This window comes from Rutidosis leptorrhynchoides, chromosome 3, assembly GCF_046630445.1.
Source record: "Rutidosis leptorrhynchoides isolate AG116_Rl617_1_P2 chromosome 3, CSIRO_AGI_Rlap_v1, whole genome shotgun sequence".
Classification (NCBI taxonomy): domain Eukaryota; kingdom Viridiplantae; phylum Streptophyta; class Magnoliopsida; order Asterales; family Asteraceae; genus Rutidosis; species Rutidosis leptorrhynchoides.
Window position 1 is genome coordinate 454,471,270 of NC_092335.1, and position 72,089 is coordinate 454,543,358.

Sequence of the window (72,089 nt, forward strand, 5' to 3'; positions counted from 1 at the left end):
TTATTCAATCGCAATTGTAATAGTTAGATGTAGTCAATGTGTTTCATGTTGGACGCCTATTTCATGTCAATCAATGTCGAAAAATATCAAATGTAACTCATGTAACACCACTAGATATTCGGATATTTTATGTATGTATGTATGTATGTATGTATGTATGTATGTATGTATGTATGTATATATATATATATATATATATATATATATATATATATATATATATATATATATATATATATAGGGGCAGGATCAATGGGGAAGTAACCAATCGGGGGGAAGCAAATTTTTTTTTTCGTTTTCTTTGAATTTTTTTTTTCAGCATCAAGATCACACGAAAATATGAACATTTAGAAGAGACACTTCGTGATGAATGTTATTATTTAGGCGGAAAAACGATCGACAAAAATAACATTCAAGATAATATTGTTCGTGAAGAATATGAACGTTTTTTTTCTTCATGTTTTGTGAAGTAAAATTTAGCCCGATTTAGAGCTTAGGGTTTAGGGTTTGGTGTTTTGGGTTTATTCCATAAACCCAAAACACCAAACCCTAAACCCTAAAACCTAAACTCTAAACCGTTCGTGTTAAAAACTCAATCTAAATCCTAAATCTAAACCCTAAACCCTAAATTTCTAAACCCTAATATCTAAACCCTATAAACCCTAATATCTAAATCCCAATAGCTAAAACCTCAAAATACGCTCGAATAACACGATAATTGTTATATATTACTTCTTCGAGCGTTTTTCCGCCAAAATAAAAACATTTATCACAAAGTGTCTCTACTAAATGTTCATATTTTCATCTCATCTATAATGTTCGTGAACAAAGTTTTTTCAAAAAACAAAAAAAAAATGTTTTTGCTTCCCCCCGCTTCCTCCCGAATGGTTACTTCCCTCTTGATCCTACCACTATATATATATATATATATATATATATATATATATATATATATATATATATATATATATATATATATATAATATGTAGTTTTCGCCAAAAAAAAAAAAGAAAAAGAAAAACTAAACGTGACTAAAGCTATCCATGTGTTGTTAGTCTAGTGGTAATGACTCATACAATTTCCTGGGGTGACAAACATTTCACATAAGGGTTATCCCCTTGATCTTGAATTCCACCCAAGGTCGCCTTTCGCACATTACGTTGCGGGGTAGGGGGTGTTTACCGGTCATGCCCTCGGATTGGTCAGGGTTTCCTTCAGAGCATTAGTTGGGGGCGGGTTATGCAACTACAGAGATGATCTCGTAGGTGGTTTAGTCCCTCTGAGTAATCCCAAACGTTCGAAAAAGAAAACTTAGTAAAGCTATAACATATGAAAACCTACAAAATGGACAAACTTCTACCTTTATAGACACAAACTTGCTCTAAATTGTTCTCTTTTCCATTCAATCAATTAAATATTACTAGAATTTTCAAGCTACTCTTCTTTTCATCATCTCTCTAATTTTTGCTGTCGGATTCTAGTTCTTATTAATTGGTTCCGATGCCGAGAAACTGACTCATCTCAATTGCTAGGTTACAGTCTCGAATAGATGCACAAGATGAGAAGAATAATCTTCTAAACCAATCATATATAAATTGTAATGGGAGCTGATACGTACACCACTTACTTTTTGCCATACACCACCAAAATTTAATTTTGGACCATTTTACCCTTTCTCATAATTAATTTAGGGAAAAGGGCCTTGAGTTAGAAAGGGTAAAATAGTCAAAGATTGTAGTTTGGTGGTGTATGGCAAAAAACAAGTGGTGTACGGATCAACTCCCAATTGTAATAGCTCAAGTACAAAACATACTGTTAAACTTAATACAACACAATTGTTCGCAACGAGTTTCACAAAATGAAAGCAACTTAGCGACAAAGGTATACTTATCAAATACCACCCAACACATTATACTTCAAATATGGATAACAAAGTAATGAAAAGGCATAATCCAACTAGCAAGAAACTAGAAGAGGGGTGATCAATTGACCCAACATATAAATGAAGATTTTAATTCGACATATTAAAGGAAATTGATCATTCATACAAAGAATTTGACAAACTTCAGTCACATCTGAAACTCTATATAGCTAATGTGTAACAAAGTTTTTCTTTAAGGAAGACAAGAAATTGATGATGAGCGATAAAAAATAACGGATATAAATATGGGTACGTTGTGTGGCAGCAGAATCAGATAAATAAAAAGAGATAAATAAAAAGGATGGTTCTTACTGTGAACTGTGAAGTGTAAAGTAGAAATAATAATTCAAACACAGTGATTTATGAATCATCTTCATCCTATAATAAATAAGGACATCCACACCACCTATTATAGGTCAAGTCCTAAAGCTATAGTGTAAGTGATCCTTCTATGCTTTCACCAATTAACCACATCCAACCAGGAATCGCATTTGCTAGATGTGCTGAAAAAACATTTCCATTTCACAAAATGCAAGTTAGATCAATTGCGGTTCACGGTGAATCTCAAAATCAACAATCAACACACCAACTTTGAGATGTCTCAAAAGTTACTACATTAAAAACAACCACTAGAGTTAATTAAGCGCATATTAGTTTAAATGAAATTTTTAATCATGCCCACACATGAAATCTCCACTTCAACGATCAAAGTATCATTCAAAAGGTATCCATTTGCAGCGTTAGTTAGTTCACTCAGCTCTATGAAACTTGGAACACCCCTGTTGTCATCAGATGGGCAGAACCAATGACGAATTTCTGCAAGGTAGAAAAGGAAAGCATACAGATACAAATCATCAACATAGATTAACACTAATGCAACACATGTTTTAAAATGCGTATTCAGAATCATATATATATATGTATATATATGTATGTATATATATGTATATATATATATATATATATATATATATATATATATACATATATATACATACATATACATATATATGTATGTATATATATGTATATATATGTATATATATATATACGTATATATGTGTATGTATATATACGTATATGTGTATGTATATATACGTATATATATATATATGTACGTATATATATGTACGTATATATATATATATATATATATATATATATATATATATATATATATATATATATATATATATATATATATATATGAACTGATAGACCTTACCTCTCTCTGTATCAACATTTCTGTTTTGACTCTTAAGCCGTAGAGTAAAATCAGCATAAACTCTCCAATCATTGGGGAATGAGGAAGCATCATGCACACCTAAAAACAGTGATATGTGTGTACCCAATCCATCCTTCAATCCTTTAGGATATAGTGACAACTTCCTATAAACAAAAACATAAAGTTATACACAAAAATATGAAGAAAAAAAAAGGCAACTACCTGGACTTTAATACTGTAATACTGTAATAAGTGATATACCATTTGAGTTTCCCAATTTTAAAAATCTCTGATTGCAGTTCATCATCAGTTACAGCTGAAAAGTTATCAATTTTCCAAGTGTGAGTATTCATATATGACGGAGGCTTTATCATAGTTAAGCATCGGTCTTTCGTTGCGTATGCTGGAACTACGAAAACCTCAGCTCCAAACACACATGAATCATTCAATAGGAACCCATTTTTACTATCCTTAAAAAACCTAACTGTCATTAGTTTCTCAAAACCCCATTCTGTCTTCTTCTCATGAAGCTTTGTTGTGTTTTTATAAGCATCTATAAAACAATGTACGTATACATAAGCATGATATTATGACTTATATAACAAAATAAAAGCCGTAGTTAACCAGTTAGTAGAGTGAAAACTTTACCTTGAATTGTTGCGTATGTTTGACATGTATGATCATAAATGAAAAAAGTGACATCTACAGAGATCTCCCACCCTTTTGGAAGAATTTCGGTGTCACACAATAGACATACAGTGAAATAAACTTGTTGTCCATCTTCTTTCCATTTGGATACAAATCTAACCTCCTATACAAAATTAACATATATGCACACCTATAAATATCATATATGTATGTATGTATGTATATATATATATATATATATATATATATATATATATATATATATATATATATATACAAGTTATCATACATCATATGTATGATAACGCAAGTTATCTGATGTATGATAACCAAAACTAATGAAAAATGACTAACGACTAGTGAAAAACACTGTTTAGGGTTTGGATATTAGGGTTTAAAAATTAAGGTTTAGGCTTTAGATTTAGGGTTTAGATTGAGTTTTTAATACGAGTTTAGGGTTTAGGGTTTTGGGTTTAGTCCCTAAACCCTAAACTCTAAATTGGGGCTAAATTTTGAATAAAACCTTAGAGCAGCTTATATATATATATATATATATATATATATATATATATATATATATATAGAGAGAGAGAGAGAGAGAGAGAGAGAGAGGCTGCAAATGACTTTAACCCAGATTGTAAGCTGTGACAGAAATTGTTATACCCATAGCAGAAAAGTGTAACAAAAACTGACTGACCATTTATGTCCACTGGCTTCAAAGACATCAGATTCAACTTTCATTTCTGGAACTTGAGAAAGAAGAGAGAAAGACTCAATCTTCAACATAAAATGTGCCGGTTCACGGCTTCTTTCTGATAACAACATATCTGCAGAGTGGCGAATTCAGGATTAAGAATCACACACGTAACTAATTTAGTTGAGTGACAAAATGATTATTGATGACAAAATGACTGAGTGACAAAATGATTCAGGATTAAGAATCACACACGTAACTAATATTATGTGCTTCAAAAGGTAATTAACACATTACATTTTGAAACACCAAGTTAATAATACAATACAACTGTTTGCAACGAGAGTTACCATGATTAAGATGAATAGTGCTAAGCTTAGTATCCATAATCCTGCGAAGCTCATCAGGTGTGAACTTCACCTGTTGAATTTAAAATAAGTATTGTTGATCTTAATTGATACTCCGTATAACACTGTAATACTAACATCAAAATACAAATTAAATAATTAGAATCAAATAAAGGTACCATTTTGTCTATCACCGCCAAAATGAATCTTCAAAGCAACTGTTTGCAAAACATACTAATAAAGTTAATACTACAATACAACTATTCCACACCATAAAAGATAACAACATAGGTATCATTATAAAAAACCATCCAACACACTTTTCTCAAAATACAGACAATAACACAATCACTTTCTGATTGAATGTACAATCGAATCGAACTACAACTTTAAAGTTAGTTGTCAAATAATGAAACCAAGTCTGTCAAAAATAGTTGCTTAAATTGGATTCTCCATCCAAATCACGGCTTATCTTAAATTTTAATTTAGGTTTTGTCGAAACAATTTTAAATTTTAATAACTTAATATGCTTAATTTAGGTTTTGTGAAAACAAAGAATACTGCAGAGAAACAAGCCGAACAAAACTGATAAAAATAACATATATGTCTACTTTCTAGGGATTTTAGCTTTTAATTTATGTAATACACACTTTTTATACAAAGCTAATTACATTTGGACTTGATGAATGGTGTTTAGGTTACCCAATTATCCCTAAATTGAACATGCAGAGACCCAAAAACCCTAAAAAAACCACATTATAATTCTTGATCTCCTTACTAAGTAATTAGCAAAAACATTTTTTGATAATACTCTTTAATAATATTCGAAAAAAATCCGATTACCTAAATAATCTGCCGTCGTAAGTTTTACTTCACTGATAATTTGCTTTGGACGTCTGAACTTCTTTCACATTACATTGGATTGCCCAATTTGTTACTCCGTACATTATTATACGTATATATATATATATATTCCCATGAACCTTTTAGAAAGTAGACTCAAAGCCCGGAGAAGATATACACGGGCTTTTAAAAAGTCTATAAAATAATGGGCCTATTTTTCATAGAGTAATACGGAACGCGTTAGGTTTAATTTTCTTTTGAGAAGTTGGTCAAAATGCCCCTAAATTTTTGTAATTAAAATTTTGCCCCCACCCCCTCCCGTGTCCACGCACCACACATGGTGCGTGCAAATATGTGTGTGGTCCGTGTTACCGAGCATTGCAGTAGGTTTACCGAGTACGATTAGTTTGTGGTTGGTGTTTGTGGTAGGTGGTGGTTGGTGGTGGTGTGTGGTAGAGGGAGGTGGTGGTTGATGGTGGTTGGTTGTAGTGGTGGTTGGTTGTATTGGTGGTTGGTGAGGGTGAGTGGTTGGTTGTGCTGGTGGTGAGTGATGGTGGTGGTGGTGGTGGTGGTGGTGTTGGGTGGTGGTGGTTGGTGGTGGTGGTGGTGGTTAGTGGTGGTTGGTGAAGGTTGTGGTAGGTGGTGGTGGTAGGTGGTGGTGGTTGTGGGTAGTTGGTGGTTGTAGGTGGTTGGTGGTGGTGGTAGGTGGTAGTGGTTGTGGGTGGTTGTTGGTGGTGGTAGGTGGTGGTGGTTGTGGTTGGTTGGTGGTGGTAGCTGGTTGGTGGTGGTGGTAGGTGGTGGTGGTAGGTAGTGGTTAGTGGTTGATGGTGGTGGGTGGTGTTGGTTGTTGGTGGTGGTGGTTGATGGTGGTGGATGGTGGTAGTTGATGGTGGTAGTGAGTGATGGTGGTGTGTGGTGGTTGGGGGTGGTAGGTTGTGGTTGGTGGTTGTAGGTAGTGGTAGTGGTGGTTGGCTGAGGTGGTTGTGAGTGGTGGTGATAGATAATGGTGGTTGTTGGTGGTGGTATGTGGTGGTGGTGGTGGTGGTTAGTGGTAGGGTGGTTAGTGGTGGTGGTGGTGGTTAGTGGTAGTGGGTGGTGGTGGTGGTGGGTGGGGGTGGTTGGTGGTGGTGAAGGGTGGTAGTAGTTTGTGTTGTGGTGGTTGGTGGTGGTGGGTGGTGTTATGGTATTGGTGGTCGGTGGTGGGAGGTGGTGGTGGTTGATGGTGATGGTAGTAGGTGGTGACGGATGATGGTGGTGGATGGTGGTGGTTGATGGTGGTAGTGGGTGATGGTGGTGGTGGTAGGTGTTGGTGGTTAATGGTGGTGGGTGGTGATGGTTGATTGTGGTAGTGGTTGATGGTAGTGGGTGGTGGTGGTTGATGGTGGTAGAGAGTGTTGGTGGTTGATGGTGGTGGTTGGTGGTGGTTGATGGTTATGGTAAGTGGTGGTTGGTGGTGGTGGTTGATGGTAGTTGGTTGTAGTTGGTAGTAGTGAGTGGTGCTTGGTGGTGGTGGTGGTGGTGGTGATGGGTAGTGGTGGTTGGTGGTGGAGGTTGTGGTAGGTGGTGGTAGTGGTTAGTGGTGATAGGTGGGTGGGTGGTGGTGGTAGTGGTTGGTGGTGGTTGGTGGTGGTAGGTGGGTGGTTGGTGAAAGTGGTGGTTGGTGGTGGTGGTGGGTGGGCGGGTGGTGATGGGTGGGTGGTGGCAGTGAATGTTGGTGGTTGTGGTTGGTGGTAAGTGGTGGTGGTTGGTGGTAAGTGGTGGTGGTTGGTGGTGTGGGTGAGTGGTGGTGGTGAAGGGTGGTGGTGGTGGTGGGTGGTGGTGGTGGTTAGTGGTTGGTGGTGGGAGGTGATGGTGGTTGGTGGTGGTGGGTGGTGGCGTTGATTAGTGGTGGTGGTTGATGGTGGTTGGTGGTGATGGTTGGTGGTGGTGGTGGTTGGTGGTGTTGGTGGGTGGTGGTGGTTGGGAAGGTTGGCGGTGGTGGTGGTGGTTGGAGGTGGTGGGTGGGTGGTGGTGGTAAGTGGTGGTGGGTGGGTAGTGGTGGGTGGTGGTGGTGAAGGGTGGTGGTGGTTGGTGTTGTGGTGGTGGTGCTAGGTGGTGGTGGTGGACGGTGGTTAGTGGTTGGTGGTGGGAGGTGGTGGTTGATGGTGGTGGGTGGTTGCGCTGGTTGGTGGTGGTGGTGGTTGGTGGTTGTGGTAGGCTGTGGTTGGTGGTGGTTAGTGGTGGTTAGTGGTTGTGGTAGGTGGTGGTTGGTGGTGGGTGGTTGGTTGGTGGTGGTAGTTGGTGGTGGGTGTTGATGGTGGTGGGTGGTGGTGGTGGTAGGTGGTGGTGGTGGTAAGTGGTGGGTGGTTGTGATGGTGGTGGTTGTGGTGGTGGTGGTGGTGGGTGGTGAGTGGTGGTGGATGGTGGTGTTAAGTTATTAAATATGTAAATGTAAATTAATATGTGTAATCTTTATTAAATGTCAAAGGATAATAATACCCCTATTAATTTCCAACAATATAAATCGCGGAACATGGGAATATGATGGACTAGCACTTGATTTTTAAGATGAATAGTTGAGATCGCTTTCCCCCGCTTTCCCCCAAAGTGTTACTTCCTCATCGATCCTACCCATATATATATATATATATATATATATATATATATATATATATATATATATATATATATATATATATATATATATATATATATATATATATATATAGGGGCAGGATCAATGGGAAAGTAACCAAGCGGGGGGAAGTAAAATTTAATTATTTTTTGGGTTTTTTGAAATTTTTTTCAGGTATCAAGATCACACGAAAATATGAACATTTAGAAAAGACACTTCGTGATGAATGTTATTATTTTAGGTGGAAAAACGATCGACAAAAATAACATTCAAGATAATATTAATCGTGAAGAATGTTAACGTTTTTATTTTTTCATGTTTTGTGAAGTAAAATTTAGACCGATTTAGAGTTTAGGGTTTAGGGTTTAAGGTTTGGTGTTTTGGGTTTAGTCTCTAAACCCAAAATCCAAACCCTAAACCCTAAACTCTAAACCGTTCGTGTTAAAAACTCATTCTAAATCCTAAATCTAAACCCTAAATCTAAACCCTAAACCCTAAATTTCTAAACCCTAATATCTAAACCTTATAAACCCTAATATCTAAAATCTCAACATACGCTCGAAAAACACGATAATTGTTATATATTACTTCTTCGAGCGTTTTTCCACCAAAATGAAAACCTTTATCACAAAGTGTCTTTATTAAATGTTCATATTTTCATCCAATCTATAATGTTCGTGAACAAAGTTTTTTTCAAAAAACGAAAGAAAAAAAAAGTTTTGCTTCCCCCCATTTCCCCTCGATTGGTTACTTCCCTCTTAATCCTACCATATATATATATATATATATATATATATATATATATATATATATATATATATATATATATATATATATATATATATATATATATATATATATATATATATATATATATATATTCGTATATATGTATAAATATATATAAATACATATATAAACCGTATATATATATATATATATATATATATATATATATATATATATATATATATTTATATTTATATATAAACCGTATCCGCTTCATCTTGCTTTTTTTATGTTTTCTTTTGCTACGTTGCGTTTATATATATATATATATATATATATATATATATATATATATATATATATATATATATATATATATATATATATATAAACCGTATCCGCTTCACCTTGCTTTTTTTTATGTTTTCTTTTGCTACGTTGCGTTTCCGAAACCGTATCCTCTTCATTTTGAGTTTCGTTTACCGTTTCTTGAGTTTGTGGTTGAGTTTCGGTCACCGTTTCTTGAGGCGGAGTTGGAGTCATCGGATTCATCAACAACGTCAGTCTGATGAGGCGATATTGAGCTTGTTCTAGAAGTCGTTGTTGCTTCAAATAAATTTGATGTTGTTGTTATTATGTTAGAGTACGATATTGAGGCGCAACGATTGGGATTTGGTGAAGATTGCTCGGGTTTGATGAACCACCACCCAAAAATGTTCCATATTGAAACCAGTCGTGGAAATCATTTGGGTTTGGTGGTCTTTGGTTTGGGTTAGCCATGTATTTTTTTTTTTTTTAGAAATGATAGATTAAAAAGTGAGTTATTTGTTGATGAAGAAGAAGTATAATGTAGAAGTATGTATATAGAAGTAGGAAAAAGTTAAAGTTAATTAGAATTTGAAAAAAAAAAGAAAAAAAAAATTCCAAACGGTCATCTATCCGTTGGGGGTGGCACCCATGTCGTCAGAAACCAGCCAATAGCGCGCCGACACGTCAAACTAACGTTTTTTTTTCTTCGTCGGGTGGGCAACTAACACCCCCTAACTAACGAAAACTGACGCCGCGTTAACAACCGACAGTTTTCATCAGTTGGTGCTGTAGTGACCCGAACTTTTCCATGTTTATATATATTAATTGAGATTGGTATTTACATGATTAAATGTTTCCAACATGTTAAGCAATCAAACTTGTTAAGACTTGATTAATTGAAATATGTTTCATATAGACAATTGACCACCCAAGTTGACCGGTGATTCACGAACGTTAAAACTTGTAAAAACTATATGATGACATATATATGGATATATATATAGTTAACATGATACTATGATAAGTAAACATATCATTAAGTATATTAACAATGAACTACATATGTAAAAACAAGACTACTAACTTAATGATTTTTAAACGAGACATATATGTAACGATTATCGTTGTAAAGACATTTAATGTATATATATCATATTAAGAGATATTCATACATGATAATATCATGATAATATAATAATTTAAAATCTCATTTGATATTATAAACATTGGGTTAACAACATTTAACAAGATCGTTAACCTAAAGGTTTCAAAACAACACTTACATGTAACGACTAACGATGACTTAACGACTCAGTTAAAATGTATATACATGTAGTGTTTTAATATGTATTTATACACTTTTGAAAGACTTCAATACACTTATCAAAATACTTCTACTTAACAAAAATGCTTACAATTACATCCTCGTTCAGTTTCATCAACAATTCTACTCGTATGCACCCGTATTCGTACTCGTACAATACACAGCTTTTAGATGTATATACTATTAGTATATACACTCCAATGATCAGCTCTTAGCAGCCCATGTGAGTCACCTAACACATGTGGGAACCATCATTTGGCAACTAGCATGAAATATCTCATAAAATTACAAAAATATGAGTAATCATTCATGACTTATTTACATGAAAACAAAATTACATATCCTTTATATCTAATCCATACACCAACGACCAAAAACACCTACAAACATTTTCATTCTTCAATTTTCTTCATCTAATTGATCTCTCTCAAGTTCTAAGTGTTCTTCATATATTCTACAAGTTCTAGTTACATAAAATCAAGAATACTTTCAAGTTTGCTAGCTCACTTCCAATCTTGTAAGGTGATCATCCAACCTCAAGAAATCTTTGTTTCTTACAGTAGGTTATCATTCTAATACAAGGTAATAATCATATTCAAACTTTGGTTCAATTTCTATAACTATAACAATCTTATTTCAAGTGATGATCTTACTTGAACTTGTTTTCGTGTCATGATTCTGCTTCAAGAACTTCGAGCCATCCAAGGATCCGTTGAAGCTAGATCCATTTTTCCCTTTTCCAGTAGGTTTATCCAAGGAACTTAAGGTATTAATGATGTTCATAACATCATTCGATTCATACATATAAAGCTATCTTATTCGAAGGTTTAAACTTGTAATCACTAGAACATAGTTTAGTTAATTCTAAATTTGTTCGCAAAAAAAAGTTAATCCTTCTAACTTGACTTTTAAAATCAACTAAACACATGTTCTATATCTATATGATATGCTAACTTAATGATTTAAAACCTGGAAACACGAAAAACACCGTAAAACCGGATTTACGCCGTCGTAGTAACACCGCGGGCTGTTTTGGGTTAGTTAATTAAAAACTATGATAAACTTTGATTTAAAAGTTGTTATTATGAGAAAATGATTTTTATTATGAACATGAAACTATATCCAAAAATTATGGTTAAACTCAAAGTGAAAGTATGTTTTCTAAAATGGTCATCTAGACGTCGTTCTTTCGACTGAAATGACTACCTTTACAAAAACGAATTGTAACTTATTTTTCCGACTATAAACCTATACTTTTTCTATTTAGATTCATAAAATAGAGTTCAATATGAAACCATAGCAATTTGATTCACTCAAAACGGATTTAAAATGAAGAAGTTATGGGTAAAACAAGATTGGATAATTTTTCTCATTTTAGCTACGTGAAAATTGGTAACAAATCTATTCCAACAATAACTTAATCAACTTGTATTGTATATTATGTAATCTTGAGATACCATAGACACGTATACAATGTTTCGACCTATCATGTCGACACATCTATATATATTTCGGAACAACCATAGACACTCTATATGTGAATGTTGGAGTTAGCTATACAGGGTTGAGGTTGATTCCAAAATATATATAGTTTGAGTTGTGATCAATACTGAGATACGTATACACTGGGTCGTGGATTGATTCAAGATAATATTTATCGATTTATTTCTGTACATCTAACTGTGGACAACTAGTTGTAGGTTACTAACGAGGACAACTGACTTAATAAACTTAAAACATCAAAATATATTAAAAATGTTGTAAATATATTTTGAACATACTTTGATATATATGTATATATTGTTATAGGTTCGTGAATCAACCAGTGGCCAAGTCTTACTTCTCGACGAAGTAAAAATCTGTGAAAGTGAGTTATAGTCCCACTTTTAAAATCTAATATTTTTGGGATGAGAATACATGCAGGTTTTATAAATGATTTACAAAATAGACACAAGTACATGAAACTACATTCTATGGTTGAATTATCGAAATCGAATATGCCCCTTTTTATTAAGTCTGGTAATCTAAGAATTAGGGAACAGACACCCTAATTGACGCGAATCCTAAAGATAGATCTATTAGGCCTAACAAACCCCATCCAAAGTACCGGATGCTTTAGTACTTCGAAATTTATATCATATCCGAAGGGTGTCCCGGAATGATGGGGATATTCTTATATATGCATCTTGTTAATGTCGGTTACCAGGTGTTCACCATATGAATGATTTTTATCTCTATGTATAGGATGTGTATTGAAATATGAAATCTTGTGGTCTATTATTATGATTTGATATATATAGGTTAAACCTATAACTCACCAACATTTTTGTTGACGTTTTAAGCATGTTTATTCTCAGGTGATTATTAAGAGCTTCCGCTGTCGCATACTTAAATAAGGACAAAATTTGGAGTCCATGCTTGTATGATATTGTGTAAAAACTGCATTCAAGAAACTTATTTTGTTGTAACATATTTGTATCGTAAACCATTATGTAATGGTCGTTTGTAAACAGGATATTTTAGATTATCATTATTTGATAATCTACGTAAAGCTTTTTAAACCTTTATTGATGAAATAAAGGTTATGGTTTGTTTTAAAATGAATGCAGTCTTTGAAAAACGTCTCATATAGAGGTCAAAACCTCGCAACGAAATCAATTAATATGAAACGTTTTTAATCAATAAGAACGGGACATTTCAGTTGGTATCCGAGCGTTGGTCTTAGAGAACCAGAATTTTGCATTAGTGTGACTTATCGAGTTTGTTAGGATGCATTAGTGAGTCTGGACTTCGACCGTGTTTACTTGAAAAATGATTGCTTAACAAATTTTGTTGGAAACTATATATTTTTAACATGTGAATATTATGTGATATATTAATCTCTTAACGCGTTTGATATTATGTGATAGATGTCTACCTCTAGAACAAGTCCCATTGACTCACCTAATAATAATGAAGAGTCAAATGTAAATTGGAATGATTCGTGGACTGATTCACAAGTTCCCGAAGAAGAACCGGAAGAAGAGTCGGAACCGGAAGAAGAATCAGAACCGGAAGAAGAATCGGAACTGGATGAAGAAATAGAACCGGTGGGGAAAATAATAAAACGGTTAAGTAAAAGAAAATCCTCAACCAACCGACCGAGGTTAATTATGGTCAATGGTGTTTCCGCCAAGGAAGCAAAATATTGGGAGGATTACCAATTCTCCGATGAATCGGATTCCGACGAGAATTCCGATGATGTTATAGAAATTACCCCAACTGAATTTAAAAAGGCAAAAGAAAATAATAAGGGAAAGGACATAAAAATAGAGAAATCTAATTCCAACCCCGATGAACTTTATATGTATCGTCAACCCCCGAAGTCCTTAAGTTGTAACAATGACCCGGGAACCTCTAAACCACCAGGTTTTTCTAAACCAATGTGGAAAACGACGGCTCGTATTAGGGGAACATCATATATCCCTAGAAACTTGGCAACACGAACCAAAACTGAAGAAGAAGAAACAAGCGAGTCGGAATAAGATAGTTGTATTCGTGTGGTGTAATATATGTAATATAGTGTGCTTATGCTTTATGATATACGTAAAAATTGGTTGTATTAATAAGTATTTTTTTTATGAATCTAACTCTTGTCTATTTTACAGTATAAAAACACAAAATGGATAGACAACCCAATATTTTAAGAGACCTACCCGGAGACATGATTGATGAAATCTTGTCTAGAGTCGGTCAGAATTCTTCGGCACAACTATTTAAGGCGAGATCAGTTTGTAAGACATTCGAAGAACGTTCCAAGAATGCCTTGGTTTATAAAAGGCTTTCGTTCGAAAGATGGGGGATATCACATTGGGAAATCCATAAGTTACGATGTGTTTACTTTGACGCATATATTGCGGGGAACCCAAATGCTATTTTACGCAATGGGTTAAGAAATTATTTTGACTCAATATATCCGAATATTGGACTTCGTGATTTAGAAAAAGCGGCTAACATGCAACATAAAGAAGCATGTTATGCTTACGGATTAGTAATGTTCGCTTCTCACCAAAGTGAGAACAAGAACATCGGGCTACAACTATTAAACAAAACGTTCTCACAAGTGACGGAGTCGGTAATTGGGGTAAGAAATGAGGTTTTTAGATTGTTACGGGACTGTTGGACATTACGTAACCCTCGTCCCTTTGACGACGTTACAACACGCTGTCTTATCAACGGCCATAACGGTTATGTTCCACAAGACCAAGGATGGGAAGTAATCCTAGTAAAACCAGAATGCATGACTTGTTTCTGGACGTATGAATTACGTGTCTTTATTGCCTTTGCTGAACGACTTGTGTACTAGCTAGAATTATCTTCACAACCATCTTGTATCAAATTTATTGTGTGCTATATTTCATGCTATATGTAAAATAAGCGGTATTGTAAGTTTGTAAAATATTGTGTAAAAGTTTGAACACGAAATATTATTATAATCAGTTTTTCATATAGAATTGTAGTAGTTTAATTGTATATTAGCTACTAAGTATGAACTTAACGGGTAGGTACTACCAGAATTTAAACTTATAAAACGCTAATATGAAGAAAAAGCTTTTATAAATGAGTTCATATTATGCTACGAAATACTATTAACTACTCTTAATATTCTGTATGATTAACTTGTTCCATTTGACTATTTTGAAGGAAATGGCACCGACTACTTGACACACCGTGAATATGAATGAAGAGGAATTCCGTACTTTTCTAGCTTCAAACATAGCCGCAGTACAGGCTGCGCTACATACCAACAATAACCTTGGATCTAGCAGTACAGGAAATCGTGTAGGATGCACCTACAAAGAATTCACTGCCTGCAAACCTTTGGAATTTGATGGAACCGAAGGACCGATCGGATTGAAACGGTGGACCGAGAAGGTCGAATCGGTGTTTGCCATAAGTAAGTGTACTGAAGAGGACAAAGTGAAGTACGCTACGCATACCTTCACAGGTTATGCGTTAACATGGTGGAATACCTATCTAGAGCAAGTGGGACAAGACGATGCGTACGCACTACCGTGGTCAGCATTCAAGCACTTGATGAACGAGAAGTACCATCCCAGAACCGAGGTCAATAAGCTCAAGACAGAACTTAGAGGGTTACGAACCCAAGGATTTGATATTACCACGTACGAAAGACGATTCACAGAATTGTGCCTATTATGTCCGGGAGCATTCGAAGATGAGGAAGAGAAGATCGACACATTTGTGAAAGGATTACCGGAAAGAATCCAAGAAGATATAAGTTCACACGAGCCCGCCTCCATACAACAGGCATGTAGAATGGCTCACAAACTAGTGAACCAGATTGAAGAAAGAATTAAAGAACAGACTGCTGAAGAGGCCAATGTAAAGCAAGTGAAAAGAAAGTGGGAGGAAAACGGTGATAAGAATCACCAATACAACAACAACAACAACAACAACAACAACAATTACAACAATAATCGCAACAATTATCCCAACAATCGCAACATCAATCGCAACTACAACAAACGGCCCAACAACAACAACAACAACAACAGCAACTACAACAATCATCCCAACAACAATAATAACCGCAACAACAACAACAATCAGAAGCAGCTATGCCAAAGGTGTGAAAAGTATCACTCGGGGTTCTGCACCAAATTTTGCAACAAGTGTAAAAGAAATGGTCATAGCGCGGCGAAGTGTGAGGTCTACGGACCAGGGGTTAATAGAACGAAAGGAACAAATGGTGTCGGAACGAGTAATGGCGGAGCAAGTAGTGTCAGAGCAAGTTATGCCAATGTAGTTTGTTATAAATGTGGAAAACCGGGCCACATTATTAGAAATTGCCCGAACCAGGAGAACACGAATGGACAAGGCCGCGGAAGAGTTTTCAATATTAATGCGGCAGAGGCACAAGAAGACCCGGAGCTTGTTACGGGTACGTTTCTTATTGACAATAAATCTGCTTACGTTTTATTTGATTCTGGTGCGGATAGAAGCTATATGAGTAGAGATTTTTTTGCTAAATTAAGTTGTCCATTGACGCCTTTGAATAGTAAATTTTTACTCGAATTAGCAAATGGTAAATTAATTTCAGCAGATAATATATGTCGGAATCGAGAAATTAAACTGGTTAGAGAAACATTTAAGATTGATTTGATACCAGTAGAGTTAGGGAGTTTTGATGTGATAATCGGTATGGACTGGTTGAAAGAAGTGAAAGCAGAGATCGTTTGTTACAAAAATGCAATTCGCATTATACGAGAAAAAGGAAAACCCTTAATGGTGTACGGAGAAAAGGGCAACACGAAGCTACATCTTATTAGTAATTTGAAGGCACAAAAACTAATAAGAAAAGGTTGCTATGCTATTCTAGCACACGTCGAGAAAGTACAAACTGAAGAAAAGAGCATCAATGATGTTCCCATTGCGAAAGAATTTCCCGATGTATTTCCGAAAGAATTACCGGGATTACCCCCACATCGATCCGTTGAATTTCAAATAGATCTTGTACCAGGAGCTGCACCAATAGCTCGTGCTCCTTACAGACTCGCACCCAGCGAGATGAAAGAACTGCAAAGCCAATTACAAGAACTTTTAGAGCGTGGTTTCATTCGACCAAGCACATCACCGTGGGGAGCTCCTGTTTTGTTTGTCAAGAAGAAAGATGGTACATTCAGGTTGTGTATCGACTACCGAGAGTTGAACAAACTTACCATCAAGAACCGCTACCCACTACCGAGAATCGACGACTTATTTGATCAACTACAAGGCTCGTCTGTTTATTCAAAGATTGACTTACGTTCCGGGTATCATCAAATGCGGGTGAAAGAAGATGATATTCCAAAGACTGCTTTTAGAACATGTTACGGTCATTACGAGTTTATGGTCATGCCGTTTGGTTTAACTAATGCACCAGCTGTGTTCATGGACCTCATGAACCGAGTGTGTGGACCATACCGTGACAAGTTTGTCATTGTTTTCATTGATGACATACTTATTTACTCAAAGAATGACCAAGAACACGGTGAACATTTGAGAAAGGTGTTAGAAGTATTGAGGAAGGAAGAATTGTACGCTAAGTTTTCAAAGTGTGCATTTTGGTTGGAAGAAGTTCAATTCCTCAGTCACATAGTGAACAAAGAAGGTATTAAGGTGGATCCGGAAAAGATAGAAACTGTTGAAAAGTGGGAAACCCCGAAAACTCCGAAACACATACGCCAGTTTTTAGGACTAGCTGGTTACTACAGAAGGTTCATCCAAGACTTTTCCAGAATAGCAAAACCCTTGACTGCATTAACGTATAAAGGGAAGAAATTTGAATGGAATGATGAACAAGAGAAAGCGTTTCAGTTATTGAAGAAAAAGCTAACTACGGCACCTATATTGTCATTGCCTGAAGGGAATGATGATTTTGTGATTTATTGTGACGCATCAAAGCAAGGTCTCGGTTGTGTATTAATGCAACGGACGAAGATGATTGCTTATGCGTCTAGACAATTGAAGATTCACGAGCAAAATTATACGACGCATGATTTGGAATTAGGCGCGGTTGTTTTTGCATTAAAGACTTGGAGGCACTACTTATATGGGGTCAAAAGTATTATATATACCGACCACAAAAGTCTTCAACACATATTTAATCAGAAACAACTGAATATGAGGCAGCGTAGGTGGATTGAATTATTGAATGATTACGACTTTGAGATTCGTTACCACCCGGGGAAGGCAAATGTGGTAGCCGATGCCTTGAGCAGGAAGGACAGAGAACCCATTCGAGTAAAATCTATGAATATAATGATTCATAATAACCTTACTACTCAAATAAAGGAGGCGCAACAAGGAGTTTTAAAAGAGGGAAATTTAAAGCATGAAATACCCAAAGGATCAGAGAAGCATCTTAATATTCGAGAAGACGGAACCTGGTATAGGGCTGTCAGGATTTGGGTACCAAAATTTGGAGATATGAAAGAAATGGTACTTAGAGAAGCTCATAAAACCAGATACTCAATACATCCTGGAACGGGGAAGATGTACAAGGATCTCAAGAAATATTTTTGGCGGCCGGGTATGAAAGCCGATGTTGCTAAATACGTAGGAGAATGTTTGACGTGTTCTAAGGTCAAAGCTGAGCATCAGAAACCATCAGGTCTACTTCAACAACCCGAAATCCCGGAATGGAAATGGGAAAACATTACCATGGATTTCATCACTAAATTGCCAAGGACTGCAAGTGGTTTTGATACTATTTGGGTAATAGTTGATCGTCTCACCAAATCAGCACACTTCCTGCCAATAAGAGAAGATGACAAGATGGAGAAGTTAGCACGACTGTATTTAAAGGAAGTCGTCTCCAGACATGGAATACCAATCTCTATTATCTCTGATAGGGATGGCAAATTTATTTCAAGATTCTGGCAGACATTACAGCAAGCATTAGGAACTCGTCTAGACATGAGTACTGCCTATCATCCACAAACTGATGGGCAGAGCGAAAGGACGATACAAACGCTTGAAGACATGCTACGAGCATGTGTTATTGATTTCGGAAACAGTTGGGATCGACATCTACCGTTAGCAGAATTTTTCTACAACAACAGCTACCATTCAAGCATTGAGATGGTGCCGTTTGAAGCACTTTATGGTAGAAAGTGCAGGTCTCTGATTTGTTGGAGTGAAGTGGGGGATAGACAGATTACGGGTCCGGAGATTATACAAGAAACTACCGAGAAGATCATCCAAATTCAACAACGGTTGAAAACCGCCCAAAGTCGACAAAAGAGCTACGCTGACATTAAAAGAAAAGATATAGAATTTGAAATTGGAGAGATGGTCATGCTTAAAGTTGCACCTTGGAAAGGCGTTGTTCGATTTGGTAAACGAGGGAAATTAAATCCAAGGTATATTGGACCATTCAAGATTATTGATCGTGTCAGACCAGTAGCTTACCGACTTGAGTTACCTCAACAACTCGCGGCTGTACATAACACTTTCCACGTCTCGAATTTAAAGAAATGTTTTGCTAAAGAAGATCTCACTATTCCGTTAGATGAAATCCAAATCAATGAAAAACTTCAATTCATCGAAGAACCCGTCAAAATAATGGATCGTGAGGTTAAAAGACTTAAGCAAAACAAGATACCAATTGTTAAGGTTCGATGGAATGCTCGTAGAGGACCCGAGTTCACCTGGGAGCGTGAAGATCAGATGAAGAAGAAATACCCGCATCTATTTCCAGAAGATTCGTCAACACCTTCAACAGCTTAAAATTTCGGGACGAAATTTTTTAACGGGTAGGTACTGTAGTGACCCGAACTTTTCCATGTTTATATATATTAATTGAGATTGATATTTATATGATTAAATGTTTCCAACATGTTAAGCAATCAAACTTTTTAAGACTTGATTAATTGAAATATGTTTCATATAGACAATTGACCACCCAAGTTGACCGGTGATTCACGAACGTTAAAACTTGTAAAAACTATATGATGACATATATATGGATATATATATATAGTTAACATGATACTATGATAAGTAAACATATCATTAAGTATATTAACAATGAACTACATATGTAAAAACAAGACTACTAACTTAATGATTTTTAAACGAGACATATATGTAACGATTATCGTTGTAAAGACATTTAATGTATATATATCATATTAAGAGATATTCATACATGATAATATCATGATAATATAATAATTTAAAATCTCATTTGATATTATAAACATTGGGTTAACAACATTTAACAAGATCGTTAACCTAAATGTTTCAAAACTACACTTACATGTAACGACTAACGATGACTTAACGACTCAGTTAAAATGTATATACATGTAGTGTTTTAATATGTATTTATACACTTTTGAAAGACTTCAATACACTTATCAAAATACTTCTACTTAACAAAAATGCTTACAATTACATCCTCGTTCAGTTTCATCAACAATTCTACTCGTATGCACCCGTATTCGTACTCGTACAATACACAGCTTTTAGATGTATGTACTATTAGTATATACACTCCAATGATCAGATCTTAGCAGCCCATGTGAGTCACCTAACACATGTGGGAACCATCATTTGGCAACTAGCATGAAATATCTCATAAAATTACAAAAATATGAGTAATCATTCATGACTTATTTACATGAAAACAAAATTACATATCCTTTATATCTAATCCATACACCAATGACCAAAAACACCTACAAACACTTTCATTCTTCAATTTTCTTCATCTAATTGATCTCTCTCAAGTTCTATCTTCAAGTTCTAAGTGTTCTTCATATATTCTACAAGTTCTAGTTACATAAAATCAAGAATACTTTCAAGTTTGCTAGCTCACTTCCAATCTTGTAAGGTGATCATCCAACCTCGAGAAATCTTTGTTTATTACAGTAGGTTATCATTCTAATACAAGGTAATAATCATATTCAAACTTTGGTTCAATTTCTATAACTATAACAATCTTATTTCAAGTGATGATCTTACTTGAACTTGTTTTCGTGTCATGATTCTGCTTTAAGAACTTCGAGCCATCCAAGGATCCGTTGAAGCTAGATCCATTTTTCCATTTTACAGTAGGTTTATCCAAGGAACTTAAGGTATTAATGATGTTCATAACATCATTCTATTCATACATATAAAGCTATCTTATTCGAAGGTTTAAACTTGTAATCACTAGAACATAGTTTAGTTAATTCTAAACTTGTTCGCAAACAAAAGTTAATCCTTCTAACTTGACTTTTAAAATCAACTAAACACATGTTCTATATCTATATGATATGCTAACTTAATGATTTAAAACCTGGAAACACGAAAAACACCGTAAAACCGGATTTACGCCGTCGTAGTAACACCGCGGGCTGTTTTGGGTTAGTTAATTAAAAACTATGATAAACTTTGATTTAAAAGTTGTTATTCTGAGAAAATGATTTTTATTATGAACATGAAACTATATCCAAAAATTATGGTTAAACTCAAAGTGGAAGTATGTTTTCTAAAATGGTCATCTAGACGTCGTTCTTTCGACTGAAATGACTACCTTTACAAAAATGACTTGTAACTTATTTTTCCGACTATAAACTTATACTTTTTCTGTTTAGATTCATAAAATAGAGTTCAATATGAAACCATAGCAATTTGATTCACTCAAAACGGATTTAAAATGAAGAAGTTATGGGTAAAACAAGATTGGATAATTTTTCTCATTTTAGCTACGTGAAAATTGGTAACAAATCTATTCCAACCATAACTTAATCAACTTGTATTGTATATTATGTAATCTTGAGATACCATAGACACGTATACAATGTTTTGACCTATCATGTCGACACATCTATATATATTTCGGAACAACCATAGACACTCTATATGTGAATGTTGGAGTTAGCTATACAGGGTTGAGGTTGATTCCAAAATATATATAGTTTGATTTGTGATCAATACTGAGATACATATACACTGGGTCGTGGATTGATTCAAGATAATATTTATCGATTTATTTCTGTACATCTAACTGTGAACAACTAGTTGTAGGTTACTAACGAGGACAGCTGACTTAATAAACTTAAAACATCAAAATATATTAAAAATGTTGTAAATATTTTGAACATACTTTGATATATATGTATATATTGTTATAGGTTCGTGAATCAACCAGTGGCCAAGTCTTACTTCCCGACGAAGTAAAAATCTGTGAAAGTGAGTTATAGTCCCACTTTTAAAATCTAATATTTTTGGGATGAGAATACATGCAGGTTTTATAAATGATTTACAAAATAGACACAAGTACGTGAAACTACATTCTATGGTTGAATTATCAAAATCGAATATGCCCCTTTTTATTAAGTCTGGTAATCTAAGAATTAGGGAACAGACACCCTAATTGACGCGAATCCTAAAGATAGATCTATTGGGCCTAACAAACCCCATCCAAAGTACCGGATGCTTTAGTACTTCGAAATTTTTATCATATCTGAAGGGTGTCCCGGAATGATGGGGATATTCTTATATATGCATCTTGTTAATGTCGGTTACGAGGTGTTCACCATATGAATGATTTTTATCTCTATGTATGGGATGTGTATTGAAATATGAAATCTTGTGGTCTATTATTATGATTTGATATATATAGGTTAAACCTATAACTCACCAACATTTTTTTGACGTTTTAAGCATGTTTATTCTCAGGTGATTTTAAAGAGCTTCCGTTGTCGCATACTTAAATAAGGACGAAATTTGGAGTCCATGCTTGTATGATATTGTGTAAAAACTGCATTCAAGAAACTTATTTTGTTGTAACATATTTGTATTGTAAACCATTATGTAATGGTCATGTGTAAACAGGATATTTTAGATTATCATTATTTGATAATCTACGTAAAGCTTTTTAAACCTTTATTGATGAAATAAAGGTTATGGTTTGTTTTAAAATGAATGCAGTCTTTGAAAAACGTCTCATATAGAGGTCAAAACCTCGCAACGAAATCAATTAATATGGAACGTTTTTAATCAATAAGAACGGGACATTTCAGGTGCCAACAAGGACTGACGCTGTAAACTCACGCTGAGTTGGGGGTGTTCTAAATGTCTAGATTAATCTGTATTTTAATCTGTATTTTATATGTTTTTCTTAAACATACCCGTGATTACACGGGTCATTTAACCAGTTAAAATTTAAAAATCAATATTGCAGTAAATGGCTTGCAGGTTTTTTTTTTTGGGCAAAATAACGAAAACTTATATAAAACGGAAAACGTTTTCGAAAAGAAAACGTCTTCAACAAGAGGTACAAAAAAGAACCCCGATGAGGCTCGTACCTAGAGAGCGCCTAACATACTAACTATCTAAACCGAGCCTCATCTTGGGAAAACTGAGCTTAAAACTAAACACCTTGGGGCTAACGAAATGACAAAAACCCATACCAGAAGAACACTACGAAACTCGAACTCGAACAATCCAAATTCAAATGTCTTTGATGAAGACACCGAACTCTTCCATTTATGCGCCCTGAACCAACTTTTTCCTCTTTTTTTGTTGAAACTTATTTTTGAACGGCTCACTCGGGACCTCGTTAGGATTAATAAGAGTAGCATTTACCGGCTCGCTCTCCTCACACTTTTTCGTCGTCATATCATCAAATGCCGCGAATTCCTCCTTGGTCATTCTCGCTTTCTTCCTGCCGACCTTGCCACACATAAATAAGTTTTGAATGGCTTCCCCGTAATCCAAATCATCAACGTGATCACGAAGCTTATAAGAACCCGAAGTGGACGCGACATTCCTTCTCGACTTCAAGTTCACGTCTCCGAGTTGACCTCTAGACACATTCCTATTCAGAACGTACCACGATTTACAAAAACCTTCGCACGAGGGGTCCTCGCAATCACAATATTTTCTACCACTACGACCGATTAAAATCGGTAACGGCCTATCTTCATTCATGTCAACCTCTCTACTTGCCTTCATTTCTTCCCCCTTCTTCTTCTTCTTTTCCTTCTTTAAGCACGCCAACCTTTCCGTAAAAGTGATGTTGTCTTCGTTTAACTCTGAATTTTCATGAGGGGCTGAAATATCAACACTTTTTGGGTCAACATTCATCTTAGCTCATGACTACCTTGGACCAATACATGCCCCACCATCCTTATTTACTACAATGGGAGTATTGTTATCAACATGATCCTTGTTCATCAAATTACTCACAACTTCCTTATCCTTCTGCATATTTTTTTTGTTTACTCTTCTTAGCTCGCAAGTGATTTGGATCAGAACACACCCCACCATTCATTTCTACTACAACATGAACATTGTTTTCAACATGATCCGTGTTTGAAATGGGAACAGAACACGCAACCTTGCACTTGTTCAATGACGTTATATGTATTTTTACTACGAAATACAGTATGGTGAGTTTCATTTGCCTTTTTTACCCTTTATATTTTTGGGCTGAGAATACATGCGCAATTTTTATAAATGTTTTACGAAATAGACACAAGTAATCGAAACTACATTATATGGTTGAATGATCGAAGCCGAATATGCCCCTTTTTGCTTGGTAGCCTAAGAATTAGGGAACATCACTAATTTTGAGAATTAGTGCACGCCTAATTGACGCGAATCCTAAAGATAGATCTATTGGGCCTAACGAACCCCATCCAAAGTACCGGATGCTTTAGTACTTTGATTACGTTTTTATCATGTCCGAAGGATTTCTCGGAATGATAGGGGATATTCTAATATGCATCTTGTTAATGTCGGTTACCAGGTGTTCAATCCATATGAATGATTTTTGTCTCTATGCATGGGACGTATATTTATGAGAACTGGAAATGAAATTCTTGTAGTCTATTAAAATGATGAAAATGAATAATTATGATAAACTAATGAACTCACCAACCTTTTGGTTGACACTTTAAAGCATGTTTATTCTCAGGTATTAAAGAAATGTTCCGCTGTGCATTTGCTCATTTTAAAGATATTACTTGAAGTCTTTCATGGCATATTTCGAAGAACGTTGCATTCGAGTCATTGAGTTCATCAAAGATTATTATTAAGTCAATTTATAGCTGGATAGTGGATATTATGAAATGGTATGCATGTCTGTCAATTTTCGATGTAAAGAAAGTTTGTCTTTTAAAAACGAATGCAATGTTTGAAAAATGTATCATATAGAGGACAAATATCTCGCGATGAAATCAACTATTGTGAATCGTTTATAATGTATATGAACGGGTCCTTTCAGTTAGTATCAGAGCGGTGGTCTTAGCGAACCAGGTCTGCATTAGTGTGTCTAACTGATAAGTCGATAGGATGCATTAGTGAGTCTGGACTTCGACCGTGTCTGCATGTCAAAAGTTTTGCTTATCATTTTGTGTCAAAAATTAACTACTTATCATCCTCAGAAAATTACCTGCTTATCATTTTTAGTCTAAGACACGTCTTGCTGCATTGATTGCATGAATAGTGTATAGACAAAAAAATTCATATCTTGGCGTATCTGCTAAATCATATCTTATCGTATCTATTACTGTGAACTTTGCCTGACATATCCCGTAAATTCCTCCGTAATCTACAAAATCTTTGCTCTATATATGTATAGATATTCTATGTAATTAGAATACCACACGATAGCCGAAAAAATTATTTCATATCGAAAAATCCTTTATTCAATCGTACGAAATGGAATTCGTCATTAGTTCAAGTTACTCGGATTCCAAAATGGAATCCCACTCAAGCTCAGAAAGTAGTGTGACTGGAATGGAACAACCAATCAGCCATCATCTATTCTGGATGAATTGGGTATGGGTTCGTAGCCTCCTCAATCATTTGAGACAAGAAGAAGGCGATCCTTTCCATCCACCACATTGCCCTCTTGACGAAGAACCTGAAGCACTTACCAGCGAACCTGTCCGAAACACCATTTTCTCTCTCATTTCCAGAGTATCTCGTTACGATTATATATTACATCAAATTTTAGATTTTATTTATCCGCTCGTCCGAACCGACAATCACCCCGGTGTAATAGAAGAAGTCAACGAGCTTCACGCTCGAGTAGTGGTTTGGAGAATATGGTGCAAAGATTACAAACACCAGCAGCAGCACCAGCAGCATAACCACTACCACCATCATCAACGCCAACAGTACCATTACTGTGATGACCCGAAAATTTCCGATCAAATTTAAACTTTAATCTTTATATGATTCCGACACGATGAGCAAAAATCTGTAATGTTAATTCTCGAAAGTCTTGAAATCTATATTCATGTAACCAATTACCCTTTGACCATGTCCGACGATTCACGAACCTTTGATCTTAAACAGATATGTAGATACAAATAATTATATATAATAGTTAATTATATTAATGAACCATTATGTGATTCAGATATTATTAAAGATAACTTAAAATAACTAAAATTGGTTATTTTAAAAATATTGAGTATATTGATATTAAATGATTTCACACATAATTTGTCAACGATAACAAAGTATTAAATATATAATATTATATTTTGAACTTATGTATTTCAATACATATAATTAATATATGTATCTACGTAAATAAAACTTAATAATTAAAACATAATTATATATATAGTAGTGGGAATTTATATGTGATATCTAGACATAAATAATACTATATGTTTCTTGTTAAAATGGATAACTATTAAACATATATAATTAATAAATTATGATATTAATATGTAATTATAAGTTTAGATATAGCTATTATATACATGCATTATTAATATTAATATAAGTATTATTAATATTAATAAAATTATAGTACTGAAATTTGATAACATTTGAATTGTTATATTTATACTATTATTATCATTATTAGAACTAGTAGTAAAATTACAAATTTTGTGTTATGATTACTAATAGAATTTTTACTAAATAGTATTATCACATTGTTATTAAGAGTTATTATTATTATCATGAATATTAAAAGTGTTATTATTATTTTGATTAATTAAAAATTTCATTTCTATTATTAGTATCATTATTCTAAATAGCATTACTTTGATATTAATATCACTACTTTCATAAATATTAATACTAATAGTAATATCAGTATTATTAATATTATTTGATATATTTGATTGTTATATTGTTATTATTATATTATCTTATTGTTAGCATTGTTAATATCATTATTATTATTACTAATAGTAAAGTTATGATTAATATTATTATTAGGTATTACTATTATCATTGTCTTTGAAAATTATTATTATTATTATTATTATTATTATTGTCATAAATTTTATAATTATTATTATCATATTCATTAATAATAATATTATTATGATTACTAATATATTATTATAAATCTTTATTATTAAGAGTATTGTTATTATTTATTAATAGGATTATTATTATTTATGTATCTATTTTTTTTAAATGAAATCACAGCTAAATTCTTAGTGGAATCAATTTTTTGTCGCAATCTGACTATGAGCGATTTTGTTATTATCCCTAAACTTGTTACCTATCGAAATCAATTCACAATTTTAGGTACAAATTCCGTTTGATGTCCCTTTATGCTTTTTGATTTTTTTTTGTATTTTTTTGTTGATGTGATTACTTTCTGTAAAGCCTTCTTGCTCTAAAACAAACGAGTCACTCAAGCCATTAGGGGAAAACCATTCACTTGTTTCACCATTACTATCAGTTATCAATCATAATTGTTTTTATAGTTGGAATTTAAACAGAAAAAGCAAGAACAAAACTAGTACCCTGTTCTTAATATCATTTTATCAAAAGCTCGAAATTGTATCAATTTTCAAAAACTAAAATTGCAGTCTTAATAGGAATCATTCACTTTAACTAACTGCAAAGTTTGAACTCTTAATTCCTTGTAACAATTTCGAATTTCGGAGTCAATGTTTTGGTTTAAAAAGTCAAACGGGTGTTCTTTAAATCAATTCGAGTTTTCTGTAAGGATTTAAGTTCAATTGATGGAATGGAAAGTTTCTATGAATCGTTTAAAACCTTTTTCATTTTGAAAGTATCATCTTAACAAGTCCGGATTACAAAATCAAGATTTAGCCCGTGGTGTTCATCGTATGTCTGCAGGCTTTTTCTCTATTTTTTTTTCGTTTGCTATTGATTCAACATTCACCTGGAACGTGTCGGTCTCAAAAACAAATTTAAATCGAACATATGGTATAGTTGCTAGGTTGAATTGGGTCACGGTTTGTTTAATTCAAAGAAGAAGATGATGATATAGAAAACGGGATATATGAATATCGATAGGAATTAATAACAGAAAATGGGCAACGGCCCAACGGTTATGGAGTGTTTTGGGTTTGTGAGAGGTCCTGGGTTCGAGTCCCTTATGTGGCAGGTAGTTCATTATTATTATTATTATTATTATTATTATTATTATTATTATTATTATTATTATTATTATTATTATTATTATTATTATTATTATTATTATTATTATTATTATTATTAGTAATGTACTTATTATCATTGTTACTGCTACTAAATCAAGACTATAGGTCATTTATCATTATTGTTATTATAAAAGTTATAACTATTATTATTAGGATTATATCTAAAAGTATTATAATTATCATTAGTATTATTAGTATTATTATTACAAATGATTGTATTAAAACAAGTATTATAATTATTATCATTATTATTACTATAAGTATTATTAATGTTATTATCATTATTGATTTATCATTTTAGCACTACTATTATTATTATGATTATGATTATGTTAGGATTATTATTATTGTTATCATAAAACAATACAAGATTATTATTATTCTCACTTATATTAGTATAAATATCATTTTTGTAATTATTAGTTTTATTATTATTATTATTAACATAAGTATCAATTTTAACCATATCGTTATTATTATTAGCATTATCAATATTAAGAAAGTTATTATTATTAGTAAATCGTAATTTTCAAAACTATAAGTTTTGTTACAAATAAATATTTTGTACCTAAAATATACTTAATAAATATAATATAATTATATTAATAGTTTACATATCACATATCAAACAATATAACATTATTTATATAAATACTTATATATAACAAATTAAGGATATTTTTATAAAATACTAACCATATATATATAGGCATATTAATATAACTAAATATATAGATATTAAACATTTTGAATACATATATACACAAACCAAATAAGTATAATATATAATTTAAGTTATAATATATAAACCTGTTCGAATACGATTATACATTTTAATATATATACAAATGATATAGGTTCGTGAATCCGACGCTAACCCTATACTTGTTCAATGTTGTTCTATGTATTTTAACTACAAAATACATTAGGTGAGTTTCATTTGCCTTTTACCCTTTATGTTTTTGGACTGAGAATACATGCGCAACTTTTATAACTGTTTTACGAAATAGACACAAGTAGCTTAACTGCATTCTATGATAGAATTATCTGGGATTGGGGTTGATTATTATGACACGCATTAGCCCCCGGTTTCCGTTAGAGCGTGTGAGCTCCTGAGCCGGGTGGATGGTTTATTATTTATGACATTTTGGCACCGGTTGTCCTATATTTTATAAACATGTGTTCAGCCGTGGGGTGTAAAGACCGGCACAGAGGTTCTATATTTTGAAGGCACATGTATTCAGCCGTGGGGTGAAAGACCGGCACAGATGGTTACTATTATGTTTTGATTCCTCACCAGGTGTTCTTCATATGAAAGATATTTTTTGTGCAGTTGAAATGGGACTTCTGCACGTTTTATAATATTTAAAATCTTGTGGTCTATTAATATGATGAAAATGAAATGATTACTATAAACTAATGAACTCACCAACCTTTTGGTTGACACTTGAAAGCATGTTTATTCTCAGGTTTGAAAGAAATCTTCCGTTGTGCATTTACTCATTTTAAAGACATTACATGGAGTCGTTCAAGGCATATAGAGGTCCGTTCATCGCAATGGTACCATATGTTATTGTGTTCGTTCAGGAAGAATTTTGGACGGGGTATGACATGTGGTATCAGAGCGGTGGTCGTAGCGAACCAGGTCGACATTAGTGTGTCTAACTAGGAGTTGTTAGCATGCATTAGTGAAGTCTGGACTTCGACCTAGTAGTTGTTAGGTTATATTAGTAAGTCTGGACTTGAACCTGATCTGCATGTCAAAAGTTTTGCTTATCATTCTTTTCAAAATTTTCCTTCCTATCATTCTTAGTCTAAACACATCTTACTGCATTGATTGCATGAATAGTGTATAGACAAAATTCATATCTTAGCGTATCTGCTAACTCATATCTTAGCGTATCTGTTACTGTAGACTTTATCTGACACGTGTCCTTATTTCCCTTCGCAATCTACGGGATCTTCTGTACTATGTATAGGTATTCTATGTAATTAGAATATCATCCGATATCCAAAAATCATTTCATATCGAAAAACCCTTTATCTAACCGTACGCAATGGAACTCACAACTAGTTCAAGTCCCTCGGATTCCGATATGGAGTCCCACTGCAGCTTCAAAAGAAGCATCACCAGAATGAATCAATAAATCGGCTATCCCCAATTCATCTGATGAGTTCGTAGCCTACTTAATCATTGGAAACAAGAAGAAGGTGATCTTTTCCATCAACCGAATACACCTCTTGACGATGAACCTGGAGCACTTACCGGCGAACCTGTTCGTAATACCATTTTCACTCACATTTCCAAAGTATCTTACCACGATTATATTCTATCTAAAATTCTAAACCTTATTCACTCGCTCGTTCCTATCGAAAATCATCCCGGAGTAATAAGTCAACGAGCTTCGCACCGAGTTGTAGCCTTGAAAAATATGGTGCAAAATGTACCAGCTTCAGCAGCAGCATCAACATCAACGGTACCACCAACAACAACATCCGCATCCCAAGCCTCAATTTCACAATCTGTTCCACGAACATCAACATCATACGCATTATAGATACCAAGGAGTACCAACAACAATTAACAATGAAGTATTGATCCATAACTTCATCAATATTCTGCGAAGAATATGTGGATCCTAATAGTTTTAGAGATTACTTATTCTAGCTCAAATCGAAAACCAAATGAGTCTAATATTATACTGACTCGTTAAATCCATAATTACATCTGAAGAAAACATATATGTATATATATATTTTCATAAAGATTATGATTAAAAATTCTTTCGTACAAACTGTTAATGATGAAAATATTTTAACGGGTAGGTAATACCCGAGGAATATTTAGATTTCACATTAATTAGTTACATTGTACATTCTTTCAAATCTGATTCAACAGTCATCTACTATCCTACTTACATCCACAGATATACAAATTCATTCACCACAGAATAACCGTTTCCATTCAAATTACATACTTGAATTTTGACCTATCAGAATCCAACAAGTGGCATACTGAAGAAAACATTTGACGGATTAAAATTTGTTAGAAACAAACAAATTAACTATGAGAAATTTTGTTAAGAATCCACGCTAACAAAAATCCTAGCTAACTGTTCCTAGCTAACTGTGGACTAATCAACTGAGGACTACCAACAGTGGACAATTAAAATGAATTAAAATATTAATTATAACATATGAAACTAAACATCTCTTCAAGTTTGCCACTTGATTTCATCTTAAACCTCATTTGTATCTTGACGATTACAATCTGCGTTCAAACCTTTCATGATTATTGAAAACACCTCAATCGAGAAGATGTATCAACCGCACTTCATCTACGGAAGAAAAGATTGATGCGCATAGATATGCACCTGAAAACACTCGGAACCTGAGTAAATGTTTAACACGTATCTGTGCTAGCTCCTTTGCCATTGTTATTACCGAAAATAACTTTGCAATTCCTTTTCAAATTAGCCAATTTTGTCACAGCTCCAACAAGTCAGTTTCGACTTTCATTCGGATAAGACTTATTATAACCTTGATTTATAAGCTTGCCTTTCGTCATCGTTATCGGGGAACCGTTTACATCCCATCACATTGTTAGTAAACTTACCAACAACTTCATTTCTCATTGGCTTAAGTCTCTCCGAAAAACCCTTATATTTGTGTATTAAAACCTTATCATATATTCATCTACATCTTATAACGAGAATTACCATACCCATTTACCGGGAATCAGCAATCAGTATTTCGAATCTCGTAGCATTTCTACATCAACAGTTATATGTATACATATAACATTTATCTCATAGAATAATGAACTTTCATTATGAAATTCTGAAAAGCACTCTAGTTTACGAATCAGATCTCTGAGTTCTGAAAAATGAATTGAGCAAACATGAAGGAGTCCAAGGACAAATACAAGGACCAAACCCTGTATTTAAAGAATCTGGATGATTCTATTTTTGATGAAGTCTTTAGCGAATATCTTACTCCTTACTCTAAACCCTTGCGGACAATAGTCTCCATCATCCTCTGATTTTAGATATTCAAAGATATTATCGTATCTTTCATTATAAATATCCTCAATATTTCTGAAGATGTCTTCATAAATATTCTCGTCGGATATTCATTATCTCTCCACGCTATCTGTGTTATCTCATAAAAGGAAACTGTTTTAGTTTCTATATTCTATAAATCTTTGAATTTAAATTATGAATGTTTTTGAAGTAGTGTTGGGAACTGATGCATGAGTTAGTATAATATAATGACACTTGATCAACGTGATTATATTACAGTAATTCATGCTGAGTTTCTAATGGAACGTGATGATTCACAGAACATACCGTCATCATGTGCCATTTACACGAATCTTACATTCTACCCAATCTCCAAACATATTAAAGAACATATCTCCTTGATAGTTCTATCTTTTCGGATATTCTGGTAATTTACCAACTCAAGATCGTACCATTTCGATTTCCTTCTTAAAACATTAACTATGTTCATCCAAAACTTCATACCTATGAATTCTGGACCATTACTCGCTTGACTTGAAGTCGGGAAGAGGAGACAAAAGTATGGAACTCTTGAATATAAAAGAAAATATAAAGCTCGACAACAACACATAAATTACAAACCGTGCATATCAATACGTATTGCCACGTAAAGGCACGAGAAAATTAATAACACTATAACCCCAAGATAATAGTAGAAGTAAATAAAATCCTCTGGTGGTAGATGAAAGAGAAAAATGACAGTTATGAAAGTCAGGAGTATATCAAGAATCAGAACTGGATGAAGCATATTAACAAATACTATAAAGTATGAGTTGAGGGAGAAAGAATTGAAGGTGTGAGTTGTAAGGAAACGACGGGGGTGGATTTATAGTAAAATATCTGACAGATCAATCGAAACAGATTATTGTATTTAATCAAAGAGATCCTGATTTCCTTAATCGCCGAAGAACCAAATCTTATTACGAAGATTTTCTCCAAATCTCTTGAACTTGGAAATCAATCCTATCTACGTCAAAAGATATAACGAATCTATACCTACTCATTTCACTCTTTTGCGATAGCCTCACTTATACTCTTCGCGTAATCAAATTGTTTTATCTATATTAATCAATGATGATAAAACCCTATGTATCAACTCCTAATTGTCATGAAAACATTTTTTATTGTTAGTCATGGCGACCTTACTCAAATTTCGGGACGAAATTTCTTTAACGGGTAGGTACTGTGATGACCCGGAAATTTCCGATCAAATTTAAACTTTAATCTTTATATGATTCCGAAACGATGAGCAAAAATCTGTAATGTTAAGTCTCGAAAGTCTTGAAATCTATATTCATGTAACCAATTACCCTTTGACCATGTTCGACGATTCACGAACCTTTGATCTTAAACAGAAATGTAGATACAAATAATTATATATAATAGTTAATTATATTAATGAACCATTATGTGATTCAAATATTACTAAAGATAACTTAAAATAACAAAAATTGGTTATTTTAAAAATATTGAGTATATTGATATTAAATGATTCCGCACATAATTTGTCAACGATAACAAAGTATTAAATATATAATATTATTCTTTGAGCTTATGTATTTCAATACATATAATTAATATATGTATCTACGTAAATAAAACTTATTAATTAAAACATAATTATATATATAGTAGTGGGAATTTATATGTGATATCTAGACATAAATAATACTATATGTTTCCTGTTAAAATGGATAACTATTAAACATATATAATTAATAAATTATGATATTAATATGTAATTATAAGTTTAGATATAGCTATTATATACATGCATTATTAATATTAATATAAGTATTATTAATATTAATAAAATTATAGTACTGAAATTTGATAACATTTGAATTGTTATATTTATACTATTATTATCATTATTAGAACTAGTAGTAAAATTACAAATTTTGTGTTATGATTACTAATATAAATTTTACTAAATAGTATTATCACATTATTATTAAGAGTTATTATTATTATCATGAATATTAAAAGTGTTATTATTATTTTGATTAATTAAAAATTTCATTTCTATTATTAGTATCATTATTCTAAATAGCATTACTTTGATATTAATATCACTACTTTCATAAATATTAATACTAATAGTAATATCAGTATTATTAATATTATTTGATATATTTGATTGTTATATTGTTATTATTATATTATCTTATTGTTAGCATTGTTAATATCATTATTATTATTACTAATAGTAAAGTTATGATTAATATTATTATTAGGTATTACTATTATCATTGCCTTTGAAAATTATTATTATTATTATTATTATTGTCATAAATTTTATAATTATTATTATCATATTCATTAATAATAATATTATTATGATTACTAATATATTATTATAAATCTTTATTATTAAGAGTATTGTTATTATTTATTAATAGGATTATTATTATTTATGTATCTATTTTTTTAAATGAAATCACAGCTAAATTCTTAGTGGAATCAATTTTCTGTCGCAATCTGACTATGAGTGATTTTGTTATTATCCCTAAACTTGTTACCTATCAAAATCAATTCACAATTTCAGGTACAAATTCCGTTTGATGTCCCTTTCTGCTTTTTATTTTTTTTGTATTTTTTTGTTGATGTGATTACTTTCTGTCGAGCCTTCTTGCTCTAAAACAAACGAGTCACTCATGCCATTAGGGGAAAAACCATTCACTTGTTTCACCATTACTATCAGTTATCAATCATAATTGTTTTTATAGTTGGAATTTAAACAGAAAAAGCAAGAACAAAACTAGTACCCTGTTCTTAATATCATTTTATCAAAAGCTCGAAATTGTATCAATTTTCAAAAACTAAAATTGCAGTCTTAATTGGAATCATTCACTTTAACTAACTGCAAAGTTTGAACTCTCAATTCCTTGTAACGATTTCGAATTTCGGAGTCAATGTTTTGGTTTAAAAAGTCAAACGGGTGTTCTTCAAATCAATTCGAGTTTTCTGTAAGGATTTAAGTTCAATTGATGGAATGGAAAGTTTCTATGAATCGTTTAAAACCTTTTTCATTTTGAAAGTATCATCTAAGCAAGTCCGGATTACAAAATCAAGATTTAGCCCGTGGTGTTCATCGTATGTCTGCAGCAGGCTTTTTCTCTATTTTTTTTTTTCATTTGCTATTGATTCAACATTCACCTGGAACGTGTCGGTCTCAAAAACAAATTTAAATCGAACATATGGTATAGTTGCTAGGTTGAATTGGGTCACGGTTTGTTTAATTCAAAGAAGAAGATGATGATATAGAAAACGGGTTATATGAATATCGATAGGAATTAATAACAGAAAATGGGCAACGGCCCAACGGTTATGGAGTGTTTCGGGTTTGTGAGAGGTCCTGGGTTCGAGTCCCTTATGTGGCAGGTAGTTCATTTATTATTATTATTATTATTATTATTATTATTATTATTATTATTATTATTATTATTATTATTATTATTATTATTATTATTATTATTATTATTATTATTATTATTAGTAATGTACTTATTATCATTGTTATTGCTACTAAATCAAGAGTATAGGTCATTTATCATTATTGTTATTATAAAAGTTATAACTATTATTATTAGGATTATATCTAAAAGTATTATAATTATCATTAGTATTATTATTATTATTATTATTATTATTATTACAAATGATTGTATTAAAACAAGTATTATAATTATTATCATTATTATTACTATAAGTATTATTAATGTTATTATCATTATTGATTTATCATTTTAGCACTACTATTATTATTATGATTATGATTATGTTAGGATTATTATTATTGTTATCATAAAACAATACAAGATTATTATTATTCTCACTTATATTAGTATAAATATCATTTTTGTAATTATTAGTTTTATTCTTATTATTATTAACATAAGTATCAATTTTAACCATATCGTTATTATTATTAGCATTATCAATATTAAGAAAGTTATTATTATTAGTAAATCGTAATTTTCAAAACTATAAGTTTTGTTACAAATAAATATTTTGTACCTAAAATATACTTAATAAATATAATATAATTATATTAATAGTTTACATATCACATATCAAACAATATAACATTATTTATATAAATACATATATATAACAAATTAAGGATATTTTTATAAAATACTAACCATATATATATATATAGGCATATTAATATAACTAAATATATAGATATTAAATATTTTGAATATATATACACAAACCAAATAAGTATAATATATAATTTAAGATATAATATATAAACCTGTTCGAATACGATTATACATTTTAATATATATACAAATGATATAGGTTCGTGAATCCGACGCTAACCCTATACTTGTTCAATGTTGTTCTATGTATTTTAACTACAAAATACATTAGGTGAGTTTCATTTGCCTTTTACCCTTTATGTTTTTGGACTGAGAATACATGCGCAACTTTTATAACTGTTTTACGAAATAGACACAAGTAGCTTAACTGCATTCTATGATAGAATTATCTGGGATTGGGGTTGATTATTATGACACGCATTAGCCCCCGGTTTCCGTTAGAGCGTGTGAGCTCCTGAGCCGGGTGGATGGTTTATTATTTATGACATTTTGGCACCGGTTGTCCTATATTTTATAAACATGTGTTCAGCCGTGGGGTGTAAAGACCGGCACAGAGGTTCTATATTTTGAAGGCACATGTATTCAGCCGTGGGGTGAAAGACCGGCACAGATGGTTACTATTATATTTTGATTCCTCACTAGGTGTTCTTCATATGAAAGATATTTTTTATGCAGTTGGAATGGGACTTCTGCACGTTTTATAATATTTAAAATCTTGTGGTCTATTAAAATGATGAAAATGAAGTGATTACTATAAACTAATGAACTCACCAACCTTTTGGTTGACACTTGAAAGCATGTTTATTCTCAGGTTTGAAAGAAATCTTTCGTTGTGCATTTACTCATTTTAAAGACATTACATGGAGTCGTTCAAGGCATATAGAGGTTCGTTCATCGCAATGGTACCATATGTTATTGTGTTCGTTCAGGAAGAATTTTGGACGGGGTATGACAATTACCACCTCCAACCACAACCGTGTCGTAAACCTCAACTTCACAATCTGTCCCACGAGCATCAACGTCATACGCACCATAGATACCAAGGAGTACCAACAACAATAACTGATGAAGTATTAATTCATAACTTCATTGGAGAAACATTCTGCGGCAATTATGTAATCTCTAAAGTCTTAGAGATTATCTAATCTAGCCTTAACCATAAATCAGTTAAGCGAACCAAAATGATAGAAGGAAGAGTAGAAACCCTAACAAAAATGGTGTGTGATTAACAAGCTAAACTTGCTTTACCAACAGCATCAACAGTACCGTCAGCGTCACCAGCATCGTCAGTACAGTCAACATCAGAATCAACAACACCTATAACATCACAAACTCCGCCAGTTCAAGAATCACTGTGGACATCATTACGAATCAATAACGCATATATTGTATCAACGAGTTATGAAGAATTAACTCATCCCCTCTGAAGAAATTATATGTATATTTTATATATATATTTTTTGAAATACATCTTTCCGTGCTAAGTTATTGTGTGTGAATCTTAACTACTCGGTTAATTCATATTACAAATATGCAATAATGTACGTCCTTCGGCCGCAACTTAACCAGCGTTAACTACAATCTCTGTCGCAATTCAAAAAATTCCAATTCATAATAAATCAAGTATATATTTGATTTTACACTTTCATCATCGATGTACCCGAAACTTTTCAGATAACATCATTCGTACTTTGTGAAGTTCACAAGAATTTAACGAAAACCAACATCACATCTCAACAAATAACGAAGTATTGATTCATAATTTCAATATTATTGAAGAAATACTTATGTAATCTCTAAAGCCTTCAAGGGATTATTCAATTCTGGTTTCAACCATAAATCGAATGAGTTTAATTTAGTATTGACTCATTGAAATCTACGTTACATCTAAAGAGAATATATACATATATATTTTCATAAAGACTGTAATAAAATTCTTTTGTACAAAATATTAATTGTGAAATTTTTGTAACGGGTAGGTAATACCCGAGAGATATATATATATATATATATATATATATATATATATATATATATATAAGTAATACCCGAGATATATATATATATATATATATATATATATATATATATATATATATATATATATATATATATATATATATATATATATATATATATATATATATATATATATATATATATATTCACAATTAATATGTTACATTCTTCGAATCTGATTAAGCAAATTATCAACTATATTTCCTACTTTCTCAATAATATACATTCTTTCATAGCAATCAAAACAACAATACTCATTCAAACCCAATTACATATTCTGATTTTGAAACCTCAGAATTCAATACGAAATATAACCGGTACCATCACTTTTCGATTCTTACATCTTTCAAAGCTATACTTTGACTTCAAAACTGTGTTAGAACATCAAATGTATATTAACGATTATAATCTGTGTTCAAACCCTTCGAAAATTTCCGAAGACACTTCAAATAATGAGCAATCGAGATGATGATTCAACCACATATTACCCACAGTTATGTACTTAAAAAGCTCTCGAAACCAAAGTTATAATTCAACACAGATCTATGTCAGATCCTTTGGCATTTATTAGCAAAAATAACTTTGCAATTCCTTTGCAAAGTAGCAAATTATATCACAGCTCCAGCAAGACAACTTCGATTTTTCATTCGGAGTAGCCTTATCATAATCTTGATATATATGATTACCCTTTTGTTACCGGAGAACTTTTCATATTCCACCACATTAGCAATAAACTTACCAACAACTTCACTGATCTTGGGCATTCCGAAGAATCAGTATATTTATCAAAATCTCATCATTTACTCATTCGCATCTTGTAACAAGAATTGCTATACGAATCATCGTGAATTAGCAATCAGTATTTTGAAATCTCGCAGCATGTCTACGCCAACAGTTATATGTGTACATATAACGTCTATCTCCTGGACTTACATACTTGAATGTGAAGTTTCTGAAAAACACACTGAACTGCGGAATAGTTCTCGAAATGTTGATGAAGCAGGAAAAACTATAAAACGACATTAACAGTAAAAAGTTTGATGATAATGAATAGTGTGCTGGCAAAGCGCAGAAAAAGAGAAGTTTTGGAATTGGAAAACGGATTGAGCAAAGTATGAAGGAGGCTGTGGACAAATCACAAAGACTGAACCTGCCTTCAAAGAATCCAAATGATTCAGTATCTGCTGAAGTCATTAACAAATACCTTGCTCCTGACTCTAAACCCCTGCTGACAATATCCTTCATCATCCTCTGATATTAGAAATCCTAAGATATCATCATATCTTTCATTATAAATATCCTCCATATTTCTGAAGATATTTTTATAAGTATTCTTATCTTAAATCATTTATCTTTTCGCGCTATCTGTATTACATCGTAAAAGAAACTATTTTAGTTTCTAAATTCTGAAACATTCGAGTTTAAAATAGGAACATTTTTGAAGTAGTGTTGGGAGCTGAAGCATGAGTTAGTATAATATAATGACACTTGGATCAACGTGATTATATTACAGTAAGTCATGCTGAGTTTCTAAATAAAACGTGATGATTAACAGATCATAACATCATCATGTGCCATGTTACACGACTCTGTTATTATATTTAACCTCTAAAATATAAAGAAAATATTTCCTTGATGATTCGTTCTTTTCCAGGATATTCTGGTAATTTGACAAATCAAGAGCGTTCCTTTACAATTTCTTTCCTAGAACATTAACAATGTTCATTCCGAAATTCATATCTACAAATTCTGGACCATTACAAGCGGTGCTTAATCGCAAGAAGAAGAAACGAAAGGAAAAAACTCCGAAATAGAAATTGGGGTATAAATCGCAGCAATTAAAAGAAAGCATTAACTGGAGATGACAATGATTATGGAAGACAGAAGCAGGGACATCGAAATATAAGAGAAGATATAAAACCCAACAACCACCCAGAAATTATAAACCGTATATATCAATACATATAGCAATATAAAGGCACGGAAGAACTAAAAACACTATAAAACCAAGTGTATAGTAGAAGTAAATAGATTCTTCCGGCGGCAGATGAAAAAGAAGAATGACCGATATGAATGTTAGGAATATATCAAGAAGCAGAACTGAATGGAGCATATTAATGAATGCTTTAAAGTATGAGTTAGAAATAATGGAAGGTGTGAGTTAAAAGGAAACGAAGGAGGTGGATTTATAGTAAAATATTCGACAGAGAAATCAAAACAGATGATCGCATTTAAAGCAGATCCTAATTCCCTTGATTATCGAAGAATCAAATCTTATTACAAAGATTTTCTCCAAATCTCTTGAACTTGGAAATCAATCCTATCTATGTCAAAAGATATGACGAATCTATACCTACTCATTTCACTCTTTTGGTGATAGCTTCACTCGTACTCTTCACAAAATTAAATGGTTTTATCCATATCACTTAATGATGATAAAACCCTAATTTTCAGCTTATATGCGTCATGAAAATATACTTATTGTCAGCCATGACCATCCGAATCAAATTTTGGGATGAAATTTCTTTAACGGGTAGGTACTGTGACAACCCAGAAATTTCCGACCAAATTTAAACTTTAATCTTTATATATTCCCGACACGATAAACAAAGTTTGTAAGTTGAATCTTAAGAATTTTAAACTGTATTCATACATTCATTTAACCTCGACCAAATTCCAATGACTCACGAACCATTTTATGAACGAACATGATTATATATGTATATGTGTATATATTATAACTTGAAAACATTAACAAAGTATTAGACGTATAATACTTTATATAAACGTATTTGTTTCAAAATATATTCTAATAGTTATCAATGGAATTAAAAGATGATATTAAATAATTGAATTATTAAATACAATGAATTATAATTACGAGTCTCTGTTAAGAGGTCCACTATGATTTGAGAAATCTATTCTTTTTAACGGTATTCGGAATAATTGGTAAAGTGATTTATTAGAAGGAACAAAAGTGTCAATTAACGAGAACTAGACAAGGGTTAGTGGAGATTTCCGTTTGATTTTTCAATTTATGCTTTACAATAATTGTCTCGTGACTTTTGATAAGATAAACTATTAAACTTGTATATTAATTAACGTGGAAGTAAAATTGTAGAATATAGAAAACTTAGAAGATGGATATCAACAAGTTAAGTAAATTAACGTTTTACATTAAAATGATTTTTTATATGTTTATCTAACCTTTAGACGTTATATCACGTTGCACCAAAAAATGTTAAAAACTTGAAATCTATTAAAAGTATATTTAATCTTACTTTTCTAAAACATTTTTACGATATAACAGCTTCTTCTATTTTAACCTTTTAATAAAATGATTATTTTATATATTTAGTTTTAGAAAAACAAAGTTATCATATTTGATTTAAATATATAAAAACATTTCAATTTAAAAAGAACTTTATTGATTAGGAAGTTTTATAAGATAATTTGTATATGACTTTTGAAGAATTTAAATAAAGTTTATATTATAAATTACAAGTAGATAAAGCGTTTCAAAAATGTAACCGTGATTGATATAATATTTTTCTACTATCTAAACGATTCCAAAAATAAACTTTAAAAATATAATTAGTTTTGAAAAACTAAATATTGTATTATTATATATTTCAATATGAACAAATATATATATTTTAAATAAGGATATATATATATATATATATATATATATATATATATATATATATATATATATATATTATACAAGTGACAAAATATAATATTTTAACAGATGATTTAAAATGATACATTTTGATAAACTACGAGACTCTGATTTATAGAAGCAAATGATCACAACGCTCAATTTTATATGTTACATTTATTATAAGGTAAATTTTTGATGAGTAAAGTCAAAGTATTAATAAGTGTACATGTCGCGTAACGTAAAAGGCTAGTTTTTCTAAACGTGAGTCGAGTGACAACGTCCAAGTCATTTGAGTAAAAATTACATTTTTACCATGAGCGTAAATATAATATAATATATAAGTAATTATATAAATTAATTATATTATATATATAATAATAATTAATAACATAAGAAACATGTAATACGTTAATGATTAATTCCGTAATTGAAGGACTTTTGATTCAACAATCCTCCGAGATTGCGTAGGTGGGGCCAGATTTGGGACTATAAAAACTCGAGCTCATCATTCTTCAATCTATCTTCTATCTCTCTCGTTATATATATTTATTATTATTATTAATATTATAAAGATTGTTATTAAACTTATTATTAGTAGTACTAGTATTATTATAATTAGTATTATACATAAAATATTACGACTGATATCAGCTAAAAAGTCACGTTTTCACCCCGGTATTAAGGCCCAAAAACAAGAAAGATTTGAACTTTGTCAGAAAAATACCCACTTCGTCGGTTAGAATTGAAGAACAAGTAATTACGAAGACGGTGCAAAAAGAATCAAGAGAATCGGAGCTAAAACGAAGATTCTAGAGCGAAAACGGTGAAAGACAAGAAATCAACTTACGATCCAGGGAACTCAGGCTGACCAGCAATCCAAACGGCCTGCCATACGGCCTGCCAGTATGGAAACGACCTGCCATATACGTGCTGCCACACAAGCCACCAAACGGCCTGCCTTGCATACGGCCTGCCAAATACGGCCTACCAAACGGCCTGCCAGGCGTATTTGGCAATTTTCAAGTCTATTTAAAGGGTCATTATCATTCATTCCAACACACACTTCAATTCACTTATTTCTCTCTCTTGTAAAATATTAGTCATACTTTCAAGACCTTCTCACCTCCGAGCGGGAAATTAAGTACTCGGAGGTGAACGCTGAAGATTGTATTAGGAGCGGTCTGGAGTCTTGAAGTTGTCACTTTTGTGTTCGGAACTCGTTTAATCTACTGGTACTTCTATCCTTTATCTTATATAATGTTTTATGATATTATTGCCATGATTAGCGAGTAGTTATCTTTAGTGTATGCTATGATGTAAGCAGTTATAATGCTGAAATAATATTATGGTTTGTGTATGCTGTTGAAATGCTTTCCGATTATGCTTTAAACTCAATCGCTTTTCCAACTAATAGAATGTAGTTATAGGCTCTGTTATTGGGAAGTCGTGAACCCCGATTCAGAGTACACTATCTGTGTCACCCCTTGGTAAGAGAAGTCTATCGGATACAACGTAAGATCGACCGAGGCACACCGATTGTAGTAAGTCTATCAAGCTTTGGATTCCGACTGAGGACTCTTTCGTAGTGAAACATCTGACTAGACCTCTAGTACATTGTCGGTCCTAGACCATGCTAGTGTAGTCACCAAGCATATAAACTTCGTACGTGCACGCTGAAGCACAACGGTTATTGTAAGCTGTACCTCTGCTAAGTAAGGCCATGGAACACGGTTAGTGTTGACCAGTACACTGCACCATAACGTGGTCTCAAGCATTGCACCTCGCTTGAGGGATTCTTAGTTAATTAAGGAACTGTTTGTTTAGACACATAAAGGATTGGACCGTTAGGATAACCGAACGTGTTCATGGAAGTCATCTTGACTTGGCCATGGTGTTCTTTATGGTTGAACTATTTTTAAGGGCCTAACTATCTCTTACCAATCATTAACGAAAGCATTGAAGCACATCACGTCTCTCGGATATGGTACACCATGTATTCTATTATGCTTAAGAAAGTTTAGACCATTTTGGAATGTTAATACGTCACCCAACCGAGTCGCTCAATTGGATGAGCCGTCTGAACGTGTATGCCTGTAGTCAGACTGCACGGGCGTCGGGGGTAAGGGACGTTGCTGTCTATTCAGAATCTTCAAGCCTAACGCAGTACCCAGTGACATGTCTTATGAAAGGGGCGTTTAGGACCAGTGTAATGAATACAGGGCCTCTGCCTATTCATGAGCCAGCATTCCATAATCTCGGCATAATAACTAATGAAGTCATAGTATGCACTTACTTTAACCTTATCTGAATTACAAATTTTATCATATTTACTTTATCTATCTTATAAATTATAAAATCCTAAAATAAATATTCACTACTCCCTAACTATCTTAGGTTACAATATAGGTTCGATGTTACTGATATCTCTAAAATACGACTCTAGGTCATACTTCCCTTACTTATAAGGAGTAGTAAGATTTAGGCCCCGCTAAATATAAATTTAAAACAAGTATCCTCTCCCACGAGTGGCTGGTCCTGGCGAGCCGCGGCCTAACAACATCGCGTAAATAAAAACCGTCCGTTTTGGCCATATCAGGAGAATACCTGAGTTTTTGGCGCCGCTGCCGGGGAACTGGTATCAGGAGATACTGTTTTCTATCAAACTTATTCGCAAGCATTTAGTGGTGTCTAAGAAAGACAATTATACACGGACTTGGTTATTGGATTTTCCGAACAGTCGCCAATTATATTGGGACCAAAAGGATCCTGCCTCTCCGTAGTCAGCCTGGCCACTTGGTTTGTTGAATAGTTTGTGCGAAGCTTTGTTACCGAAATACCAGGGAATCAGTAGCTAGAACCAAAAACATATTCCACCATAGGATAATTAGTTAATTAATTAGATTACTTTAGTTTACCTTAGATTAGATTAGATTAGATTACCTTAGATTGCCTTAGATTAAATTAGATTACCTTAGAATTAGATTAGATTAGTTTGGCTTATTATAATTTTAGCTTATTTGCGAAAAATTAAAAACAAAAAGGCATACCTAGTGTATGACCCAAACCCGATCTAGACCAGGGCCGTTGTTATTCGTACCTGATCCAGACGCAATAATCTCTAAAGCATGCAAGGAAGCACGAATCAGAAACCAAATGGCGTTACGCGTTACTTTAGCAGAAAACACGAAACCCTCGATTGAAGGTCGAGGAGGACCAATCAGATTTCCAGAGATTCAAGGACACTCGTTCGAGTTAAAACATCACATCATCCAGCTCATTCAGAATAGCTGTCAGTTTCATGGATTACCGAATGACGATCCTAATTCTCACCTTAATAAATTCATATCTCTTTCGAACTCCTACAAACAGCCAGGGATAGGACAAGATATAGTCCGGCTATACTTGTTCCCCTATTCTCTCACTCATCATGCTCAAACTTGGTTTGAAGGACTAGAAAAAGATTCCATCACGTCATGGACGGAGATGGCGACTAAATTCCTAACCAAATATTTCCCTCCTTCTAAACAAACCAAACTGAAGAATGACATCATTAACTTCAAACAAAGTTATGATGAATCTCTTTACACTGCATGGGAGCGTTTCAAAATCCTACTGAAGAAATGCCCTAATCACCAACTAGAACGGTCAGCCCAAATCTGTACCTTCTACAATGGTCTTACGGTAAATCATAGGACGACGATCGATGCAGCAGCTCAAGGGAACCTGATGAATCAAACCGCAGATGAAGCATGGGAATTGCTCAAGAACATGACGATGCATCATTATGACTGGAACAGTGGTGAAACAACTTCATCATCTGCCCCACTCTCTGCACTTAACAATCAGACGGAGGTCATCAAATCCCTCACGGATAAGATGGAATCTCTTGCAAAGCAACTCGGAGAATTGAAGACGCAACTGCAGCAGGTTAACCAAGCTCAGGCTTGTGTTAATTGTACCAACCCACAACCTACTGAAGACTATCAAGTTGAGTACAAAAACCCTGACGGTTTAGTCTGTTACGTTCAATACCCAGCTCGTCCACCAAATCCCGGATTCAATCAACCACCAAGGGTTAATCAATTTCAACGAAGCAATCAACCTTTCCGCTATTGCTATCCACCTTATCCAGCCCAACAATCTCAATTGACCTACGATCAACCACTTCCACTCACTGGTCCCCCAGTTGAGGAGAATTCCCCTACCACCCAGATTACAAAAGCAACTAACCCCACTCTCGGAGTTGATGATCAGTTAACTCAGTTCATCCACGGACAACAACGGTTAAATCAGAGAACTGCAACCAGGCAAGATCAGACGGAGATACTAATGAGAAATCAATTGGATCTGCTCAAAAGTTTGGAAACACAGCTCGGACAGTTATCACAATGCCTTGAAACCCTACCGCAGGGAAGATTGCCAAGTAATACTATCCAGAATCCCCACATAGAAGAAGCAAAGAAAATGGATTCCGTAATCCCAGAGGAAGAATCACGGAGAAGATCAACTAGGCTCAAGAACAAATCAACATATACTCAGAAGCTGACCCCTGAAACTCCAGTTCGCGTACCTTATCCTGGAAGGCTACAAGAAGAACCATCCAAGCTTGATTCATTCAAACTTGATGGCAGATTCCTGGACACCATGTCCAAAGTTCCCAACTAGAAGAGATACATCCGAAGGCTTCTATCTACAAAGGAGAGGATACCAGACTCTAACAAAATTCCACTGAGTGAAGAATGCTCTGCATTACTCAGAAACTCTCTACCACCTAAGCTAAGAGATACGGGTCGATTCATTTTCCCGTGTTCAATCTACCAATCTGGAACCATTCATGCGCTAGCAGATTCAGGAGCAAGTATCAACCTAATCCCCTACTCTCTCTACAAGAGATTAGAGTTAGGAGACTTGTCACCAACCAAAATGACAATCCAACTTGCCGATCATACAATTCGATATCCTAAGGGCATAGTTGAGAACGTCTTGGTGAAAGTCGACAAATTCTTGTATCCTACGGATTTCGTAGTAATGGATATTAAGGAAGAGCTACACACCCCAGTAGTGTTAGGGAGACCTTTCATGAATACGGCTAGGACTGTCATTGATGTGTACAATCAAACCATGATCTTACAATCACATAGGGAGAGCGTTACCTTCAAAATTGACCGACCAACCGATCTTTCTGGACAGGCATTGATGTTTGCTATTTCCACCAGACGGATCACTTCCGATGATAAGTCATTACCACCAGCCAATGATATCGAGATGGGTGTCGAATCACAGTCTGTAGATGACCCAGAAATGGAAGAAGAGGATCCCAGCGAAGAAATAGAGGAAGAGGAGGAATCTGAAGAGGAAGAGGAAATGAAAGACGTAAAAGAAACTGCAACAACACCTGTTCCAAGCACTGAGCGTCATGAAGAAATAATGAGGCTTGAAACGGCAGATCACAGTTTAATCATTCGCTTCAAGAAGAAGAAAGACAAGGCTGAGGTTAAGGATATAGAAATTGATCCTGTAAGTATCAAAGTGGAGAATCAGAATACTGAAGAAACCCGTTCATCAGACACATCCTCAGAAGAGCAAGATACCGATGATGACGAGGAAGAGCATCATGAAGACATTCTGACTAACTCACACTCTCCAACCGAAGTAGATCAAGGGGAGCCGGACTCTTCTTCATATCGAATTCCGATTATATCCACACATGCAGACATGATTACCTTCATTAATGATACCGATGAATTTGAAGACATTCTCGAAGCCATCCGAAAGTCAACCATTGATTTTTCGCTACGCTTAATAGAACGAATCATGGCTATCAGAGAAGAGCACCACCTCTATCTCCGAAGAGAAGACAACGATGTTAAAATCCTAGAAGAACGCATTCAAGACTTTATCAATTCTCTTCACGATCATATCTATCACGAAGAAAGGCAACGAGAGCATAATTCAGTGGTTCGCACTATTCTCGAAACAAGATTCTGTCGAGATCAGAAGATCATTTACTCTAAGGTTTATAACGCCTTAGCCGGATCTGCACTTCCGTTCTCACAAAACGAACGAGCACTACTGACTCTCATCCGGAAGCATATGGATCTTTCCACCGGCAGCCCAACTTATCACTCTGATTTGCAAATGATCGAGGATATTCACAGTCTTTTCGCTCTTCTGGGTAGAGATAATTTCGAAAGCACACCAGAGAGGCTAGTAATTTACATAACCATTGATCACCACGCCGATCTGATTATCAAAGAGCTACAAGACGTTGTTATGGAAGAAGCAAGGAGAAACAATCCGTTCTCTCATCTTGAACCAGACCGAGTCAACATTGCCACCTACGTTACTAAGCAGATAACACGTATCTTCCAAGAATTCACGGATCCTAGTTTCACATTTAAAGCTGGATGTAGGGAGATATACTCAAAGACGGTGAAATTAATGCTCGGATCAGGATTGCTCTTCACTTCTTTTCAGCTTCGCCTTTTAGTAAATCTGTGCAAAGCTACAGACTCTTACTGTAGAGATCACCGTCCCGAAGACTTCGAAATTCTAAAGATACAGTTTCTGACATTGTTTGAAGACCTCCGACATGAGCATCCCATCAGAGAAATCATCAACACCAGCACTGCTTCCATGATTGACATTCATGGGTCAACCAGCAGAGCTGTGGATCACATTCTCATCGGACTTCAAGACTTATCAAGAGCCAAAACTGCGCACTACTTATCATTCAAAAGATCTTCAAGAGAAGTACCGGACTTGTTACCACTATTGGTCCGACACTTTCTCAGAACTTATCCACCAAGACTCACATTCCCTCAAGAAGACCAAGATCACAACCATCAACGAGGAATGTTTGCTTTTTGAAGAATCACTACGGTCAAGCCAACGACCTTAAACAAGAGCACTTCTCGGGAGGCAACCCGTGCAATAAAGTAGAGTAGAAGAATAAAGGATGACAAGTGAGCCGATAAAGAAGCAAGGAAACCAGCCGCATCTGCTAGGGGTATTTCTTTCTTTTTGCTACTAGCTCAAAGATTCAAACTATACCGCATCCTAGCTTATCACTAAGTGTGGGATAACACCCAATTAATACAATAGACGAATACTCCCAAATCTTCAACTAAAACTCCTAAGTGTAGGATACACTAGGAACATTGAGGAGAATGTTCGTCTAAGTATGGGATGTTGGTATCTTTTTATGCTATATCATAATAAACCATTACGAAGATTCCAAGTCCTTAAGCCAAATTTCAAATTTTTTTGCAAAAATAAATCCTTTTCGAAAGAGTATTTTTGAAAACCTAAAACGTTTGTCAATAAAAATAAGGCTTAAGTAAGGTGGAAATCTTGTTAGATTGAAATCTCTAATAGAGCATTGCATGACTAAGGCATTATCGACCTAAATTGATTATGGTAAGGCACCCCAAATAAGACCAGCATTCATCTTTAATGCTTCACTATTTTCCGTTGAGAGTGCCGATGTCTGTGCTCAGAATCAGAACTTGCTTTAGATCTACATCTCCAAGCAACAAAGCGTGGTTCGGTTGTAATCAAAATAGCTACCCATTTGTCAAACATAAACTTTTCATACCTCCACTACTTCTACTCCACCACCACATCCATATCACCTTTACTATTTCTCGAAAAATCCAGAAAATGAGATTCCTTTCGAAAACCCGATGTTATAAACCTCTCAAGTATCATGGCAAAGGTCTTGAAAAAGTTTACCGGCAAAAAGTTTCTCGAGATGAAGTCTCCAAAAAAAAAATGATGAAGTTCTGAAAAAAGGAGCAGAACTAAATAAGAGAAAAGCCGAAGAGAACTCGACCGAAAATGATTATCAAAAGAAGAAAAGTTCAAAAGTGCTTCTCAAAATACTTCAGCACTCCTATCTATCCGAATAAAAGTCTGTATAAAGACTGTATTACCCTTTTATCTCCTCCTTCAAAAACAACTTCACTACCACTCTAAAATTCCTTTCCATCATTGACAAATAACCCATAAAGCTGAGATTACTACCGTTCTCACGTTAGCAGTAAGGATTTGAGTCTTTATCAAGCCTATGACGATGGGTGCAGCATGACTGGCTATGAGTGTATTCATTTCTTAAATCTATAGGGAACCCTAAAACACTTGAGTGATTTGAGTGACCCGTGAAAGCTAGCCTATGTCATGTAACCTCCTCGCATGCTTGCAGAGATAATTTCAATCCTAACATAGATGACTCACCTTATCTTTTTGCTCTTATAATAAAATCAAACCGCTTAGGCTATTAGAAAAGAAACGCTGAAAAGATTCTTTAAAATGAGAGTTTGCTTGAGGACAAGCAAAGTCTAAGTGTGGGATATTTGATATAGGCTAAAAAGTCACGTTTTCACCCCGGTATTAAGGCCCAAAAATAAGAAAGATTCGAACTTTGTCGGCAAAATACCCACTTCGTCGGTTAGAATTGAAGAACAAGTAATTACGAAGACGGTGCAAAAAGAATCAAGAGAATCGGAGCTAAAACGAAGATTCTAGAGCGAAAACGGTGAAAGACAAGAAATTAAGTTATGATCCAGGGAATTCAGGCTGACCAGCAATCCAAACGGCCTGCCAGTATGGAAACAGCCTGCCATATACATGCTGCCACACGAGCCACCAAACGGCCTGCCTTGCATACGGCCTGCCAAATACGGCCTGCCAAATACAGCCTGCCATACGGCCTGCCAGGCGTATTTGGCAATTTTCAAGTCTATTTAAAGGGTCTTTGTCATTTATTCCAACACACACTTCAATTCACTTCTTTCTCTCTCTTGTAAAATATTAGTCATACTTTCAAGGCCTTCTCACCTCCGAGCAGAAAATTAAGTACCCGGAGGCGAACGCTGAAGATTGTATTAGGAGCGGTCTGGAGTCTTGAAGTTGTCACTTTTGTATTCGGAACTCGTTTAATCTACTGGTACTTCTATCCTTTATCTTATATAATGTTTTATGATATTATTGCCATGATTAGCGAGTAGTTATCTTTAGTGTATGCTATGATGTAAGCAGTTATAATGCCGAAATAATATTATGGTTTGTGTATGCTGTTGAAATGCTTTCCGATTATGCTTTAAACTCAATCGCTTTTCCAACTAATAGAACGTAGTTATAGGCTCTGTTATTGGGAAGTCGCGAACCCCGATTCAGAGTACACTATCTGTGTCACCCCTTGGTAAGAGAAGTCTATCGGATACAACGTAAGATCGACCGAGGCACACCGGTTGTAGTAAGTCTATTAAGCTTTGGATTCCGACTGAGAATTCTTTCGTAGTGAAACATCTGACTAGACCCCTAGTACATTTTTGATCCTAGACCATGCTAGTGTAGTCACCAAGCATATAAACTTTGTACGTGCACGCTGAAGCACAGCGGTTGTTGTAAGCTGTACCTCTTCTAAGTAAGGCCATGGAACACGGTTAGTGTTGACCAGTACACTGCACCATAACGCGGTCTCAAGCATTGCACCCCGCTTGAGGGATTCTTAGTTAATTAAGGAACTGTTTGTTTAGACACATAAAGGATTGGACCGTTAGGATAACCGAACGTGTTCATGGAAGTCATCTTGACTTGGCCATGGTGTTCTTTATGGTTGAACTCTTTTTAAGGGCCTAACTATCTCTTACCAATCATTAATGAAAGCATTGAAGCACATCACGTCTCTCAGATATGGTACACCATGTATTCTATTATGCTTAAGAAAGTTTAGACCATTTTGGAATGTTAATACGTCACCCAACCGAGTCGCTCAATTGGATGAGCTGTCTGAACATGTATGCCTGTAGTCAGACTGCACGGGCATCGGGGGTAAGGGACATTGCTGTCTATTCAGAATCTTCAAGCCTAACGCAGTACCCAGTGACATGTCTTATGACAGGGGCGTTTAGGACCAGTGTAATGAATACAGAGTCTCTGCCTATTCATGAGCCAGCATTCCATAATCTCGGCAGAATAACTGATGAAGTCATAGTATGCACTTACTTTAACCTTATCTGAATTACAAATTTTATCGTATTTACTTTATCTATCTTATAAATTAAAAAAATCCTAAAATAAATATCCACTACTCCCTAACTATCTTAGGTTACAATATAGGTTCGATGTTACTGATATCTCTAAAATACGACTCTAGGTCATACTTCCCTTACTTATAAGGAGTAGTAAGATTTAGGCCCCGCTAAATATAAATTTAAAACAAGTATCCTCGCCCACGAGTGGCTGATCCTGGCGAGCCGCGGCCTAATGACACCGCGCAAATAAAAACCGTCCGTTTCGGCCATATCAACGACGAGGTCATGAGTGCATTATTTTCAAAACGATTTTTTTTATGAGCGGGATAAAACTAAGGAAATTATGGGCTATAGCTATGGAGGTTATGGGTATGGGTCGAGGGTATGCTCGTGAGGTCAATTTGGTAGTTATCATCTCTGTTGCGTCTACATACCTTTCCTGCAATATTGAATCTCAATATTGATACGTGAGTACTCATAATTTAACTTTTATATATTAATAGTGTATCCCTGACTAGTGCTCGAGTATATAGGATTATGCATGCTTGTACTTTTGATATTTCTATTAGATAGGTTATGTTGAATCCTAATTTAGTTACATATGCGGCTGAGACAGTGGCGAAGCTATGTTATGAGTATTGGGGTCAAATGACCCCACATAAAATATATCACGTAATGTTAATTTATTAGGTTTGCTCATCCATCGAGTTTATAAGGAGTTGGTAGTCAAGTTCTCAAGTGTTAAGTAATGCTCCTATTTTTGTTGGGTTTTTTTTTATTTTCTAAATGCCCGATATAATTATTAAAGTTCTGTGCTCTATCTACAATAATATTCTCAAGCATGTTCTAATTAAAGTGAAGTGACATTTAGCAACCAACTTTGTGTAGTGTTATTTTAAATTTCAATCTCCATTGCTTTTCATTACTTAATTCGAGATTATAATCAAATCTTAATAATAAGCAAAATTATCGTATTTAAAAACAAAACTTTTTATTTAATTAATGATGTTTAAAAGTTTTCATTGTAAAAAAAATTGATATTTATTTTTTTTACACCACTGACACAAAATTCTGGCTTCGCCACTGGGTTAAGATAAGGTATAAGATATGCATGTCGTTGGAAAGCTAGCAAAAAATTAAGAACTTTTCATTTAGATATCGAATGATTTTGATGAACGGATTAGAAGTTATAGTCAATTGAATTTTTATATTATTATTAAAAATGATTATTATTATGGTCGTTATTATCGTCGTTATAGTTTTTATCTAATTATCATTATTATTATCATCATCATCATTATTATTATTATTATTATTATTATTATTATTATTATTATTATTATTATTATTAGTATTATTATTATTATTATTATTATTATTATTATTATTATTATTATTATTATTATTATTATTATTATTATTATTATTATTATTATTATTATTATTATTATTATTATTATCATCATCATCATCATTATCAATAAAAGGAATTATCACTAAAAATTATTATTTTAATAGGAATATCATTGTTAATATAAAATTTCATTATTTTTTTATTAATATGAATTACCATTTTATCATAATATCATTTTAGCAAATATAAATATTGTTATTATTATTAATAGAATAATAATAATTATTATTACAAAATAATATAACTTTTACTTACTATTATTATTATCGATATTATTTTATCAAGTAAATATGTAATACAAAGATGTTTTACTACGTGTAACATAATTACATTAACACTACCTATCATATTATTTTTATGATGTTAAATGAACTTTATAAATTTTATTACTTAAGATATATAAAAGTATATTTTATATAAAATTTTATTTATTAATAAATGAATTATATTATTTACTCTAATAGATCTTTTAAAAATATTTAAAGATATAAAACGACGATATTTAAACTATATATTAATCATGTATAGATTTTGAAAATCATTTTGAGTCAAATTGACTTTTGTTGACTTTTGCATATTAGTCTCGAGCATTAGGATTGTGGTACACTATGATTTGACCTAATTTGTTAGACAAATAATGACCAACACATAATTATATATAATTAATTTAGGTTCGTGAATCCGATGCCAACCTTGCACTTGTTCAATGACGTTATATGTATTTTTACTACGAAATACAGTATGGTGAGTTTCATTTGCCTTTTTTACCCTTTATATTTTTGGGCTGAGAATACATGCGCAATTTTTATAAATGTTTTACGAAATAGACACAAGTAATCGAAACTACATTATATGGTTGAATGATCGAAGCCGAATATGCCCCTTTTTGCTTGGTAGCTTAAGAATTAGGGAACATCACTAATTTTGAGAATTAGTGCACGCCTAATTGACGCGAATCCTAAAGATAAATCTATTGGGCCTAACGAACCACATCCAAAGTACCGGATGCTTTAGTACTTCGATTTCGTTTTTATCATGTCCGAAGGATTTCCCAGAATGATAGGGGATATTCTTATATGCATCTTGTTAATGTCGGTTACCAGATGTTCAATCCATATGAATGATTTTTGTCTCTATGCATGGGATGTATATTTATGAGAACTGGAAATGAAATTCTTGTGGTCTATTAAAATGATGAAAATGAATGATTATGATAAACTAATGAACTCACCAACCTTTTGGTTGACACTTTAAAGCATGTTTATTCTCAGACTTTAAAGTCTTTCATGGCATATTTCGAAGAACGTTGCATTCGAGTCATTGAGTTCATCAAAGATTATTATTAAGTCAATTTATAGCTGGATAGTGGATATTATGAAATGGTATGCAAGCCTGTCAATTTTCGATGTAAAGAAAGTTTGTCTTTTAAAAACGAATGCAATGTTTGTAAAATGTATCATATAGAGGTCAAATATCTCGCGATGAAATCAACTATTGTGAATCGTTTATAATGTATATGAACGGGTCCTTTCAATTAGCGGGCAAAAAAAAATAGGGCAAAACTCTTCAGTCGACACACACACACACACAAAAATTAGGGCAAAACTCTCTAAACTCCTTTACTTCTACATGAATCTTCTTTAAAAATCAATCCCAATAATCGTTCCTGCATCATCGTTACTCTCAAATCGAAGGTTAGTTTTTCTATTAATTTTCTTATGATTTTCGTGTTTTAGGGTTCTATAATCATGATCTGAAGTCGTTTAAGGGTAGATTCGTTGGATCAACATCTGCTGTTGAATAATCTTCATTTGAAAATCGCGGGTTAGTATTTCTTATTTTTCGTTTCGATTTACAGGTTTATTTCGTATTACTAAATGTGTATGTTTTACGTAGACTGAATTAGGGTTTCGTCTGAATTCGCAATTGTATGGCATATACTTTGTATTTACTTTAGTTTTTTCAATTTCTGTCGATTTGAGCTGCTGTCTGGGTGCCTAAAATTAAAGGTTTAAGCAATCAAGTGATTAAAATCGTCATTGGAAGGATTGGGGGTTGATTTCCAAAAACGTCAATCAAACAAGGATTGCAGGTTGATTTCCAATGAACAAGGTATTGTTAAATCATCATTGACTATCTCATAATCAAAGGTTTATTTTTCTCAGATTTTATGAATCAATTTTTCATCTAGGGTTCAATTGAAAATGGATTTATGTCTATATCTAACCTTTCAAATCTGTTATTTTTCGATCGATTTTTTTTATCTAGGGTTCAATTGAACATGAATACATGTCGTGATTTATACATGTCGTGATTGAACCTTAGTTTGTTTCCATCTAACCTTTCACATTTAATATTTTTCGATTATTAGTGACAATCATATTACTCTCAATTTAATCGTAGTATCGTCGAATGAAGTGACGAGGTTTGTATTTGTTAATTTGTATTTTGATTTTACAATCGCCTTATTTTCTTAACATTCTTTCGTATGATACCGCTGGTCAGTTTCTTCCGACGGTCTTGAAATTTCAAATTTTGGGATTTATCAAGATATTGTATCTGCTTTAGCTAAAAAGGGGATTACTAATCTGTTTCCCATTCAGGTACTTTAACAATTAGTGTTTATATGTAAGTATATGTATGTATATATTTACAATCGCCTTATATTTATATGTAAGTATATGTGTGTATATATGTGAATTCAAAGTGACAGGCAGTTAGGGAACGTTATATGTAAGTCAGATTTTTAAACCTGCTTATTGTCTTTTGTTTTTCCAACAGATAAGTAATTTTGAGTATGGTTACCTATAGTATTTATTTGCTTATTTTGTTATATACTAAACCGCAACTAGACTAATTAATATGAGGTTGATTAGAGAGATGTGCAAGAGCCAGCGATTCAGGTACTGATTTAGTTGTTGTTGATAGTTGTTATTTGTGTATAATGATTTACTTCTTATTGATAAAGTTGTTATTTGTGTAGGGTTCGTATCATGATCATATTATGTACGTTAAACGATCTGCCCATTGCTACAGGTATGACACGATAACCAATATACATGTTGATTCATTCGGAAATCACATAAGATAATCATGATAAAACTATTTATCTTTTATATGGTAATGTCATTTTACAATCACATACGTTAATCATGATCATAAGATTTTATTTGTTATATTGCATACTCCGTATATGAATATGTGAGTATTTGTTAATCTTGTGTATGAATTTAAGTTTCTAGAATTTGAGCTGCTCTTTTTTTTGGAATGTCTCTTTTGTTTTTCTGGTATATGAATTTATAAATGTAATATATGTAATTTGAAGGCTCTTAGATTACTTCTCGTGTCGATAGAACTAAATCATTAAGCTTTAGAAACTATTTGATTTATGATGTGGAGCTACAAGCCTTCAACGGTTATAAAATATGCACCATTTTCATCTTTTGACGATGATATCATTAATAATTCTGGTTTGGGGTGCTTCGTCATAGGTTTCTTTGTTTTATCGTTGATCAAGATTTTTTCTTTGTTGTTGCAACGGTACTCAACTACTGTAAATAGGTTACTTTATGTCACGTGACTTGCACATGTACTTGCACTAACAGAGAGTTAACCAGAAGTTAAGTCAGGGATAAATTTAGGACGTTATTTTGCAATTAAGGATGATTTATGCAGTTTTGTTAACACGAGGATGATTTGGGCAAACAACCATAAACATAGGGACGATTTGGGCAATTTAGTCAAAAAAAAAAAGATGCAAAAAAGTCGATCTGCACGCAGATTGACTCAATCTACACAGAAAAAAAGTCAATCTGCAAAAAAAAAAAATGTCAATCTGCAGGAGATTGACTCAATCTGCACGAGTTCCATGGGTTCTCTACTACCTTTGGTTCTCCATGGATCCTCACCATATATATATATATATATATATATATATATATATATATATATATATATATATATATATATATATATATATATAGGCAGGATCAATGGGGAAGTAACCAATCGGGGGGAAGCAAATTTTTTTTTTCGTTTTTTTTTGGAATTTTTTTTTCCCGGCATCAAGATCACACGAAAATATGAACATTTAGAAGAGAAACTTCGTGATGAATGTTATTATTTAGGCGGGAAAAACGATCGACAAAAATAACATTCAAGATAATATTGTTCGTGAAAAATATGAACTTTTTTTTCTTCATGTTTTGTGAAGTAAAATTTAGCCCGATTTAGAGTTTAGGGTTTAGGTTTAGGGTATAGGGTTTAGGGTTTGGTGTTTTGGGTTTATTCCATAAACCCAAAACACCAAACCCTAAACCCTAAGCACTAAACCCTAAACCCTAAACTCTAAACCGTTCGTGTTAAAAACTCAATCTAAATCCTAAATCTAAACCCTAACTCTAAACCCTAAACCCTAAATTTCTAAACCCTAATATCTAAACCCTAATATCTAAACCCCAATAGCTAAAACCTCAATATACGCTCGAAAAACACGATAATTGTTATATATTACTTCTTCGAGCGTTTTTCCGCCAAAATAAAAACATTTATCACAAAGTGTCTCTACTAAATGTTCATATTTTCATCTCATCAATAATGTTCGTGAGCAAAGTTTTTTCAAAAAATGAAAAAAAAAAGTTTTTGTTTCCCCTCGATTGGTTACTTCCCTCTTGATCCTACCACTATATATATATATATATATATATATATATATATATATATATATATATATATATATATATATATATATATATATATATATATATATATATATATAGTGGTAGGATCAATAGGGAAGTAACCATTCGGGGGGAAGCAAAAACTTTTTTTTTCGTTTTTTTGAAAAAACTTTGTTCACGAACATTATAGATGAGATGAAAATATTAAAATTTAGTAGAGACACTTTGTGATAAATATTTTTATTTTGGCGGGAAAACGCTCGAAGAAGTAATATATAACAATTATCGTATTTTTCGAGCGTATTTTGAGGTTTTAGCTATTGGGGTTTAGATATTAGGGTTTAGATATTAGGGTTTATAGGGTTTAGATATTAGGGTTTAGAAATTTAGGGTTTAGGGTTTAGATTTAGGGTTTAGATTTAGGATTTAGATTGAGTTTTTAACACGAACGGTTTAGAGTTTAGGGTTTAGGGTTTGGTGTTTTGGGTTTATGGAATAAACCCAAAACACCAAACACCAAACCCTAAACCCTAAACCCTAAACTCTAAATCGGGCTAAATTTTACTTCACAAAACATGAAAAAAAAAAAAACGTTCATATTCTTCACGAACAATATTATCTTGAATGTTATTTTTGTCGATCGTTTTCCCGCCTAAATAATAACATTCATCACGAAGTGTCTCTTCTAAATGTTCATATTTTCGTGTGATCTTGATGCCGGAAAAAAAAAATTCAAAAAAAACGAAAAAAAAAATTTTTTTGCTTCCCCCCGCTTCCCCCCGATTGGTTACTTCCTCATTGATCCTGCCCCTATATATATATATATATATATATATATATATATATATATATATATATATATATATATATATATATATATATATATATATATATATATATATTAGAAATAATAATGTTATTATAACAATTCAAATATTATAATTTATAATTTATAAAAAAAAAAATAGAAATATTTGGTTGTTCATTCAAATTAAGTACTCCGTGTATAATTCATTGAGAATTGTTTGCTCAGTTCAATTATTCCAAAATTTACGATTGATTGTTAACATCTTATATTGAATAGATTACCAAGTAATACGGCCTATTATTATCAGGACCCAAAGAGATTCGAGCACACTAACTTTCAACTACAATGAATATATTCAATTCACAAAATGCAGGATCCATCAAATACAGTTCACGAATCACGACGAATTTCAATTTCAATATCACCAATCATTCAATCAACATACCACATCTGAGATATCTCAAAAGCTACTACATTAAAACAACCAGCTAGAATAAAACTAAGCATATATTATTTCAGTTGAAATTTTTAAACACGCCCACACATTAGTTAGTTCACTCAACTTTGAGAATCTTGCAAAACCCCAGCTAGCACCAGAGGGGTAGAACCAATCACGAATAGCTGCAACATAGAAAAAGAATGCATTTTAATATAATTTCAATTGGAAATTGAATCTTGCAATAAATGGCTTACAGTTAGAGTTACAGTTGAACTCCATTTATGAGCTAAGGAATCGGAATCATCTCCACACAATCTATTTAGCTAAAAGTACGACCTTTGATAAGTATTCATTATGGAAGATCAGAAATTGGTGGTGGTCTATTCAAATCTTATACCACAGAAAAATATGGATAAACATGCCACACACCTAAACCAACCGATATAAATCCTAAAAATTCGATCATGGTCATTTTACACTAAATAAAATATTTGTAATTCACAAAATGCAGGTTCGGTCGATTGCACTTTCACCGGGAACCTCTAAACCACCAGGTTTTTCTAAACCAATGTGAAAAACGACGGCTCGTATTAGGGGAACATCATATATCCCTAGAAACTTGGCAAAACCAACCAAAACCGAAGAAGAAGAAACAAGCGAGTCGGAATAAGATAGTTGTATTCATGTGGTGTAATATATGTAATATAGTGTGCTTATGCTTTATGATATATGTAAAAATTGCTTGTATTAATAAGTATTTTTTTTTTTATGAATCTAACTCTTGTCTATTTTACAGTATAAAAACACAAAATGGATAGACAACCCAATATTTTAAGAGACCTACCCGGAGACATGATTGATGAAATCTTGTCTAGAGTCGGTCAGAATTCTTCGACACAACTATTTAAGGCGAGATCAGTTTGTAAGACATTCGAAGAACGTTCCAAGAATGCCTTGGTTTATAAAAGGCTTTCGTTCGAAAGATGGGGGATATCACATTGGGAAATCCATAAGTTACGATGTGTTTACTTTGACGCATATATTGCGGGGAACCCAAATGCTATTTTACGCAATGGGTTAAGAAATTATTTTGACTCAATATATCCGAATATTGGACTTCGTGATTTAGAAAAAGCGGCTAACATGCAACATAAAGAAGCATGTTATGCTTACAGATTAGTAATGTTCGCTTCTCACCAAAGTGAGAACAAGAACATCGGCCTACAACTATTAAACAAAACGTTCCCACAAGTGACGGAGTCAGTAATTGGGGTAAGAAATGAGGTTTTTAGATTGTTACGGGACTGTTGGACATTACGTAACCCTCGTCCCTTTGACGACGCTACAACACGCTGTCTTATCAACGGCCATAACGGTTATGTTCCACAAGACCAAGGATGGGAAGTAATTCTAGTAAAACCAGAATGCATGACTTGTTTCTGGACGTATGAATTACGTGTCTTTAGTGCCTTTGCTGAACAACTTGTGTACTAGCTAGAATTATCTTCACAACCATCTTGTATCAAATTTATTGTGTGCTATATTTCATGCTATATGTAAAATAAGCGGTATTGTAAGTTTGTAAAATATTGTGTAAAAGTTTGAACGCGAAATATTATTATAACCAGTTTTTCATATAGAATTGTAATAGTTGAATTGTATATTAGCTACTAAGTATGAACTTAACGGGTAGGTACTACCCGAATTTAAACTTATAAAACGCTAATATGAAGAAAAAGCTTTTATAAATGAGTTCATATTATGCTACGAAATACTATTAACTACTCTTAATATTCTGTATGATTAACTTGTTCCATTTGACTATTTTGAAGGAAATGGCACCGACTACTCGACACACCGTGAATATGAATGAAGAGGAATTCCGTACTTTTCTAGCTTCAAACATAGCCGCAGTACAGGCTGCGCTACATACCAACAATAACCTTGGATCTACCAGTACAGGAAATCGTGTAGGATGCACCTACAAAGAATTCACTGCCTGCAAACCTTTGGAATTTGATGGAACCGAAGAACCGATCGGATTGAAACGGTGGACCGAGAAGGTCGAATCGGTGTTTGCCATAAGTAAGTGTACTGAAGAGGACAAAGTAAAGTACACTACGCATACCTTCACAGGTTCTGCGTTAACATGGTGGAATACCTATCTAGAGCAAGTGGGACAAGACGATGCGTACGCACTACCGTGGTCAGCATTCAAGCACTTGATGAACGAGAAGTACCGTCCCAGAACCGAGGTCAATAAGCTCAAGACAGAACTTAGAGGGTTACGAACCCAAGGATTTGATATTACCACGTACGAAAGACGATTCACAGAATTGTGCCTATTGTGTCCGGGAGCATTCGAAGATGAGGAAGAAAAGATTGACGCGTTTGTGAAAGGATTACCGGAAAGAATCCAAGAAGATATAAGTTCATACGAGCCCGCCTCCATACAACAGGCATGTAGAATGGCTCACAAACTAGTGAACCAGATTGAAGAAAGAATTAAAGAACAGACTGCTGAAGAGGCCAATGTGAAGCAAGTCAAAAGAAAGTGGGAGGAAAACGGTGATAAGAATCACCAATACAACAACAACAGCAATTACAACAATAATCGCAACAATTATCCCAACAATCGCAACATCAATCGCAACTACAACAAACGGCCCAACAACAACAACAACAACAACAACAACAACAACAACAACAACAACAGCAACTACAACAATCATCCTAACAACAATAATAACCGCAACAACAACAACAATCAGAAGCAGCTATGCCAAAGGTGTGAAAAGTATCACTCGGGGTTCTGCACCAAATTTTGCAACAAGTGTAAAAGAAACGGTCATAGCGCGGTGAAGTGTGAGGTCTACGGACCAGGGGTTAATAGAACGAAAGGAACAAATGGTGTCAGAACGAGTAATGGCGGAGCAAGTAGTGTCGGAGAAAGTTATACCAATGTAGTTTGTTATAAATGTGGAAAACCGGGCCACATTATTAGAAATTGCCCGAACCAGGAGAACACGAATGGACAAGGCCGCGGAAGAGTTTTCAATATTAATGCGGCAGAGGCACAGGAAGACCCGGAGCTTGTTACGGGTACGTTTCTTATTGACAATAAATCTGCTTACGTTTTATTTGATTCGGGTGCGGATAGAAGCTATATGAGTAGAGATTTTTGTACTAAATTAAGTTGTCCATTGACGCCTTTGGATAGTAAATTTTTACTCGAATTAGCAAATGGTAAATTAATTTCAGCAGATAATATATGTCGGAATCGAGAAATTAAACTGGTTAGCAAACATTTAAGATTGACTTGATACCAGTAGAGTTAGGGAGTTTTGATGTGATACTCGGTATGGACTGGTTGAAAGAAGTGAAAGCAGAGATCGTTTGTTACAAAAATGCAATTCGCATTATACGAGAAAAAGGAAAACCCTTAATGGTGTACGGAGAAAAGGGCAACACGAAGCTACATCTTATTAGTAATTTGAAGGCACAAAAACTAATAAGAAAAGGTTGCTATGCTGTTCTAGCACACGTCGAGAAAGTACAAACTGAAGAAAAGAGCATCAATGATGTTCCCGTCGCAAAAGAATTTCCCGATGTATTTCCGAAAGAATTACCGGGATTACCCCCACATCGATCCGTTGAATTTCAAATAGATCTTGTACCAGGAGCTGCACCAATAGCTTGTGCTCCTTACAGACTCGCACCCAGCAAGATGAAAGAACTGCAAAGCCAATTACAAGAACTTTTAGAGCATGGTTTCATTCGACCAAGCACATCACCGTGGGGAGCTCCTGTTTTGTTTGTCAAGAAGAAAGATGGTACATTCAGGTTGTGTATAGACTACCGAGAGTTGAACAAACTTACCATCAAGAACCGCTACCCACTACCGAGAATCTACGACTTATTTGATCAACTACAAGGCTCGTCTGTTTATTCAAAGATTGACTTACGTTCCGGGTATCATCAAATGCGGGTGAAAGAAGATGATATTCCAAAGACTGCTTTCAGAACACGTTACGGTCATTACGAGTTTATGGTCATGCCATTTGGTTTAACTAATGCACCAGTTGTGTTCATGGACCTTATGAACCGAGTGTGTGGACCATACATTGACAAGTTTGTCATTGTTTTCATTGATGACATACTTATTTACTCAAAGAATGACCAAGAACACGGTGAACATTTGAGAAAGGTGTTAGAAGTATTGAGGAAGGAAGAATTGTACCCTAAGTTTTCAAAGTGTGCATTTTGGTTGGAAGAAGTTCAATTCCTCGGTCACATAGTGAACAAAGAAGGTATTAAGGTGGATCCGGCAAAGATAGAAACTGTTGAAAAGTGGGAAACCCCGAAAACTCCGAAACACATACGCCAGTTTTTAGGACTAGCTGGTTACTACAGAAGGTTCATCCAAGACTTTTCCAGAATAGCAAAACCCTTGACTGCATTAACGCATAAAGGGAAGAAATTTGAATGGAATGATGAACAAGAGAAAGCGTTTCAGTTATTGAAGAAAAAGCTAACTACGGCACCTATATTGTCATTGCCTGAAGTGAATGATGATTTTGTGATTTATTGTGACGCATCAAAGCAAGGTCTCGGTTGTGTATTAATGCAACGAACGAAGGTGATTGCTTATGCGTCTAGACAATTGAAGATTCACGAACAAAATTATATGACGCATGATTTGGAATTAGGCGCGGTTGTTTTTGCATTAAAGACTTGGAGGCACTACTTATATGGGGTCAAAAGTATTATATATATCGACCACAAAAGTCTTCAACACATATTTAATCAGAAACAACTGAATATGAGGCAGCGTAGGTGGATTGAATTGTTGAATGATTACGACTTTGAGATTCGTTACCACCCGGGAAAGGCAAATGTGGTAGCCGATGCCTTGAGCAGGAAGGACAGAGAACCCATTCGAGTAAAATCTATGAATATAATGATTCACGATAACCTTACTACTCAAATAAAGGAGGCGCAACAAGGAGTTTTAAAAGAGGGAAATTTAAAGGATGAAATACCCAAGGGATCGGAGAAGCATCTTAATATTCGGGAAGACGGAACCCGGTATAGGGCTGAAAGGATTTGGGTACCAAAATTTGGAGATATGAGAGAAATGGTACTTAGAGAAGCTCATAAAACCAGATACTCAATACATCCTGGAACGGGGAAGATGTACAAGGATCTCAAGAAACATTTTTGGTGGCCGGGTATGAAAGCCGATATTGCTAAATATGTAGGAGAATGTTTGACGTGTTCTAAGGTCAAAGCTGAGCATCAGAAACCATCAGGTCTACTTCAACAACCCGAAATCCCGGAATGGAAATGGGAAAACATTACCATGGATTTCATCACTAAATTGCCAAGGACTGCAAGTGGTTTTGATACTATTTGGGTAATAGTTGATCGTCTCACCAAATCAGCACACTTCCTGCCAATAAGAGAAGATGACAAGATGGAGAAGTTAGCACGACTGTATTTGAAGGAAGTCGTCTCCAGACATGGAATACCAATCTCTATTATCTCTGATAGGGATGGTAGATTTATTTCAAGATTCTGGCAGACATTACAGCAAGCATTAGAAACTCGTCTAGACATGAGTACTGCCTATCATCCACAAACTGATGGGCAGAGCGAAAGGACGATACAAACGCTTGAAGACATGCTACGAGCATGTGTTATTGATTTCGGAAACAGTTGGGATCGACATCTACCGTTAGCAGAATTTTCCTACAACAACAGCTACCATTCAAGCATTGAGATGGCGCCATTTGAAGCACTTTATGGTAGAAAGTGCAGGTCTCCGATTTGTTGGAGTGAAGTGGGGGATAGACAGATTACGGGTCCGGAGATTATACAAGAAACTACCGAGAAGATCATCCAAATTCAACAACGGTTGAAAACCGCCCAAAGTCGACAAAAGAGCTACGCTGACATTAAAAGAAAAGATATAGAATTTGAAATTGGAGAGATGGTCATGCTTAAAGTTGCACCTTGGAAAGGCGTTGTTCGATTTGGTAAACGAGGGAAATTAAATCCAAGGTATATTGGACCATTCAAGATTATTGATCGTGTCGGACCAGTAGCTTACCGACTTGAGTTACCTCAACAACTCGCGGCTGTACATAACACTTTCCACGTCTCGAATTTGAAGAAATGTTTTGCTAAAGAAGATCTCACTATTCCGTTAGATGAAATCCAAATCAGCGAAAAACTTCAATTCATCGAAGAACCCGTCGAAATAATGGATCGTGAGGTTAAAAGACTTAAGCAAAACAAGATACCAATTGTTAAGGTTCGATGGAATGCTCGTAGAGGACCCGAGTTCACCTGGGAGCGTGAAGATCAGATGAAGAAGAAATACCCGCATCTATTTCCAGAAGATTCGTCAACACCTTCAACAGCTTAAAATTTCGGAACGAAATTTATTTAACGGGTAGGTACTGTAGTGACCCGAACTTTTCCATGTTTATATATATTAATTGAGATTGATATTTACATGATTAAATATTTCCAACATGTTAAGCAATCAAACTTGTTAAGACTTGATTAATTGAAATATGTTTCATATAGACAATTGACCACCCAAGTTGACCGGCGATTCACGAACGTTAAAACTTGTAAAAACGACATGACGATATATATATGGATATACATATGGTTAACATGAGATTATGATAAGTAAGTATCTCCATAAGTATATTAACAATGAGTTATATACATATAAACAAGACTACTAACTTAAGGATTTCGAAACGAGACATATATGTAACGATTATCGTTGTAACGACATTTAAATGTATATATATCATATTAAGATATATTAATATATCATAATATCATGATAATATAATAATTTAACAACTCATTAGATATAATAAACAATGGGTTAACAACATTAATTGAGATCGTTAACTTAAAGGTTTCAAAACAACACTTACATGTAACGACTAACGATGACTTAACGACTCAGTTAAAATGTATATACATGTAGTGTATTTAGATGTATTAAAATACTTTTGGAAGACTTCAAGACATATATCAAAACACTCATACTTAACGAAAATGGTTACAGTTACTTTCCCATTCTTTTCTTTCATCAAGAATTCTAGTCGTATTCTTACCCGTATTATACACAGCTTCAAAACGTACTTACTATGGGTATATACCAAGAGGAACTAGCATGGGATTCCACTCTTGATTATGTCATGTATGACTAATCAATTTTAACTTCTACCATGAGCTAGTCAACTAACTAGAACTCCTTTTAACCCCACTCACCACTCACCAATTACCACTCATCATTCACTCCATTTCACTTCCAATTCTCTTTCTAATTCTCTCTCAACACACACACACACTATTATGAACGTATTTTTCCAGTAGTTAATCATCATCTTCATCAAAAATCACTTCAAGAATCAAGCTATAATCATCATAGGAAGAACACTTCAAGAACACTTCAAAAATCCCTTCAAGTTTACTAATTTACTTCCAAGCTTTCTAATCCATTCCAAGTAATCATCTAAGATCAAGAAACCTTTGTTATATACAGTAGGTTATCTTTCTTATTCAAGGTAATATTCATATTCAAACTTTGATTCAATTTCTATAACTATAAACTATCTTAATTCGAGTAAAAATCTTACTTGAACTTGTTTTTGTGTCATGATCCTACTTCAAGAACTTTCAAGCCATCCAAGATCCTTTGAAGCTAGATCATTTCTTGTCACTTCCAGTAGGTTTACCTACTAAACTTTAGGTAGTAATGATGTTCATAACATCATTCGATTCATATATATAAAACTATCTTATTCGAAGGTTTAAACTCGTAATCACTAGAACATAGTTTAGTTAATTCTAAACTTGTTCGCAAACAAAAGTTAATCCTTCTAACTTGACTTTTAAAATTAACTAAACACATGTTCTATATCTATATGATATGCTAACTTAATGATTTAACACCTGGAAACACGAAAAACACCGTAAAACCGGATTTACGCCGTCGTAGTAACACCGCGGGCTGTTTTGGGTTAGTTAATTAAAAACTATGATAAACTTTGATTTAAAAGTTGTTATTCTGAGAAAATGATTTTTATTATGAACATGAAACTATATCCAAAAATTATGGTTAAACTCAAAGTGGAAGTATGTTTTCTAAAATGGTCATCTAGACGTCGTTCTTTCGACTGAAATGACTACCTTTACAAAAACGACTTGTAACTTGTTTTTCCGACTATAAACCTATACTTTTTCGGTTTAGATTCATAAAATAGAGTTCAATATGAAACCATAGCAATTTGATTCACTCAAAACGGATTTAAAATGAAGAAGTTATGGGTAAAACAAGATTGGATAATTTTTCTCATTTTAGCTACGTGAAAATTGGTAACAAATCTATTCCAACCATAACTTAATCAACTTGTATTGTATATTATGTAATCTTGAGATACCATAGACACGTATACAATGTTTTGACCTATCATGTCGACACATCTATATATATTTCGGAACAACCATAGACACTCTATATGTGAATGTTGGAGTTAGCTATACAGGGTTGAGGTTGATTCCAAAATATATATAGTTTGAGTTGTGATCAATACTGAGATACGTATACACTGGGTCGTGGATTGATTCAAGATAATATTTATCGATTTATTTCTGTACATCTAACTGTGGACAACTAGTTGTAGGTTACTAACGAGGACATCTGACTTAATAAACTTAAAACATCAAAATATATTAAAAGTGTTGTAAATATATTTTGAACATACTTTGATATATATGTATATATTGTTATAGGTTCGTGAATCAACCAGTGGCCAAGTCTTACTTCCCGATGAAGTAAAAATCTGTAAAAGTGAGTTATAGTCCCACTTTTAAAATCTAATATTTTTGGGATGAGAATACATGCAGGTTTTATACATGATTTACAAAATAGACACAAGTACGTGAAACTACATTCTATGGTTGAATTATCGAAATCGAATATGCCCTTTTTATTAAGTCTGGTAATCTAAGAATTAGGGAACAGACACCCTAATTGACGCGAATCCTAAAGATAGATCTATTGGGCCTAACAAACCCCATCCAAAGTACCGGATGCTTTAGTACTTCGAAATTTATATCATATCCGAAGGGTGTCCCGGAATGATGGGGATATTCTTATATATGCATCTTGTTAATGTCGGTTACCAGGTGTTCACCATATGAATGATTTTTATCTCTATGTATGGGATGTGTATTGAAATATAAAATCTTGTGGTCTATTGTTACGATTTGATATATATAGGTTATACCTATAACTCACCAACATTTTTGTTGACGTTTAAAGCATGTTTATTCTCAGGTGAATATTAAGAGCTTCCGCTGTTGCATACTAAAATAAGGACAAGATTTGGAGTCCATGTTTGTATGATATTGTGTAAAAACTGCATTCAAGAAACTGATTTCGATGTAACATATTTGTATTGTAAACCATTATGTAATGGTCGTGTATAAACAGGATATTTTAGATTATCATTATTTGATAATCTACGTAAAGATTTTTAAACCTTCATTTATAAAATAAAGGTTATGGTTTGTTTTAAAAATGAATGCAGTCTTTGAAAAACGTCTCATATAGAGGTCAAAACCTCGCAACGAAATCAATTAATATGGAACGTTTTTAATCAATAAGAACGGGACATTTCAATATACCTCTAAAACTCAACGAATATGACTTTTCTAACGTTATTCGTAAGTAAAAATTGGTCAAGAAATGGATATATAATCATTCAATATGAAGGAATCAGATTTAGAGATAAACATATCCTATGAGAATGTAGCTATTGAAACTCAAAACGGAAAATAACAGTAGGCCATATCACACCCAATCTTTAATTTTCTTACATATTTAGTCAATTTTGAATAAGGAATAATATGAAGTGAAGAGTCAATCTGTGATTTCACTTAATAAATCAATAACTAAACAACAAATCCGACAAAAAAAAAATTAATAAGCTCAATCGCCCCTTCCGTTGTTTTACCCATTTGCCCATATTACCCAAAAGATAATTCAGTTTTCATACCAAGAATGATAATTTAAAAAAAAAAACAGTTGCATACAACACACTCATATATTCAAAGTCAAGCCTGCAACTAACGAAACTAACATACCTGGTCATCATCAACGCCCTCTTTCTTAAGTCGGGTCATACCACCTTCCCTATCAAGTGTTAATTATATACCACATATACTTTTTACTGAATACAAAATATAATGGACCGACCAAAGTTGCCGTGGAAGGAGATATTAAACCGCGTTTAACCAAGCCGTCAAAAAAGGGGCCCGTTGCTACCCGAATCAATACCCACACCATCAATCTAAGGCGAGGATTGCCAAACGTCAATCTATTCTAAACCAGTGCGCTGAGACCCCGTATCTTCGTCCTGGATCATGTACACATTTTTTTGCTTCTCTTATTCTTCATTTTTAAATTTGTAGCACATCTAGTATCAATGGAAGGCAAGTAACACCTGAAAACATATGATGTTGACGTTAATACAATACTTATGACATAAAGAAGCTAAGACTTTAGATAGCTTTCACCCTGTTTGAGCCGTTTACCTATTAACATTCCTTAAAAATAAACAATTCAACCTATATGTATCCGATTTCATTGCCCCAACAAACATTATTCTAACACAAATTAAGCACAACAATGACTTTATCAGAGGGTCAAGGTTTGGATATACCTTGTAATGGTCAAACATCATCGAAGACCATATTCATTTTATAATTCATGACCCACAAGATAACCAAGATAAAAATTCTTTTAATAAACCTAAGTGAATGTCAACCACCAACACCTTCTGCAGTTTCTCCTACTTTGTGGCTCATCTGAATCATAACACAAAAGTTTCAATTAATTAGTTGAATTAACAAATGAAATCAATACTCATATGAAGTTCAGTAGTTTTGTGCAATTGTAATCAAATAACTAACATAAATCATCAACAGCTGCATATTGCCACTCATATTGCCATCTTTATTTTTTGTCCAAACATATTGCTAGGGCTTGATGACCCACTCATATTGCCACCCTTAAACCCTTAAATTACTACTGAAGAAATCATAATCAAAATAAGATAGGATATAAATTCGTAATCTGATGTATGTCATCTAATGCCTGATTTAGCGATGAGTAGCGAAGAGGTAATTATAATATGAATAATTTAACTACCTGTGAATTCTCAATTTCCACTTTAGTTCAATAAGACAGGCTCCTTTAGAAATACTAACACAAACATAGAACATAATCATTCGAGTCCAATTTATAATAAATTAAACTTTACTTCCTATGTGCTTTCAGCTCATTTTACTCGCACCCGATTTTAATCTCAGCAGATATGGATGTTTGCAAAGTTGGTAAGTGTCTAAACATTAGAAGAACATCTACGTCCCTTGTTCTCTGCAACAAAATTGTTAAGATTCTTAAAAACACATGAAATAAGTAACATCAATAAAGAAATTGTTGAAATAGTATAGAAGTAATTCTTGAGTTACTATCTTACTGGTTGTTCTGTATTGACATCATACTTCAATGCATTGAAGCATTGCAATCTCCCATCCAAATATGAAGCATACATTCGAACCCAGTAAGAATAGTCACATGCTGATCAAAAGGGTCAAAATGTTTCATCCAAAATGTATCTATTCTATATATATATAATCATTAATGATGAAAATAAATTGGTCATCATTAGTACGGCTCCGGTTCACCTTGGACTGATTGTACAAAAATTGAAATATAAACTGAACCTTAAAATAGAAGTAGAACTGCATTGACGTTGATATACGAATGGAATCGAAATTACGATTCAAACGCCAAATAAAGAACCTAAACTAATAATCATCTATACACTTCAAAAACCACAGGCCAGTTCACATACTCTAATTTACAATATTTCATTATAATCACTATCCTCTTAAAACTTTGATGCCAAGATCTTACTTTTACTTTTTGAAAAAAATAACATAAATAATAAATTTGTTCAACTAAAATATAGAGGTATAAATTTTGAAGTAAAAACTTACATTGAACCGTTGCATGATGAAAGTGTCTTCGTTATCCTCATCTTTTTTAACATCATCTTTCAAACTTTATCATCATCTTTCAAACTTTGAAGTAAAAGTAAAATTAAAAGTAAAAACTTACATTGATAGTGGTTTAGCATAAATATATGTGATTAAAGATAACACA

The 72,089-nt window shown here is 33.6% G+C and overlaps 1 protein-coding gene and 1 non-coding gene across 2 annotated transcripts; both read right to left on the reverse strand.

Moving 5' to 3' along the window:
- Positions 1–2,201: 2,201 nt before the first annotated feature.
- On the reverse strand, positions 2,202–4,910 carry LOC139897993 (uncharacterized). Its single transcript, XM_071880711.1, has 7 exons — positions 4,840–4,910; positions 4,493–4,622; positions 3,796–3,958; positions 3,409–3,700; positions 3,148–3,311; positions 2,607–2,738; positions 2,202–2,425 (listed from the first exon to the last, which is right to left on the reverse strand). Exons 2-7 carry the CDS (start codon positions 4,493–4,495, stop codon positions 2,352–2,354), a joined length of 828 nt encoding a protein of 275 aa, XP_071736812.1. The 5' UTR covers positions 4,496–4,622; positions 4,840–4,910; the 3' UTR covers positions 2,202–2,351.
- A 41,065-nt stretch (positions 4,911–45,975) lies between these two features.
- LOC139903069 (small nucleolar RNA R71) lies at positions 45,976–46,082 on the reverse strand. The gene has a single exon (XR_011777916.1). It is a non-coding gene; the product is annotated as a small nucleolar RNA R71 (small nucleolar RNA).
- Between the last annotated feature and the right edge of the window lie 26,007 nt (positions 46,083–72,089).

Coding starts and splice junctions, on each gene's coding strand:
- LOC139897993 (XM_071880711.1), bottom strand. Junction 3,701..3,795: donor AACATACGCAACAATTCAAG/GTAAAGTTTTCA, acceptor ATTGTTTTATAG/ATGCTTATAAAAACACAACA. Junction 2,426..2,606: donor CGTTGAAGTGGAGATTTCAT/GTGTGGGCATGA, acceptor ATGTTTTTTCAG/CACATCTAGCAAATGCGATT.